Genomic DNA, 62,807 nt, shown 5'->3' on the forward strand with positions numbered 1-62,807 from the left:
CACAAGGTTAGCATTCAGCAATGCACACAATATTAAAGGTAACTAGTATATTCTTTTTTGCCTTTGGTATATACACAAGGTAACTGGGATTGCACCAGGGAAGGGTCTCACTTGGTCACAAGCTGACTTGGATCCCTCAACAGACCAGAAATCTAAACCTCTTTGGTGATAGAGGATCTGGTCATTATAATAACTACTCTTGCATACATACTCGGGGCTGTTTTTGATTGAATGTGTACAGTGTTTAGTTAAATTTTAGAATCTGCCTGTATTTTATTCCACTCAGCCTGCTTGAATACTCCTATAGCAGGGAAACTCAACCCCTAAGAACATCTTTGTAGATACTCTGAGAGTCTTAAGAGCCACACCTAACACCTTAAGGTCCTACCCTGAAAATATACTACATCAAATCAATTGATACAGCTAAGAATACACAGCTAGCTAGAAAATCCAAGCATTAACTTAATCCAAGATGCAAAAATATATACATTATAACACAAGAAACACTAAAAAGCAAGATGATATAAATCCACCTAAAAGTATTAATGCATCAGAAATGTCCTCCATGGAGAAAGAGCTAGAGGAAATGCCTGAGAAAGAGTTCAAAAGAATAATTATAAATATGTTCAAAGAGGTCAAAGAACACATGAAAACAATCAAAGAGGAAATCAAAGGAATCAAAGAAGAGGCAGGACACCAATTTAATGAAATAAAGAAGGCAATACAAGACATAAATAGGGAAATAGAAATAATAAAGAAAAACCAGTCAAAATTACTAGCAATGAAGAACACAGTTAATGAAATAAAAACTCTGTGGAAAATCCCACCAGTAGGATGGATGAGGAAGAGGACAGAATATATAAGCTAGAAGACCAGGTGGCAGACCTAATGTAGTCCAACAAAGAGAAAGACAAACTTATAGAAAAGTATGAGTGGGAATTTCAAGATAATCGGGACACTATGAAAAGATCCAATATAAGAATTCAGGGCATAGTAGAAGGAGAAGAACTCCACTCCAGAAGCATAGCAGGCATCTTCAACAAAATCATAGAGGAAAACTTCCCCCAAATTGGGAAAGAGGTGCCAATACAGACACAGGAAGCCTTTAGAACCCCAGCCAGACAAAACCCAGAAAGAACCTCTCCTCGCCATATTATAATCAAACTTCCAAACACACACACCAAAGAAAAAATATTGAAAGCAGTTAGAGAGAAAAATCAAGTTACCTACAAAAGCAAGCCCATCAGGATTACAGCAGATTATTCAACACAAACTTTTAAAGCCAGAAGGGCTTGGAGTGATATATTCCAAATTCTGAAAGATAACAACTGTCAACCAAGGTTACTTTATCCTGCAAAGTTATCCATTCAAATAGATGGAGAAATAAAGACATTCCATGACAAAAGCAGGTTAAAGGAGTATTTGAAGACAAAACCAGCTCTACAGAAAATACTTGATAGAATCCTCCATGCTGAACAAAAGGAAAAGCACACATATAAGGAACCTAGAAAAAACAAGCTATACTCAAATACCAGTTAACAGAAGAGAGCACAGGTAGAACCAGTAAAACACACGCACACACAAAAATGGCAAACATAAATACACACCTTTCAATAATATCTCTTAATATCAACGGTCTCAATGCCCCAATGAAAAGACATAGATTTGCAGACTGGGATAAAAAGCAGGATCCTACAATTTGTTGTCTCCAAGAAACTCACCTTTCTACAAAGGATAGACATTATCTTAGAGTGAAAGGTTGGAAGACGGTGTTTCAAGTAAATGGGCCTAGAAAACAAGCAGGGGTTGCTATCCTAATATCAGACAGGGTAGACTTTAGTCCGACGTTAGTCAAGAAAGATAAGGAAGGTCACTTTATATTGATTAAGGGCACACTCCAACAGGAGGACATTACAATCCTAAACATATATGCACCTAACATGGGGGCTCCCAAATTCGTCAAACAAACACTATTAGAACTAAGGTCACAGATAACACCAAACACAGTGGTGGTGGGTGACTTTAACACGCCACTCTCATCAATTGACAGGTCATCCAGGGAAAGAATAAACCGAGAGGCATCTGGACTAAATGAGGTCATAGAAGGAATGGACCTAACAGATATATACAGGACATTTCATCCAAAGGCTGCAGAATATACATTCTTTTCAGCAGCACATGGAACATTCTCTAAAATAGACCATATATTAGGACACAAAGCAAATCTTAACAAATTCAGGAAAATTGAAATAATTCCTTGCATTCTATCTGACCACAATGGAATTAAACTACAAATCAGTAGCAAGAAAGGCTATAGAGCATACACAAAATCATGGAAACTAAACAATACACTACTAAATGATGAGTGGGTCAATGAAGAAATCAAAAAGGAAATCAAAAAATTTATAGAGTCAAATGATAATGAGAACACAACATACCAAAATCTCTGGGACACAATGAAGGCAGTTCTAAGAGGTAAATTTATAGCCTTAAGTGCCTATATTAAGAAATTAGAAAGGTCGCAAGTAAACGACCTAATGCTTCGCCTTAAAGCCTTGGAAAAAGAAGAACAAGGCAAATCTAAAATCAGTAGATGGGAAGTAATAATAAAGATTAGGGCAGAAATTAATGAAGTAGAAACAAAGAGAACAATCCAAAGAATTAATGAAACAAAGAGTTGGTTCTTTGAAAGGATAAACAAGATTGATAAACCCTTAGCAAATCTGACCAAAAGAAAGAGAGAAGAGACACAAATTAATAAAATCAGAGATGAACAAGGTAACATCACAACAGATTCCAGAGAAATTCAAAAAATCAGAGTCCAGAGTGCTAACCATTACACCATGGAACCCCACAAAATGTGTAGCCCAGGCTGGCCTCGAACTCATGATCCTCCTGCCTCTGCCTCTTCAGCAACATCCTACCGGCGTGCGCCACCACAACCGGCATGGGCTATGGAGCTAGAGAGTTCTCAAAGGAAGAAATACGAATGGCATATAAGCATCTAAAAAAATGTTCTCAACCATGTTTATTGCTGCTCAATTTATAATAGCTGGGAAATGGAACCAGCCTAGATGTCCCTCAACAGATGAGTGGATAATGAAGATGTGGTACATTTATACAATGGAGTTCTACTCAGCGGTAAAGAAAAATGAAGTTATGAAATTTGCAGAAAAATGGATGGACCTGGAAAGTATTATACTAAGTCAGGTAACCCAGGCCCAGAAAGCCAAGCGCCACATGTTCTCCCTCATATGGTGATCCTAGCTACAGATGACTGGGCTTCTGTGTGAGAATGAAAATACTTAGTAGCAGAGGCCAGTAAGTTGAAAAGGAGACATAAAGGGTGGAGAAAGGAAGGGAGGAGGATACTTAATAGGTTGATATTGTATATATGTAATTACAATGATTGTAATGGGGAGGTAATATGATTGAGAATGGAATTTCAAACGGGAAAGTGTGGGGGTGGGGAGGGAGGGAATTACCATGGGATATATTTTATAATCATGGAAAATGTTAATAAAAATTTAAAAAAAAAACAAAAAAAAATATTAAGCAAAAAAAAAAAATCATAGGGACATACTATAAAAGCATATACTCCACAAAGTATGAAAATCTGAAAGAAATGGATGATTTCCTTCATCTATATGACCTACCTAAATTAAATCAAAATGAGATTAATCACTTAAATAGACCTATAACAAACATGGAGATCCGAACAGTTATCTATAATCTCCCAACTAAAAAAAGCCCAGGCCCGGATGGATTCACTGCTGAATTTTACCAGGCTTTTAAGGAAGAGCTAACACCATTGCTTCTTAAGCTTTTCCAGGAAATAGAAACAGAAGGAATTCTACCAAACTCCTTCTATGAGGCCAGCATCACCCTGATACCAAAACCAGGCAAAGATAGAACCAAAAAAGAAAATTACAGACCAATCTCCCTCATGAACATAGATGCAAAAATTCTCAACAAAATATTGGCAAACAGAATACAAGAGTATATCAAAAAGATCATTCACCCTGACCAAGTAGGCTTTATCCCAGAGATGCAGGGATGGTTCAACATACGCAAATCTATAAATGTAATACATTACATAAACGGGTTGAAGGACACAAATCACATGATCATCTCATTAGATGCAGAGAAAGCATTTGACAAAATCCAACATCCCTTCATGATAAAAGTCCTACAGAGACTGGGAATAGAAGGAACATATCTCAATATAATAAAGGCTATTTATGACAAGCCTACAGCCAACATATTACTAAATGGGGAAAAACTGGAAGCTTTTCCACTAAAATCAGGAACAAGACAAGGGTGTCCACTGTCCCCACTTCTATTTAATATAGTTTTGGAAGTCTTAGCCATAGCAATAAGGCAAGACACACATAAAAGGGATACAAATTGGAAAGGAAGAAATCAAGTTCTCATTATTTGCAGATGACATGATTCTATACATAAAGGACCCTAAAGACTCTACTAGCAAGCTGTTAGAGCTGATCAAAACCTACAGCAATGTAGCAGGATACAAAATAAATACACAGAAATCAGTAGCCTTCGTATATGCTAACAACAAACACACAGAGGATGAAATCAGAGAATCACTCCCATTCACAATTGCATCAAAAAAAATAAAATACCTTGGAATAAACCTAACCAAGGAAGTAAAGAATCTCTACAATGAGAACTTTAAAACACTCAAGCAAGAAGTTGCAGAAGACACTAGAAAGTGGAGAAACACCCCTTGTTCCTGGATTGGAAGAATCAATATCGTGAAAATGGCAATCTTACCTAAAGCAATCTACACATTTAATGCAATCCCTATCAAAATTCCAAAGGCTTTCTTCATGGAAATAGAAAAAACAATCCAAAAATTCATTTGGAATCACAAAAAACCTCGAATATCTAAAATAATACTGAGCAACAAAAAAGAGGCTGGTGGTATCACCATACCTGATTTTAACCTATACTACAGAGCCATAGTAACAAAAACAGCATGGTACTGGCACAAAAACAGACATGTAGATCAGTGGAACAGAATAGAGGACCCAGATGTAAGCCCAAGTAGCTATAGCCACCTGATATTCGATAAAAATGCCAAAAATACTCATTGGAGTAGAGACAGCCTCTTCAGCAAATGGTGTTTTGAAAACTGGATAAATATCTGCAGAAAGATGAAAATAGATTCTGCTCTCTCGCCATGCACAAGAATTAAGTCCAAATGGATTAAAGACCTTAACATCAGACCAGAAACTTTGAAACTGCTAGAGGAAAAAGTAGCGGAAACCCTTCAACATATTGGTCTTGGCAAAGACTTTCTGCATACAACCCCAATTTCTCAGGCAATAAAACCACAGATTAACCACTGGGACCTAATGAAATTACAAAGATTTTGCACCGCAAAGGACACAGTGAAAAAAGCAAAGAGGCAACCTACAGAATGGGAAAAAAATCTTCGCCAGCTATATATCTGATAGAGGATTAATATCTAGGATATACAAAGAACTCAAAAAGTTAAATAATAAGGAATCAAACAAGCCAATCAAAAAATGGGCCATGGAGGTAAATAGAGAGTTCTCAAAGGAAGAAATACGAATGGCATATAAGCATCTAAAAAAATGTTCTACGTCACTAGTCATCAGGGAAATGCAGATTAAAACTACATTGAGATTTCATCTCACTCCTGTCAGATTGGCCACCATCAAGAAAACAAATGATCATAAATGTTAGCGGAGATGTGGAAAAAAAGGAACCCTTCTGCACTGCTGGTGGGAATGCAATCTGGTCCAGCCATTGTGGAAAACAGTGTGGAGGTTCCTAAAACAGCTAGAGATTGATCTACCATATGACCCAGCTATAGCACTCCTAGGCATATATCCAAAGGACTCATCTCATTTCCTTAGAAGTACGTGCTCAACCATGTTTATTGCTGCTCAATTTATAATAGCTGGGAAATGGAACCAGCCTAGATGTCCCTCAACAGATGAGTGGATAATGAAAATGTGGCACATTTATACAATGGAGTTCTACTCAGCGGTAAAGAAAAATGAAGTTATGAAATTTGCAGAAAAATGGATGGACCTGGAATGGATTATACTAAGTGAGGTAACCCAGACCCAGAAAGCCAAGCACCACATGTTCTCTGTCATATGTGGATCCTAGCTACAGATGACTGGGCTTCTGCGTGAGAATGAAAATACTTAGTAGCAGAGGCCAGTAAGTTAAAAAGGAGACATAAAGGGTAGAGAAAGGAAGCGAGGAGGATACTTAATAGGTTGATATTGTATATATGTAATTACAATGATTGTAATGGGGAGGTAATATGATGGAGAATGGAATTTCAAATGGGAAAGTGTGGGGGTGGGGAGGGAGGGAAATATCATGGGATATATTTTATAATCATGGAAAATGTTAATAAAAATTAAAAAAAAATAAACCTTTAAAGCAGTTATCTTCTCACAAACCTGAAGGACATTTCACTTCTTCCTATGGTATGAAATGATTCAGTAAGGAATTGACCTAACAGCTTCATTTCTTCCTTTTTCTTTTTCTTTTTCTTTTTCTTTTTCTTTTTCTTTTTCTTTCTTTCTTTCATTTTTTTTTTTTTTTTTGGTTTTTTTGGGGGGTGGAGGATGGTAGTGTCATACTCTAGCCCAGACTGACCTAGGATTCACTATGTGGTCTCAGGCTGGCCTCAAACTCACAATGATCCTCCTTATCTCTGCCTCCCAAGTACCAAGTTTCAAGGCGTGTGCTACCATGCCTGGCTATAGTTTAATTTCTTTTTAATTTTTTCTTTCTGGTTTTTCAAGGTAGGGTCTCACTGTAGCCCAGACTGACCTGGAATTCACTCTGTATTCTCAGAGTGGCCTCAAACTCATGGCGATCCTCCTACCTCTGCCTCCCAAGTGCTGGGATTAAAGGCATGCACCACCACACCCAGCTAATTTCTTAAAGGACAACGTTAATCCTGCATTTCAAGTTATGGATTTCAGGACACACTTCCCTTAAATTTGGTATCTTGGAAATTTTACAAAAGAGCACCATAAAGAAATCTCTCTGTCTTTCTTCCTGGAAGCAAGTCAGAAAAGCATCCTCTGATCATCCTCTGATCTAGGTGCCAGCACCAAAGGAGAGATATTCTGTCCCCACTCCTGAAAAAGAATGTCTCTATCTTTGCAGACACATGGACACACAGAAGAAGCTGAACAGAGATTTTGAAAATGCCCTCCAGTTTATTACCAATCAAATCCCTTATATCCAGTAACACTCGGCATAAAATCCACTGATCATCAAACATAATCATATAAAAACACAGGCTTCCCCATGTCTTTCAGTCTTCATTTTTGAAGACTAGTGTCACACAATGCTCATATCAAATAGATTTATCCTAGTCATTTTGCCCTTGTTACAGGGGCCTCATCAATTAACTTAGCAATCACTTTTTACTAGGACACCACATAGCTCAGCTGTTAAGACACTTGCCTGCAAAGCCTAATGATGAGGTTTGATTCCCCATCACCCACATAAAGCCAGACGCACAAAGTGGCACAAGCTTGCTATGAAGATATGTATCCTAGCTTGTGCCTGAGTTTCATATAAATAAGAATCTGAGCCCATTTTTGAATACTATTCCAGTCAGTTTTAGATGTTTCTATTTAAACAACAGATTAGAAGGTTCCCTGGCTCATGCTTATCTAAAAGAAAGACAGACTTAAATATAGGGTGTTAGTGATAAGATGATGCAGTAGGTTGTAGAAATGGCACCAAGTATAGGGTAGTTTTGTCACTCTTGTGGTCTTAAAGTCCGTGAACCTATGCCTGCATTCTAGAGAAAGGAGCTACAATAAAACAGTGTATAAAACCCAAAAGTGACATTTATTACCAACCTATTAAGAAAACAAGTGCTATTAGACACCACTACTTGATCTTTTATGTAAGAATGAAAAGCAAGTTAAGTTTCTGAATTATAGTTGCACTACCATCCTCCAGATATGGCCCCTCATGACTACTGAGATCCCCATAAGATTGGCATCAATATTTTTGACATGGAGGACAGAGTAGAACAAAAGGAATGTGACAAAAAAAAAAAAAAAAAAAAAACAGAAAAAGGACTACCTTGAATGAGGAGGGTCCTCAGGCACTGGGAGCTGGAGAGAAGGGACAAAAGAGGAGAAAGGAATGGAAACATGATCAAATCAATGTATGTGAAGATATTAAGGTTATCAATTTCAAAAGAAAAAATTACAAAAACTATGGATTCAAGAGGCTGAGGGAAGGAGCCAAACCAGCATCTATCATCCTCCAGAAGTCTCTTGGGCAAGAAGAACCCCTCAGGTATCCATTCAGCACAGCTCCACTAAAGAAGAAATCACCAAAAGGTGACTCATCCATTAAAACAATTAAACAGCTTGTGAGGATTTCCCCAAGAGTATCCCCTAAGAGAATGTAAAAGAACTGAGCTGGTTGGGACTTTCATCAAGTGTGTTAAGGAGCCAGTGTTACTCAATGGGAAAAAGGTACTGTGGATTAAATTAACACATTATTCCAGAGAAACTCAATCACTGGGCTGTTTTATAAAAACACTTCCTTTATAATAAGTCATACATTGGACTGGGGCTGTTCCTGTTAAAACACTTGCCTAGTGTGGTCAAGGCCCTGATTTAGTGCCCAACACAGCATTAATTAAAAATATGCTTGAACATAGAAATGGAATCTTGATCTTTATTTCAGGTAGAAATATTTCACAGTACGTCCAAAGGAAAACAAGTTGACTAATTAGAACATATTTCATTCTTTCAAGTTACCCGTTAATAGGTATCGTTAAGCCATGCAGAGGGGCCAGGCAATGTGGCTCCCACTTAAAATCACAACACTGGGATTACAGAAGTATTGTTGTGAATTCAAAGCCAGTGGAAGGATTGCCATGAGCTAAAGGCCAACCTGGGATAAATAGTGATTTCCAAGATAGCCTGTCACTAGAGTGACAAACTGTCCAATAAAAGAAGCAATAATCAAGGCTGCAGAGATGGCTTAGTGGTTAAGCACTTGCCTGTGAAGCCTAAGGACCCCAGGTTGAGGCTCAATTCCCTAGGACCCACATTAGCCAGATGCACAAGGGGGCTCACATGTCTGGAGTTTGTTTGCAGTGGCTGGAGGCTGTGCTGTGCTCATTCTATCTGTCTATCTGCCTCTTTCTATCTGTTGCTCTCAAATAATTAAATAAAAATAAACAAAATAATTTTAAAAAGAAGCAACAATCAGCTGAGCATGGTGGTGCACACCTTTAATACCTGCACTCAGGAGGCAGAGGTAGGAGGATCACTGCGAGTTCAAGGCTAGCTTGAGTCTACATAGTGAATTCCAGAACAGCTTTGGCATGAGCAAACCCTACCTCCATAAAACAAACAACCAAAAATAAAACAATAATCATACACACACAATACACCACCAACACTACCACCACCACCACCACCGACAACAACAACAACTACACATATACAACATAACCACTGGCAACAACCACCCCATATACACATCACCACTAGAAACAGATTCTTAAATTTGTTGGGCATAGTCCTACCTAACAAAAGAAAATATGACAAATTTAACAAATATAGTTTTGTTAAAAGTATATCCATGAAAAGCACTAATGTAAAGACATTAATGTTTGCAATGTTTGCAACACTGAAATCTGATAGTAATATTATTATTTTACTTGGTCCCTCTTTTTTATTTTTTAATATTGGGTATATGTATGTGAAGTTCAGAGGAAAACCTTGGGTATGGTTCTTTAATTTTTTTGTTTATTTTTATTTATTTATTTGAGAGTGACAGAGAGAGAAAGAGGCAGAGAGAGAGAGAGAATGGGCGCGCCAGAGCCTCTACCTACTACAAATGAACTCCACACGCATGGACTCCCTTGTGCATCTGGCTAATGTGGATCCTGGGGAATCGAGCCTTGAACTGGGGTCCTTAGGCTTCACAGGCAAGAGCTTAACCGCTAAGCCATATCTCCAGCCCCAAGGGTATGGTTCTTTAAGAATGCTATTCACCTTTTTATTTTATTTATTTATTTATTTATTTATTTATTTATTTATTTATTTATTTATTTATTTTGAGGCAGGATCTCTACTTGGCTTGGAGTTCACTAGCTAGACTAGACTAGCTAGCCTGTGAGCCTTAGGAATCTGCCTTTCTCTGCCTCCATAGCACTAGGCATTTTTCTGTGGGTTCTGAGGATCAAACTTAGGTCCTTGTGCTTTACTGACAGAGCTGCCTCCACAGCCCTACGTGACATCCCTCCTAAAACTCTATAGCATATCAGGAATTTGCTATCTATTAGAGTTTGTATGTTTTCATTTATAGAAAACAAACGAACTATAGAACTCTTAATTTACTTTTTTAAGAACTCAGAACTAAATTTAAGATTTCACTGATATAACCAACAAGGCCTGGACTAGATATATCTGTTTCTCTCTCTAACCAAATGTATTTAATTTATTTTGTTTTCTTTTTATTTTCTCTGCTTATTACGGATGTGGATATTCAAAGAAGGATCAAATTCCTTCTGGAAAAACTGAGCTCAGAAGCCAAACATAAATAGATTATATTATAGACAACTAAATTCATCCCCTAGGGCTGGGAATGGAGTTTAGTGGTAGTGTGCTTACCTAGGATGCATGAAGCCCTGGTTTTGACCCTTGGTACTAAAAAATTAAAATTAAAAATCCTCCATAAGATCACATAGTCAGTATCATCCACTCCTCTACTCTATGTCTCACTGTGGCAATTGGGTCCACTAAAAATGGAAGCAGAAAAGATCTGAGAGAAATTTGGCCACCAATTATACTTGACTATGTAATAGTAGAGCTTGGCAAAAGAATCAATCCCTGTACTGTGAAGGCCTATAAAGAGGAACTACCTAATTTGAGTTCTAGACCTACTGTGAAACAGTTTATTGCTTAAATAACTGCTCCCATTGAACAAGTGTTTTATTTTTTCTTTTTCTTTATTGGTGATGTATACTCAGTGTGTAAACAGCCATGTTGGTACCATTGTTAACTTTCTCCCTGTCCTCCTACCCCTGAAGGGATACTCCTGTTTGGGGATTGTGGGTAGTGCATTGTGGGGTTAGCCATCAGTTATGGGGAAGAGTAATGTCTCTGTGCATAATGTCCCAACTTATGGCTCTAATAGTTTTTCCACTCCCTCTTCATGGAACTTCCCTGAGCTATGTTAGGTTCATTTTAGGTCTACTTCAGTGATGAGGTCTTTGGAGCCTCTGTCTCTCTGGATCTCTGGTGTGGTAGGAGTTGAGTGTTCTCTGTGTCTATCTCCTTCACCCTTCTGCTAATATCAGTTTCATCAAGAAAGCAGCACTCTTGCTTATTTCAAAAATTCCTTTATAGTTTCAGCTCGGACCCTATTGAGGTGTGATGGGCTGATTCTCTCCTCACTTTCTGCATCCATCTGAAAAACAGAAGCAGATTTCCCAATGGAGAGTAAAGTCAGCACCAAATAAATGTGGTAACCTTTATTAGTTTAGAGAGAATTTCATGGGTGTAGGCCCTCTTGTAGCCCAAGATTGGTGGGAGCTTGATATTGGAGAGTGAATTCATTTTTTGGATATGGTTCTGATTTATTTCCCAGTTCCAGCTATGGGTTCTGTTCCACTGAGTGGATGCATTAGCCAATTCACGAGCAGTTGGTTACCCACCATGGCTGTGTGCCATTATCACTTGCATGAGTATAACATCAGGTTGTTTGCTGATGAGTAGCTTAGACCATGAGTTGCCTGGGCAGATTTTGGCCATTTCCCCTCAGTTGCTCAGGTAGCACCTTTTGGCAATAGACAAGCTAACTGTCTGGGCACTGACTCTCTTCCAGATTCCATCCAGGTCTCTCTATTACCATCCAACTTTGTTTTTTGTTTGTTTGAGGTAGAGTCTTATTCTAGCCTATACTGACCTGTAATTCACTATGTAGTCTCAGGCTGGCCTCAAACTCACAGAAATCTTCCTACCTCTGCCTCCTAAATGCTGGGATATTCGGCATGCACCACTACACCCTAAACAAGTGGGTTGTTTTTTTTTTGTTTTTTTGTTTTTTTTTTAATGTCCCAGGTTAGTTATTGTTGCAGGAAACATTTTCTCTAGGGAGACATGAATACATTATTTATCCCAGATAGGGGTATTTCAGTATTGCACCAGTTTTGGTGAAACAATAATTTTATTGGGGTTATATACAGAGCAGGTTGAGGAGTTGCTTATAAGAGCAATGGGCGACTCAAAGACAGGTGCATCTTTGAAAAGCTCACCCCAGCATAGGCGACGGCTCAGGGAGAAGCATCTCTAAATCGCACTGCACACCCTGAAAGCAGCCCTGCTGGTGGAAGGGTCTCTCCACACCACCAGGCCAATCCAAGTCCCCTCCCAAGCAGTTTTTACCTCATTATATCACCTTACAGAGGGATCTGGCAACCTTTTCTCCAGACTCGTTGACCCCATGAGTCTCCTGAATGCATTCTTGACTCTTTGCAGGAGGGAATGTTTCAATTCAGAGAAAATTGTAGCACAGGACTGGTCAGAACCTGCCCCTCAATAGTTATTTGCTGCTCTTATAACTTTGGAGAGTCGTCCTGTGACCTTTTAAGTTTCATGTCTCCCAGATTTCTCTCCAGTTTCCTGAGCATCCCTCCTCCCTTTAGGAGGGAATATTTCAATTCACAGGAATTTGTTATTCAACAGTTATATTTTAAGAAAAAAAAGTTTTCGGAGGGTCTAATGGGAAGGGGTAGATCACAGATGAGCCTAAATAATGGTACCAAACTGCCTGTATTTACTGAAAAGAAAACTAATAAATTAAATTTAAAAAAAAGAAAAAAATTTTTCATATACTTCTGATAAAAGTCAATTAACATAATCCTTCTAAAGGCAGCATATCTCGGCACTTTGGAACAAGGGTTTGGCATCAGAAGAGCCTGAGTCACAGTTCTGTCTTACTTACTTATTAGTTGCATGGCTTCCATAATCTTTAAATAGGTAAATGATAAACCAAATCTATATTGCTATGAACACTAGGACACAGAGCTGAGCACAGTACAAACCCTAATAGGTTATATTGACTTTGTTATTACTTTTGGTTTGGTTTGGTTAGTTTGTAAGGTAGGGACTCATGCTGTTACTATCTAGCCCAGGCTGGCCTTGAACTATCACTCCTCCTGCCACAGCCTCCTGAGGGCATTCACCACCATGCCCAATTTAATCACTCTTTTGTACTATGACTTGCCCATCCAAACAAAAGTGATTAAATATTTGCTTCTGACCCAGAAATTCCACTGTTAGGATTTTAGCCTTAGGAAATAATTAAGACCCCCCCCCCACAATGATTTAACTGCAGCATAGTGCAGAATTCCAGAGTCCTAATTCTTAACATTAGTTGTATACTTTGAGTGCTTGAAGACAGAGCCAGGAGGTGCAAACTGCCTCCTTAATGACTCTAGACCATATCTGCTATGCATTAATCTTCTTGATTCCTCCTAAGTGACATGAAGAACTTAACACTGTGGTGATGGAACTTTGATTGTTTTGATGATGAGATGATGCTTTTGATTATGAGAGTGGCGCTGGAATAGAAAAACTATCTGGAAATTTAAAGATCAAAAACATGTTAGAATATTATATTAGAAAGTTTTATGTAAGCTCAAAGCATGAGATTTTTTTTCTCAGAAATGCTTTTCACTGACAACAACAAATGATTAGCCCCAGGTTAGTGTTTACTTGGGGTGACTTCGTAAGTCCTCTGTATGAAAATGCACTGGTTTGTTTGATAAACATAGATTCTCATGTCCGTGCTGCTAACTCCAAACTCTGGACAGGGGCTGACAGTTTATACTTGTCTTAAAGCTTCCAGAAGACAGGCAAACTAAAATTTGACTTCTACTTCCAGAGATGAAGAGCTGTAATCCACCTAGAAGAGTGCCCAAATCTCAGCAACTTGAAAGATTGAGGTGGTAGCTTATCCTTGCATTGTATGGAAAGAAAAGCACAGAAATAAATGACTTAAAAGAAAAAGAAGTTGAAGAAAATTTTCTTTTTATTGTTCTTTCTGGTTTGTAGGCATACACTGGGTCATTTTAAATGTACCACCTATGGCTGCATTTGTTTCTGTACACACTCGTCCACAGGATTTGACCTTCAGGATTTTCTGGAGTTAAACTGTAAGGAATGCATATGCAAGCATTCCATTCTGGGAGAGGCACTTTCATATCAACCCTTATATCCCTAACAAAACACAACAGCTGTCTAGCTAGCTCTAGCAAAGGGTCTCTTTTTACTCTCTCCACTTTCTTTGCTGTAGTAAGCCTTAATTTATTGCTGTAGATGAATGCAGATGAAAGACAGGCTTTCAAAAGGCAATTATGGCCCACTCCTGTCACACGTGCTATGAGCAAAGACTCTGGCATTATTCCTACACTGTGAATTGTTTCTCACTTAGGTTGTTTGAGGTGGTGGCAAAGAATGTGACAATTTACTAACTTTCACATCACTTCTTCAAGGCACTCCATTTCAAAAATAAGATGAGAGCAGCATCCCAGTAACCCAGACTCTATGGTGACAGACCTAGTAACAGGAAGCAGGGCTTTCCTCTGGCATGTTCATGGATAATTCCTGGCAAAGCAGGTGTTTAAAGATGAGAGTGATGGGCTGGAGAGATGGCTTAGTGGTTAAGGCACTTGCCTCTGAAGCCTAAGGACCCATGTTCAACTCTAGATCCCACATAAGCCAGAGGCCCAAAGGTCGCACATGCCCAGTGGGTGGCACTTCTGGAGTTTGATTACAGTGGCTGAGGCCCTGGTGCCCCAATTTTCTCTCTCTCTTTATCTGTCTTTCTCTCTCTCTCTCTCTCTCTCTAAAAAAATAAAACAATAAGTCCTGGGATTTAAGTATGCATCAAAGACTTCCAGCCAAGATGGTGACTGCATAGCTGTGCCACAGAACCACAGATCCCCAGGAAAGAAAGGCAAGACATGAAGGGTTCACTGGGTCTTTTAGGGAAGAGCAATCTCCAAAAGATTGCCAGTGGGAGGCCACAGAGGGGGAAAAACAGGGAATCACTGATTCCCTTGAGGGCGGGTAGCCCACTCCACCCCCAAGCAGCCGCAGTTCCCACTCTCAGCTTCAGGAAACTCCCTCACTTACTGTAGGAAAGGGGTCCCAGGCCAACATCGTCCCACTTCCCTCACTGTATAGTGGCAATCACCCTACTACACCTGCCCTCGAGTGAGCTTGGCCAGGCTACCCCTGCTGGCCCATAGGAGCTCAGGCTACTTGATCAATCTGTGGCCAAATGGGGCAAGGCTGTGTCAGTCTCGGAGCCCATCAATCCCAGTGTGTGGAACCTTAGCCTGCTACACCCATTCACTCACTTACTGCTCCAGCCACGCACATTCATGCATGAGACCAGGCCCATCGCAACTGCCCTGTGAGCTCAGACTGTGTCTGTTGCTTGAGCCAGCTTCAGTGCCATCCCCTCCCTGTCTGCCACGCTGCCATCTTGCAGGGGAGCGCAGACCACTTCTGGGTCCCAGTGTTCCCCCACCAGAGTTTGTGCTGCATCAGTGCTTGGTGCTTCAGTGTCCCTCTTAGTGCTAGCACATGCATCTTTGTTTGGTTCATTACCCTGTGAAACCTCAGGCAACTGTTGGTGCCCAGCGGCTTTGGCAAGTAGGAGCCAAAGCTCAGGCTGCTTGACAACTGCCTCAGGCTGCTTCAAATTCCCATTGTGCTTGAGCCCAGGCTGATCCACCCACCTTCGTGCCCTACATTGTGATGGGCAGACCACAGTGCAAAAGCAATAACATGAAAAATCAAATGCAAGAAAATCCAGTTAGATCACCCAGTCCTAAAACAAACATCTATAATCAAAACATCGAAGAGTCATTAGGATCAGAACACCAAAATGAAGCTATGAGCAATGCAATCCTGACTAAGCTACTGGTAGAACTTGCAGAAGAGCAACAAAAGACTGATAATTGTGTGGGTGCTGCCATCAATAAACTAGACCTAATAAATAAGAAAATGGAAGGAGTTCAAAGACAGTTAAGAGATATGAGGGAGAGGGAAAACAAGAGGACCTCAAAAATAACCTGGTGATGCTAAATGAAGACATAAAGAAATGCAAGGATGAATTCCAAGAATCATCAAGAAAATCAGAAAATGACGTGAAAAGGGAGCTTGACAGAGGGATGGAAATTATACATAGGAAAGTAGTAGAAAATGCAAACCTAATTGAACAAGTCCAAAACTCTCTAGAAGCTCTCAAGAATAGAGTCAGCCATGTGGAAGATAGAAACTCTGATCTGGAAGACAAGATGGAAGAAACAGTTCAAGAGTTCAAAAATTTCACTAACTTGAAGAGTTTCTGTGAACAAAACATGAGGGAATTGTGAGATACACTTAAACGTCCTACTATCAGGATCATTGGAATACCAGAAGGGGAAGAAATTCAGACCAAAGACATGGAGAACATATTTAACAAAATAATTGAAGAAAACTTCCCCAGTCTCATAAAAGAAAGGCCCATCAAAATACAAGAAGCCAGGCTGGAGAGATAGCTTAGTGGTTAAATGCTTGCCTGTGATGCCTAAGGACTCCGATTCATAGCTCCATTCACCAGAACCCTCATTAGACAGATGCACAAGAGGGCACATACATCTGGAGTTCATTTGCAGTGGCTGGAAGCCCTGGCACACCCATTCTCAATCTCTCTCTCTCTCTCTCTCTCTCTCTCCCCCCTTTATCTCCCTGTCACTCTCAAATAAATAAATAAAAATAAACAAAAATTAAAAGTAAATACAAGAAGCCAACAGAACTCCAAACAAACTGGACCAAAGGTGAAATTCTCCAAGACATATCGTCATTAAGACTCTAAACATTGACACCAAAGAGAAAATCCTGAAAGCAGCTAGGGGAAAATAGCATACCACTTTTAAAGGTAACCCCATCAGAATTAATCCAGACTTCTCAATGGAAACCCTGAAAGCTAGAAGGGCCTGGAATGAAACACTGCAAAGTCTAAGAACTATGGCTTCTGCTTCCAACCCAAACTACTCTGCCCAGCAAAATATCCCTCATAATAGATGATGAAAGAAAAACTTTCCGTGACAAAACTCAGCTTTACAATTATATGAACACTAAATGAAAACTACAGAGAGTATTTCAGGATATTCTCCACAGAGAAGAAATAATCAAACTCAAATGCCTACAAGAAGCAGATCACAATAACCAAACTCAGAGTAGGCACAAAAAACTTCAAAGTCCATGAAAACACCAACCCACATATACCATCACCATATGGCAAGGATCAAATCAAATCTCACAGTTATTACCCTAAATATTAATGACCTTAATTCACCCATTAAGAGATATAAGCTAACAGGATGGATCAAAAAATTAGACCCCTCAATCTGCTGCCTTCAAGAAACCCACCTCACCACTAAAGACAGACACCTCCTCAGGGTGAAAGGGTGGAAAACAATATTCCAAGCAAATGTGAATAAGAAACAAGCATGTGTAGCTATATTAGTATCAGATAAAATAGACTTCAAACCAAAAATAATAAAAAAAGACAAAGAAGGCCATTTCCTACTTATCAAGAGAATGATCTATCAAGAGGATATTACAATCATAAATCTGTACACACCAAACACAGGGGCACCACAGTTCATAAACCAAAACGTACTTGACAATAAAAAAGAAATAAGCACCAATACCATCATAGTTGGGGACTTCAATACGCCATTATCAGTAATAGAAAGATCATCCAAACAGAAACCAAACAGGGAAGTAAGAGAGCTCAACAAAACCATAGATCATTTAGATCTAATGGACATCTACAGTACCTTCCATCCCAAATCCACAGACGACACATTCTTCTCAGCAGCCCATGAAACATTCTCTAAAACAGACCATATACTGGGTCACAAAGACTACCTCCAAATATTTAGGAAAATTGACATAATTCCCTGCATATCAGATGACAATGCTATATTGCTAGAAATTAACAACAAAAGACACACCAAGAATCCCAATGGCACCTGGAAACTGAACAACACACTTTTAAACAATAAATGGATAGTGGATGAAATAATAAAAAATGAAATTGCAAAGCTTCTAGAATTGAATGACAATGAGAACACATCATACCAAACCTTATGGGATACAATGAAGGCAGTCCTCAGGGGAAAATTCATAACATTCAATGCCTTCATAAAAAAGATAGAAAGATCCCAAATCAATAACCTACCCATCCACCTAAAGGCACTAGAAAAGCAAGAAAAATCCAACATAAAGAGCTTGAGAAAGAAAGAAATAATTAAAATCACAGCAGAAATTAATGAATTGGAAACTAAGAAAACAATCAAGACAATTGACAAAACAAAGAGCTGGTTCTTTGAAACAATAAACAAGATTGACAAATCCCTGGCCAATATGATCAAGCAGAAAAAATGACATGCTTCAGATTAACAAAATTCAAAATGAAAAAGGAGAGATCACAACAGACATAAGTGAAATTGGGAGAAACATCAGGACTTATTTCAAAAACCTCTACTCCACAAAACTGGATAATATGGAGGAGATGGATAAATTCCTGGATGCATACCAGCTATCAAAGCTGAACACAGAGTAGATTAATCTCCTCAATGAACCTATCACACTCATGGAGATTTAAAAAGTAACAAAAAACCTCCCCCCAAAGAAGACTCTAGGATCAGATGGCTTCTCAGCTAAATTCTATCAAACCTTCATGGAAGAACTCAAACCAATGTTCCTCAAAATGTTCCACACAATTGAAGAACAAGGAAAGCTACTCAACTCCTTTTTTGAAGCTAGTATCACCCTAATTCCAAAACCAGGCAGAGATGCCAAAGAAGAGAAAACTACAGACCTATTTCCCTGATGAACTTAGATGCAAAGATACTGAACAAAATCCTCGCAAACCGAATCCAACAACACATAAAAAGCATTATCCACCTTGACCAAGTGGGATTCATCCCTGGAACACAGGAGCGGTTCAACATATGGAAATCTGTCAATGTAATACACCACACAAAAAAGGATAAATACAAAAAACACACGATCATTTGGAGAGATGCAGAAAGGCCTTTGACAAGATAAAACATCACTTCATGATGAAAACATTGGAGAGAATTGGCATGGTTGGTTCATATCTTAACATAGTAAAGGCAATTTACAAAGATCCTAAGGCCCAAATAATACTTAATGGAGAGAGACTGGAGGAATTCCCATTAAGATCAGGAATAAGACAGGGTGGCCCACTCTCACCTCTGTGTTTCAGTATAGTACTGGAAGTCCTAGTTCAAGTAATAAGACAGGGGAAGGAAATAAAAGGGATACAATTTGGAAAGAAAGAATTTTAATTAGCTCTATTCACTGATGACATAATTGCTTATGTAAGAGACCCAAGAAACTCCATCCCAAAACTCCTGAAGGTGATTAACTCCTATAACAAACTAGCAGGATACAAAATCAATGCACAAAAATCAGTAGCCTTTTTATATGCAAATGACAAAGATACAGAGAAATAAATAAGGGACATGGCCCCATTTTCAATAGCAACAAAAATAAAATAAAATACCTTGGAATAATGATAACCAAGGTAGTGAAAAATCTATACAATGAAAACATAAAAACACTCCAAAAAGAAATTGAGGAGGACATGAAAAAATGGAAAGACCTCCCATGCTCATGGATAGGCAGAATTAACATTGTGAAGATGGCAATCCTATCAAAGGCAATATACAGATTTAATGCAATTCCAATGAAAATCCCTACAGAGTTCTTCACAGAGATCGAAAATATGATCTCAAATTTCATATGAAAGGCAGAAGGCCTTGCATATCCAAATATATCCTCAGCAAAAGAAATATCTCTGGTGTCATCACCATACCTGATCTGAAACTATATTATAAAGCCATAATAATAAAAACAGCATGGTACTGGCATAAAAACAGGAGTATAGACCAATGGAATAGACTTGAGGACCCAGACTTTGGGTCAAGCAACTATAGCTACTTGATATTTGACAAAGGCCTGAACAATATAGGCTGAGAAAAAGACAACATCTTCAACAAATGGTGCTGAACAAACTGGATAACCACATGCAGGAAATTGAAATTTGATCCACACATTTTACCATACACTACACTCAAGTTCAAATGGATCAAAGACCTCAATATAAGACCAGAAACTCAACTAGTACTGGAAGAAAATACAGGAAGTACTTTCAATCATATAGGAATGGGAAAAGACTTCCTGAACAAAAGTCCAGTAGCTCACAATCTTAAACAGTCACTCAACCAATGGGATCACATGAAACTGAAGAGTTTCTTTACAGACAAGCATAAAAGAAGCAAAGCCAACAGGTTACCCACAAAATGGGAGAAAATGTTTGCTGGATATCCAACTGACAGAGGCCTGATCTCTAGAATGTACAAAGTACTCAAAAATCTAAACAGTAAAGTCAAACACTCCACTCACAAAATGGGGCAAAGAGCTGAACAGGCAGTTCTCAGAAGAAGAAATACAAATGGAAAACACACACTTAAGAAAATGTTCATCATACCTAATCATCAGGGAAATGCAAATTAGAACAACTATGAGATTCTACCTTATCTACCAATAAGGATAGCAAACATCAAAAAATCAAATGAAAATAAATGCTGGTGAGGATGTGGAGAACTAGGAACAGTCATCCACTGTTGGTGAGAATGTAAGATGGTACAACCACTTTAGAAAGCAATATGAAGACTCCTGAAAAAGCTGACTGTAGAGATACCAACAGACCCAGTTATTCCCTTAGTGCACATCTACCCTAAAACCTTCAAACCACAGGCCAGAGGGATTTGCTCAACTAGGTTCGTAGCGGCTCAATTTGTAATAGCTAAGAGCTGGAATCAACCCAGATGTCCATCACTAGAAGAATGGATAACTAAGATGTGGTATATCTACACAATGGAATTCTATACATCAGTAAGAAAAAATGACACAGTGAAATCTGAGGAAAATAGTCAAATCTAGAACAGATCATTCTCAGTGAATTTACCTAATCACAGGAAAAAAAAAAAAAATGCCACATAGTCTCACTCATTTTCAGCACATAACCTGAAACTACACAAGATGCCTTACATATGCAGTAAGCATCTCATGGACTAGACAATAGGATGGGAGGGCAGGGGAGGGAGGGGAGGACAAGGGAGGTTGTAGGAAACACAAATGTAGACCCAAATGGCAATGGTACCATAAAATTCTACTTCCTAAAAGGCAGACCAAATGAATGAACCTTCACCAAGCCCTTAGAGGGAACAACTGAGCTACAAGACACTGGAGAGGCTGTGATGAAGATGGACCTCAATCTTCTACAGCTTCTTTCCCTCCCTACCTCTCTCTCTCTCTTTCCCTGTCTCTCACTCTTCTCTCTAACTCTTATATATTAGATATCTTTTTCTTCCTTTTCTGAGTGGGCACTGATGTGTAACTCCCAGTACCAGCAGGTGGCTATCATTCACAATGAGCTTTTGATCAGCAAGACCTTCAAGGTTTCCTAAAAGAAAGACAGATTTCTGTCAGAGTGCTTGATGACCCACCAAAGATTAGTGGTAAGTCCCTACTGCTGAAGACACCTTATATGGTTGACATGTACAATGGAACGGCATGGCTGGAAGCTGGAAAAGAGTCAGTCCCCAGACAGTCAGCATGTCTAGTGCCAGAAGGTGCTACATGGGCAACTGGGAGAAAATGACCAATATCTGTCCAAGCAACTCATGGTCTAACCTGCTTAGTTGCAAATAACCTGTCGTGATGCCCACGCAAGTGCTTTAGTGGCACACAGCCATGTTGGGAAACCAACTGCTCTCAATTCGGCTAACTGATCCCCTCAGTGTAAAGGACCCATAGCTGGAGCTGGGAAACAAGTCAGAACCATATCCAAACATAAGCCTGCTCTCCACTCTCAAGCTACCATCAATTGTGGGATACAAGAGGGCCTCCACCTGTTAAATTCTCTATTAAAAAAAAGTAAGGGTTATCTCATTTGTCTGGTGCTAACTTACTCTCCGTTGGATAATCTGCTTCTCTTTTTCAGATAGATGTAGATCCTAAGGAGAGAGCCACCCCATCATACCTCAAAAGGTCCCTGGCTGAACCTAAGAAAAATTGGCAAAACAAGCAAGGGTGCTATTTTCTTGCTGGACTGGGTACCAGCACAAGGGTGAAGGAGATCAACACAGAGAAAAAACAACTACATAATCAGAGATCCAGAGCCTCAGAGACCCCCAACACCTCATCACTGAAGCACACCACAAATGAACCTAACATGGCTTAGGGAAATTTTGCAGAAGAGGGCGTGGAAAGAATGTTAAAGCTACATGTTGGGTCATGATACACAGACACATTTATCCTACTCATACCTGTGGGCTAACTCCAGAATGCATAACCCATATACCTCAACAAGGAGGGGCCAAGGAGAGGGGGTAGATCATGGATGACCCTAATAATGGTACCAAACTAACTGTATTCGCTGAGTACAAAACTAATTAATAAAATGATTTTTTTAAGAAGGCATGCATCACCATTCCTGGCCTAAAAAATCAAAAATGACAGTGGCTCAAGAAAAATGCTAACGATGACAAAAGCAGGCAGAAGATCCAGCATTTTTTTTTTTTTGGTTTATTTTTATTTATTTTGAAAGCAACAGACAGAGAACGAGGTAGAGAGAGAATGGGCGCGCCAGGGCTTCCAGCCACTGCAGACGAATTCCAGATACGTGTGCCCCCTTGTGCATCTGGCTAACATGGGTCCTGGGGAATCGAGCCTGAACCAGGGTCCTTAGGCTTCACAGGCAAGCGCTTAACCGCTAAGCCATCTCTCCAGCCCAAGATCCAGCATTTATATAATTTCCGAAAATAATCTACATATGCGTGCATTATGCAATTTATATATGTTAAGTATATGTATAAATGTAGATACAAGGATATAATTACTGTACATACATTATAAAGGGGTCACATTAATGAAAAATCTAAAATTTGCTTTAATAAAAGGTTTACTTTTTTCTACATTCTAATATCTAAAACCTATAAATGTATGAAATCTTAAACTAATTTTTTAAATTCATCTTGTTTAATCTTGCAACAACTAGGTCTATCCATCCACCTTATGTCTGGTTTTCCTCATCTACATGCAAACTCCCTACATGTAAACACACAAGGTCTTCTTTTATAATTTTCAGCAGTAGAACTTTCTCTCTTCCCTGTGAGCTGTCTTGTTCAGACACCTTTGAACTACGACTCCTAGTGTTGTATAAAGGACAATAAGTTTTTACCCAGTGTTTGCCTCACTCTCCTGCTGCTGATACAGAAGGCCAGTTTCTTAGCCTAGAAGAGTAGGAAGCCTGGCCAGGGGTGAAGAAAGTAGAAGAAGGAGAAAGATCCCAGGACTCTCTTCTATGAATAGTACATCTGAGAACACTAAGGCAGAGAGGGATGGTCCAGAGAAGAGGAGAAAGCTAGAGTGGATACTCTATGGATATCACTCAGAGATGCAGATATTTCCAAAGCCGTCCACATTAGATCCCCAGCACCTGCATACAGAGTATCTATAGATGGCTGGGGAGGAACATTTTCCACATATTCTTACAGCCATCTCTTGAGCATTCTTTGAGATATACTGCTTTCAGACTTCATTTACCCAATGACCTATGGTCCTCACTTTTTAAAATATTTACTTATTTGATAGAAGAAACTGAGAAATAATTGGCATGCAAAGGCCTCTTGCTCACTTCAAACAAACTCGAGACGTGTCACTTTGAGCATCTGGCTTTACGTGAGTAGTAGGAAACTGAACCTAGGCCACCAAGCTTTGCAAGCAAGTGCCATTAATCACTAAGCAATCCCATACAGTTGTCATTTATAAATTTTAAATAAAGCCAATTTTGGTGCTCAATGAAAATTTTAAAAACTTTTTAAAAGCTAGAAAATAACAGTTGGACATAAGTACATTTTCTATAGAGTCCACAATTGTAATTAGATCCTATCTTGCTTTAACTTAGAATGTCTTAAGCTAAACATAAAATGGGAGGACAGCAGGTAAGGATATAGTCCAGGCAAGTCAAATGTTCCTGGATATCCATGAATTCACAGTACCTGACACTACCTACACAAGACCATCATAATAGGAGGAAAAGATCATGACATCACAATAAGAGAGAGACTGATTGAGGGGGGGATATGATGGAAAGTGGAGCTTCAAAGGGGAAAGTGGGGGGAAGGAGGGAATTACCATGGGATATTGTTTACAATTAGGGAAGTTGTCAATGAAAAAATATTTTTTTGAAAAAGGACTACTGGGCTAGAGAGATGGCTTAGTGGTTAAGCACTTGCCTGTGAAACCTAAGGTCCCCAGTTCGAGGCTCAATTCCCCAGGACCCATGTTAGCCAGATGCGCAAGGGGGCATATGCATCTGGAGTTCGTTTACAGTGATCTAACTTTCCCACTACTGAATGTATATGCAAAAGAAACAAAAAATGTTGAAGAGATGTGTACTTCAATGATTACTATTCATAATAGCCAAGCCATGGAATTATCCTGAAGTGCCCCATCAACAGAATGTCACATGTCTTCTACACTGAATACATGGAAACTACTAAGGGGAGGGGTATAGAAGTCAAATATCAAAGTGGACAAAGCTCAGTTACATAGGGTGAATAGCCCAGACATCATGTACACCCTGTGGAATTTAGTTAATGATGTCCAATAGTTTTCTGGAAGTTGGTGAAGAGTATTAACTGCTAGATACTCTTACTAAAAAGAGTAACTTTATGGGAAGATGGATATGGCAATTCTATTAGATGTAGTGAAACAATCACCTCATGATGGGCATGTACATTAAAACATCATGTGCTACAGAGGTAGCTCAGAGATTAACACACTTGCTTGCAATGCCTAACAACCTGGGTTTGATTCTCCAGTACCCATGTAAAGCCAGATGTGCAAAGTGGTACATGCATCTGGAGTTTGTTTGCAGTGTGGCTAGAGGTCCTGGTACACCCATATCCCCTCTTTCCTTGCAAATAAATAAAGAAAATATATATTTAAAACATCATATCGTGGGCTGGAAAGATGGCTTAGCAGTTAAGGCATTTGCCTACAAAGCCAAAGGATTCCGGTTTGACTCTCCAGGAGCCACATAAGCCAGATGCATAAAGGGGGCACATGCATCTGGAGTTTGCAGTGGCTAGAGGCCCTGACATGTCCATTCTCTCTCTCTCTCTCTCTCTCTTCCTCTTTATCCCAAATAAATAAATAATTAAATAAAATTTTTAAAAATCATAGGACTTAAATACGGTAAATAATAAAAATAAAAGGATATGTAGCTCACAGAGTTCACTAGTCAACTAAGATGTGCTCATTTGTGCTGACTGTTAGGGTGGTAACCAACTGTTCTCTGATTAGATTTAAGTCCCTCTGCACAGGGAAGAATTCATGTCTGATTATGAAAACCTACTCAAAAGCCTATCATGTGAAAGGTCATAGGCCCTAGTGAGGAAGCTAGATTGTTTTGGGGCTAAATGGATATGTTGTGCTCATCAAAGTACCTTCTAAATGTTCTTATGTTTATACCCATAGATGGGTGCTGCACTCACTTTTGGTCAGCAGAGCTTATTTTGGTAGAAGGCAGTAATTACTAGGAAGACTAAAGAGTCATCAAAGTGCTAAGATGAAAAGACTGTTAAGGGCTCAGTATCAAATGAGACATTTCTACCACACCCATCAAGGCTCAGCAGACATTGTAGAAGAGATGGCAGAAGCAATGTAAGAGCAAGAGGATGGGGAGGAGTGCTTTGGAACACTGACTACTGTACATGAACTGGCCATTGTATTCATGACCTCACAGTTGCTATTGTTACCTCTACAAAATTGATATCAACATATCATGAATGTTGGAAGAAGGCAAAAAGCAGATCAAAATAGAAGAACTAATTGAAAAGAAGAAGGATTTCAGAGAAAGTGACAAGAAGTAGTGGTATGAAAGTAATGGGAAGGGTTATGATCAAAATATATTATGCACATGAATGAAAATTGTCAGTAAAATGTTTAAATGAATAAATTAAGTATACTATAAATCCAGTGGAATGCTACTTGGCCTTCAACAATCAGGGAATCCTGTTACTGCCAACAACATAGATAAATGTTGAGGACATCAGGAAAAGTGAAACAAGTAACACAGAGAAAGAAAAATGCCATATATTGTTAATAGTAACATATGGTCATCTCAAAAATTGCCTACAAAGCCGGGATTGGTGGCGCACGCCTTTAATCCCAGCACTTAGGAGGCAGAGGTAGGAGGATCTCTGTGAGTTCAAGGCCACCCTGAGACTCCATAATGAATTCCAGGTCAGCCTGGGCTAAAGTGAGACCCTATCTCAAAAAAACAAAAAAAAAAATTGCTAACAAAAATATTGCAAATGTTCTAACCACAAAAAGGCAAGTATGTGAGGAAACAGGTATAATCAGTGCACAAACTATATCTATGTCAAAATATCATATCCCTTGTGGTAAATGTTCTTACCACAAAAAGGCAACTATGTGAGGTAACAGGTATGTTAATTAGTGTACATCAATAATTTCATAAACTGAATCAACACATCATATTGGTTACTGTAAATATATAATGCTTCTTTATCAATTATACAACATAGGGGTGAGAAATGTTCCTCCCCTATCTTGTAGAATCCCTGTCCTGCTTTATGAAGGTACCATGCCAAATCCAGCCTCATTTTTTCCTCATAACAGAACCTATTATGTTATACTGCTCACTGCAGCCATGGGACCAGCTGAAATACTCAACTTTTACTTAGGGGTGTCCACAAAACCTAGATCTGGCCAGTAAAGGTCTGTTAGAAATATCCCAGTTGAGTTTGCTGAAATAATTGGTCTGTTTTCTTTCTTTGTTGTTTGGTTGTATTTGCTTTTGTTTTGTGATGCTAAGAAGAAAAACCAGGGTCTTGTGTGTGCTAGGAAAGATACAGTCCCAGCTCTAAAACCACTTTTGTGAAGGAGAGATTCCACTGGCATGTGTTCAGTCCTTTCTTCTTACCTCTGCTTAGGCTCATGAGTGACGTTGAGATAGCGGCATTTTAGGGCTTAAGGAAAATCATGTTACGGTGGTGAAACAAAAACTTGTCCCCTGATACATCAGGGTAAAGAGCCTCTTACTCACTGGCTGTGGTGGCACATGCCTTTAATTCCAGCACTTGGGAGGCAGAGGTAGGAGGATTACTCTGAGTTCAAGGCCACCCTGAAGCTACACAGTGAATTGCAGGTCAGCCTGGGCTAGAGTGAGACCCTACCTCAAAAATCCACAAAAAAAGAGCCACTTACTCTTTAAAGCTGTTTCATTCATTACCCTATGTCTAACATTGCTAGCTACAAAGCAGAAATAATAACTATGGAATGAAGGAACAGGTAGATGAAGAAAAGAAGGAGAGAAAAGGATGTGACAGATCATGGTAACAGTGAATATGAGCTTTCACAAAATCTGAGTTTCTTTGTTTGGTTTAAAGTTTTAAAGGTTCTATGGATATGTGAATGTAACTATCAGGATATGAGTATTTGATGGTCCATCATTGTTCATTTATCTAATTTGAAGCCTTAAAACCTTGATTATCAGTGATCAAATTCCATCAATAGAGAAACAAGTTGGGTCACAAATGATAATGCTCAAATGGTTTTTTTGTTTGTTTGTTTGTTTGTTTTGTTTTGTTTTGTTTGGATAATAACTTGCTTATAGAACCTTGGAAGACTAGGACCAGGATCTCAGACAAATGTTAATAGGAGAGTAGAAGTGAGTTGAAAGAGTGGGAAGGGAAGGTCACAGTGAGTGTGGAATGGAGAGTAAGTACGCTAGGAACAGTTTCAGCGACACTGCCTCAGTTCACACAGGACCACTCTCCAAGAGCCTCTGGGCATAACTTTCTTTTTATGTCAGAAACCAAATTAGCTTTTAATATTCACGCATACATTGTAATATGAACTAGAACAATGAAAGTTTCTGAACAAATACAGTGAGCTTAAAGGCGTCTTACTAAAATGTTAAATATGTGCAAATGCAAGTACTTCAAAACACCTCATAGTGCCCTATCTTTTGTGAGTGTTGAATTTTACTTTTTTATATTTTTTTCTGGGCATAACTTTTGATCTCCTTTACATTTGACAGATTGCAGCACTGGCACAGCCACCAGAAAAGGGATGTCATGCTTATTATTATTAGTAGTAGTAGTGCAGCTTTATGACTGCATGACAAATTGCTGTGGGACAGCGGTTATGGATATGGGTCATACCTTGTTGGAAATGGAAGTATTCTTTTTGTGATAACTGTCAGCCAAGGATGTCATGCCTGGGAATAGGGATGACAGACTGCTGGTCAGGGGCTTCATATCTTACTAAAGCTAATGCATAAAATGTGTCTCTGTCTGCTCATATGGCTACAAAGGGTATGATGGGCTGGGAGGAAAGAGGAAAAATACATTTTTTGAGATTTCTAGAGACTAAGAGACTGAGACCTGGGTGCTAGCATGGTCAGTTTTTGGTAAAAGTCAGTTTCTCAGTTCATAGATAGATATTTACTTTCTTTATCCTCACCTGGTAAAAAGAAAAGAAGGGGTGGGGGACAAGAGAGCATTATAGATTCTATCATATAAGACAGTAATTCCATTCATGAGTACTCTACTCTTGTGCTCTAGTTGCTTGTCAATGTTCCACCTCCTCATATCATCACATGTAGGTTAAAATATATGAAATGAGGAATGGGGAGAATATAAGCATTCAGTCTATAAGTTGGAGAATACCATTCCATCTATAAGTATAGGGGAGAAACTAAAAAGTAATAAACATTATCTTCTGAAGGATGTAACTTAATGTCACACTCAACTTCATGTTGCTGAGAACTTCCAGACCAGGCACAGTTAAGGAGGAAGGGAGTTATTGAAGCTTGCAAATAGAGAGGAAGTTCCATAATGGCAGAAGAAGCTGGCCCAATTTCACAGGTCCATGCATAAAGAGCAAAACAACCATCAACAAAATAAGTGAACTTCAGGAACCCATAATGGTAGGTCTACAGTACCCTGCATGTCTTTTGTCTGGAAACAAATCGGCCCCCAAACACACCTTGGGGCTGGACCCTAGGATCCCCCATAGTGACATCTCTTCCATCCAGGCAGCTGGAGATCTAATTTAGAAGCTTGAATAAAACTCCTGTATCTATTGGGGATATCCATCATGAATTTAATCTTGAGTTTCAAAAAAGAAAATAATTAAATGCTTATTGAATTTCCTTTAAGATATATGTGACTGCCTTTAATCTCAACACTCAAGGGGTTGAAACAGAAGGACTGTGAATTGGAATATGGCCTTGTTCATATAGCATGGCCCTATCTTATAAAACAACAACAACAAAAAATTATATTTCTCTAAATAGGTAAATAAGAAGAGAGAATACATGGGATAGGATAGTTCAGCTGGTAAAGTACATGCATGGAATCCTGAGTTTAATTCCACCACTATATAAAACCACTTGTGGTGGTACAAGCCTATATTCCAACAAGATACTCAGAAATTAAAAATCATCCTTAGCATTATAGCAAGTTTGAGGTTAGATTGGTCTACATGAGATGCTGTCTCAAAGACAGAGAAAGAGAATATATGAATACGGAGAGAAGAAATATGTGTATAATTTTTATTCCCTTGATGTGAAACCTGCATTAAAAAAACAAAAATATATAAAGGTCAAGAAATACTTTGATCCAATGGTAAAAAAATTAGCAATATCTCAAACAACACATCAGATAGCTGACAGTTTACACACTAACACTCTAGATATAATACAAGAACCAAAGTAAATAAAATGCAAGTTAATGGGGATTACAGAAATTTGAATGAACTTCTGTTTAGCTTTCATGAATGAAAAGTCTCTAAATTCACATAATTAAATTTAAACTCTATATTATTTCTGTTTTATTTATTCTTCTTAATAAAAGACTTTTCACTAATGTCCTTCATTTCCTGACTAGCTCGAGTAGCTAGCATACCATGTTAAATACCATGGTACCTTACTCAGAAAGACTTGCAGAAACATAGCCTTCTGCTTAATAATTATGATATTATCAGAAGAATGAGGAACAGGCTTAGACAAGACAAGCTCATGGTGGCATATTTGTTCTTTTTAGAGGAAAATGAACAGTTTAGATTGGTTAGGGATATCTGTCAAAAATGTACTAAAAGATGAATGGAAGTCCAGTTGTCAAGGTAATGCATGTGCCTTACATGGGAAGACAAACTTGATATCTTCCATAAGGAAAATGAGACTCTCCCCCGACCCCAAACTAATCCAAGCAAGATCGGGCTCACACAGGTGTGGTCATCAGGAAAAATACAGAAAAAAAAAATTTCTAAAAGTTGTGTGCAAATAATATTTCTATCTCCCCAGCCCAAATATGTATAGTTTATATTGTCTTCAAAAAGGGAAATTTCAACAGCTAAAGATAAATACTCATTGAAGGAATCTTTCCTGATGTAGTCATTGATAAATGGCCTTCACATACACTCAGTGTCTTAGGTATAGCAGAAGGGTTATATGGATGGGACCTATATTTGAAAAGACCCAGGCAATAGCACAGTGTAAGCAGACCCCAATTACCAGCTTCTAATTCCAGCAGAGAGCTGGACCACGAGGGAGTCCGCCTGTTTCCAGGGAGCCTTTCTCCTCAGATGAACAGTCTCTGAGGGAGTACAGAAGTATATCAGATTGGAATGACACAGAGGTGTCAGGGAGCACAGTGTCTGCTCCACCTTGTCAGACCTGTTTCCAATGAACCCTTCTCCTCAGATGAGCACTGGACAGACAATCAATCCCGGAAAGGTGTACAGATATAAAGATTTCTATATCAGGAAGCACAGGGTCTTCTCTACTCTTTTAGACTTTCCTAGAGCCACCCTATATCCCTAGACATGAATTTTCTCTTCTATAGTAAGTTAACAAAAACAAGGTGGTGCCACAGTCCTGGAGCAGAAGAATTGCTGAAGCAGTTGCCACTGTAATTCCCTTGTCATCTTCTCCAAGGAGAGCTCTGGGCAGTAAAAAGATTAATTCATGTGGTATTAGATTAGACATACATCTTAAACAATGGTGCAAAGTACACTGAATCATCATAATTATCAAGCTCATCTATGAGGCATTTCCTGGTTCCTTGAGTCATCCCTCAGTTTTTCCCTAGTAATTACCACCTCTGGATTTTATATCTACTTTTATTGCAGCACTTAATGAGTTGAAGAAAAATGATTAATTAATGGCCATTACTGATTACATGTCCATCTTCTCACTCATGACTTGTTGAAGTACAAATCCTCTGTAGCAGTTTAGATAGTACTCTTCTCCATAATCTAGTCACTTTGTCTCCTTATCTGGAAGTTCCCAGCACGTGTCTAGTACTTACCTGCAGTAAATGAGCACTTATTTTAATGATCTGAAACCTGAACCAGTATATTACATAGAAAGATTTTCAAATGAAAGATTAAAAATGACAGTCAGGGAGAGAGCTGTTCACCGAAACTCTTCCCGAATGTTTTTTACTTTCGCACACTCACTCACCCTGTTTGCCCTGGGAACCATGGGGAGGGGGGAACCCATGACTGGGCTGCAGAGGACACAGGAACCCATAGCTGGCACCTTAACATGGACCATATGAGTCAAACAGAGTAGGTGAGTGCTCTCCTAGAGGGACTGGGAGACATCAGCCTATTCAGCATTGCCTCCATATTTTTGAGGGCTGGCAGGTTTCTTTCTCCTCCTGTGTTTTCAGTTTGTGCCATAGCATAGAGCCAAACATGATGAACAGGCCACTGACATCTCTTGGCCGAATCCACTGTTTGGTATTGACTGAAGGCCAGCTGTCCTCTGCCTGGACCCCGACAGCCCATTGGGTGTTGGCATAAACCCTAAATTTCTCTTTCCTCCATCAGACAGAAGCTATTTTTCTTTTTTTCCTCCTTTACTTTAATATTGTCTCCTACCAAAAGGAATCACAGATTCATAGATTATGGGATCTCCTGAAAGTTAAGGGAATTAAGCACCCCCAGAGGGAGGCCGAATCCTGATGGGAAGTCCTCCAGGCTTCCCACCTGGATGATTTCTGAACGTCCATGTGGCCCAGACATGTAGACCAGAATAGCTTATCTGGCTAGGAAACAAAAAAGTTCAGGAAGCAAATTTCCCCTCACTCTCTTTAAGTGGCAAAACTGCAGGCCGGCTTTGCAGGCACTCCAAAGTGGCTCAAGTCAGAGTCAGGTGGAAGGCTCACAAGTGCCCAGACAATGACACCTCGGCCCATGCAGGCGCCATGTCTCCACCTCCTTTTCCAGGGCCCCAGGTGGTCCCAGAACCCCCTCCCCTCCATTCAGCCCACCCTTTCCCAACAGCTCCCTGGTGGTCCCAGAGACACCCCCTCCCTTCAGGTAGCCGGACTACAACTCCAGCAGTCATTTCGGCCATTCTCAGCCATTACTTCCACATGTACTAGACCTGACCCCAGGTGAGTGCTGGGGTAGCTGGGTGGGGCTGATCTAAGGTGTATGCAAGCCCTGCCCAGGCACCACAGTGCCAGCACCAAGAAGCAGCAAGAAAAAAGGGGAGAGGGGGTCACGTTTAATGAAAGCCTATGGTAAACTAAAGTTTTATGGAAAGAATGTCATACTTTGTTACATGATATCATAAATATAATAACTGAGTTTATGTTCTAGGTCAACTTCAACTTACATAGAGGATTATTGAAAACAACAGAATTCTTTCTGAAGTGGTGACATAATTTGTCAGGTATTTTAAAATAAAATAAGATAAAATGACTGCAATGTCCTGTTACTTAAAAGGAGGAGGCAACTGACTTAACTTCTAGGCCAGCCTGCCTCAAAACAGCAACATTTGCCTTAGTTACTCCTAATAAAATTATTTCCAAGTGTGTTATTGGTATTAATGACATAGAATTGTCTTTAGACTACTTGCTTGTCAATGAGTAATAGGATTAATCAATTTGGTGTAGTTTTTCTTAAAAGCCTTATAAGAAAGATGGCTAATAATGGGGTGAGATGAATTGACTGAAGGAAGTGTGAAGGAATTTTTCAATGTTGAGACATACAATGCTCATTAAAAAATGCTTTTTGAGTGGTATTTAGATCAAAATGTTAAAGTATGTGGATAAAGATATACCTATGTAGGAAAGAATTTTCAGGCTAAATCTAAACACCATGCCTAAAGTTAGAGCTTTTTCAACTGTTTACAAACTGTTCAGGAACAAAAAACTAATTTTCAAGCTAAAATATGTTGGGATAGCTTGTTTAAGCTTTATCAAATTTAAGTCATGGGTAAAACATAAAATTGTTTTAGGTTAATAAAAATTTCTGTGGTACATGAAATCAATAGCTGTCAATAACCAAAATCATTGGTTGTCAAATGATATTGAAAGGCAGGATGGAAAATTTTAAAGTAAGCTTTGCAAAGAAACAGCTGGTTGCTACAGAGCAGCTAGGGGTCAGCATGAACTGTATATCCCTAGAAGACATAAATCACAGACAAGGCTATAGATAGGCTGCGAGTTAGGTTAACTTAAACTTTATGTTCCAAAAAGAAGAAAAGCAAAAATACAGTTCCAAGAAAAATCAAAGTAAGGGAATAGTTTTTCAAGATAGCCTGACCATGGACTTAAAACTCTGTCTATGCAAAAATAAGATATGTAGACATAACTGTATGAGTTCTGCAAGCTTTGCAAATATCCTTGTGAAACACCCCCCCCCCTTTTGCCCTTCCTTGCTAAAAACCCTATAAAAAGAAATACCCAATAAGGCTCAGGGTCGATTCCTCTGTCTCTTGTGTGAGGCAAGTGTCGACTCCAGAGCTCTGGTTTCCCAAATAAAGCCTCATGCTTTTGTAGCAAGCCCAGTCTCCTGTGTGTCTTTGGGTGTGTGCTCTCCCGAGACTTGAGTGAGGGTCTCCCTCTGGGGGTCTTTCAACTGGGGGTTTGTCTGGGATTTGCATGTCTACCCAGGACTCCAGAGACCCCCTTGCAGGTAAGCAGAATTTTAAAAAGTGTAAGTGTTTGTGGTGCCGCTTGAGTGTTTGTCCAAGTGATTTCTGTGATTGCTCTTGCTTTGATCTGTTTTTACTTTTGGTTTGGGCAGCTGTTGTTCGGGACCGTGAGGACCTGATAACTGTGGTTGGCAGGACCACAGGCTGCAATCCTGGGGGATGCCCCGGGATCTGAGGAGAGTCAGGGTGGCCTGGCAGTCTCCTATCTGGTAAAGGAAGATCGTGTATTTCTCCTTCAGGAGAAACCACGGAGGCACCTTCCATCTGAAACTGCATTTGGTTTTCTGTTCTGGACACATCGGAGGTGTCACAGTTTTTGGTTTCTTTTTGTCAGTATCTATTTTGTGTTTGTTTGTGGACTCTTGTTTATAATTATGGGACAGACTGTGATGACCCCCCTGACTCTGATGGCATCTCATTTCTCTGAAGTTAGATGTAGGGCTTATAACTTGTCTGTGGAAATTAAAAAGGGTAAATGGCAGACTTTCTGCTCCTCTGAGTGGCCTACCTTTAATGTCAACTGGCCGCCAGAGGGAACATTTGATTTAACTATTATTTCTGCTGTTAAGTATATTGTTTTTCAGAAGGAACCACATTCTCACTCAGATCAACAGCCATACATCCTGGTCTGGGAAAGCTTAGTGACGGATCCCCTGGCATGGGTCAAGCCCTAGATCCACCCCCCGCCACGGTCAGGCTCCCGAGTCCTGGCAGTGGCGCAACAAGCCACGAGAAAACCAAGCCAAATGGCCCTAGACCCCTCAGATCGCCCAAAATATATCCTGAAATAGAGGACCCTCCCAAGTGGCCCTCTGCCCTGATTCCATCTCCCCCACCTTACCCCCCTGCTCTCTCCACTCCAGCTTTGGCTGAGGGAGGAGGAGATGGGCCCATTGCAGGGACTAGAAGCCAGAGGACCCGAAGTCCCGAAGGACCTGATTCCACTGTGGCCTTGCCCTTACGAGCCTTTGGTCCCCCCCGACCCTAATACAAATCCTCAGGCTCTTCAGCTTCTCCAATACTGGCCTTTCTCATCAGCCGATCTCTACAATTGGAAGTCTAACCATCCCTCTTTTTCAGACAACCCCTCTGCCCTTACAGGCTTGATGGACTCCTTCATGTTTTCTCATCAACCCACTTGGGATGACTGTCAGCAGCTTTTGCAGGTTCTCTTCACTACTGAAGAGTGGGAACACATCCTCTTGGAAGCCTGCAAGAATGTCCCAGCCCAAATGGGCAGCCTACCCAGCTCCCAAATGGGATTGATGCAGGATTCCCTCTCACCTGTCCTGAAGGGGATTACAACTTGGCAGAAGGTAGGGAGCGACTGACAGTCTACCGCCGGGCTCTGATGGCAGGTCTCAGGGGGGCTGCCCACCACCCCACGAATCTGGCTAAGGTAAGAGAGGTCCTCTAAGGGCCTACAGAACATCCCTCTGTCTTTTTAGAACGCTTGATGGAGGCTTACTGGAGATACATTCCTTTTGACCCTACTTCTCTGGGTCAACAGGCAGCAATAACCATGACATTTATAGGGCAATCTACCCCAGACATTAAAAGGAAACTACAACGTTTGGAGGGTTTACAAGATTTAGCTTTGATAGACATAATTAAGGAGGCTGAGAAAGTTTATCATAAGAGAGAGACAGAGGAAGAGAAGAAAGATAGAGAAAGAAAGGAGGCAAAAGAAAGAGAAAATAGACAGTAAAGGAGACAAGAAAGGAACTTAAGTATGATATTGGCTGCAGTGGTAGGAGAAAAAGAAAGAGAATCAGGATCAGGAAGGCCTAGACAGCCAGGGTACCTGGGCAGCAGGCAAACAAGGAAGAAGGAACCTGAGGGCTTTAGGAAGCCCCTTGAGAAGGATCAATGTGCGTATTGCAAGGAGAAAGGACATTGGGCTCGCGAATGCCCCAAAAAGAGAGAAGCAAACTCAAAGGTTCTACACCTTGAGGAAAATGACTAGGAAGGACGGAGCTCGGACCTGCTCCCTGAGCCTAGGGTAACCTTAACAGTGGAGGGGAATCCTGTGGAATTCCTAATGGATACTGGAGCTGAATTTTTGGTTTTAAATGAACCATTTGGAAAATTAAAAAATAAAAAGACTATGGTAATAGGAGCTACTGGAAAAAAAACAATATTCCTGGACCACCTCCCATACTGTGGACCTGGGGAAAGGACATGTTATGCACTCATTTCTGGTTATACCAGAATGCCCTGTGCCACTGCTAGGAAGAGATTTATTGACTAAACTAAAGGCACAGATTTGTTTCACCCCTAAGGGACCACAGATAGGCTGGCAAACCCCTTCTGCTGTAGTCCTGGCTCTCCACCTTGAGGAGGAATACCACCTCCATGAGGACCAAGAGCCAAAGTCACCTGGATCAGACCTCCAACGGTGGCTGACTGATTACCCCATGACATGGGCTGAAACCGGGGGCATGGGGATGGCAAAGGAGGTGCCCCCCATTATAATAGAACTAAAGGCAGATACAACACTGGTCAGAGTTCGCCAATACCCCATGAGCCACGAAGCTCAAAGAGGCATCCGCCCTCATATACAGAGACTTATGTCTCAGGGCATTCTGAGACCTTGTCAGTCACCCTGGAATACTCCTCTGCTTCCAGTCAAAAAGCCAAGTACCAATGACTATCACCCAGTACAGGATCTAAGGGAAGTTAATAAAAGAATACAGGACATTCACCCTACAGTCCCTAACCCTTATAACCTCCTTAGTTCACTGCCCCCTGAAAGGCAATGGTGTACTGTTCTAGACTTAAAAGATGCTTTCTTCTGCCTGAGACTACATCCAAACAGCCAGCCCATATTTGCTTTTGAGTGAAGGGACCCTGAATCTGGTCAAACCGGACAGCTGACTTGGGCAAAATTGCCCCAGGGATTCAAAAACTCCCCCACTCTTTTTGACAAAGCTCTACATCAGGACTTGGCTCCCTTCAGGGCCAATAACCCTCAGGTTACTTTATTACAATATGTGGATGACTTGCTCCTAGCTGCTTCCACATGGCAAGAATGTCAACAAGGTACTGAAAACTTGCTTACTGAGATTGGGATATAGGGCATCTGCAAAGAAAGCTCAGATTTGCCAATCTGAAGTGACCTACCTGGGGTATACTTTAAAGGAAGGAAAACGATGGTTGACTGAGGCCAGAAAGAAAACAATGATCCAGGTCCCTGTCCCAACCACCCCAAGACAAGTAAGAGAATTTCTGGGTACTGCAGGCTTCTGTAGACTTTGGATACCTGGGTTCACCACCTTAGCGCCCCCCCTGTATCCTCTGACTAAAGAAAAGGGACATTTTGAGTGGACCCCTACGCACCAAGAAGCTTTTGATAAAATCAAACGGGCTCTGCTAATGGCCCCGGCACTGGCTTTGCCGGGCCTAACCAAACCTTTCACCCTTTACATTGATGAAAGGGCAGGAACAGCTCGAGGAGTCCTCACTCAGGCCCTGGGTCCCTGGAAGAGGCCCATTGCCTACCTGCCAAAAAAGCTAGATCCTGTGGCCAGCGGCTGGCCTTCCTGTCTGAAGGTAGTAGAGGCAGTAGCCCTCTTAATCAAAGATGCTGACAAATTGACTTTGGGACAAGCAGTGACTATAATTGCACCCCATACCCTTGAAAGCATAATCCAGCAGCCCCCAGACTGATGGATGACAAATGCCCACATGACTCACTACCAAAGTCTGTTGCTAACGGAAAGAATAACCTTTGCGCCCCCAGCTGTTCTAAACCCAGCCACTCTGCTACCTGAAGCAGACGAGTCCTCTCCAGTGCACTACTGCATGGACATCCTAGCCAAGGAAATGGGACTATGAGAGGATCTACGAGATTGGCCCTGACCAGGCAGCCCCAACTGGTATACTGATGGCAGTAGCTAGCTAGTTGAAGGTAAATGGATGGCCAGGGCAGCCGTGGTGGATGGGAAACAGACAATCTGGGCCAGCAGGTGGCCTGAGGGGGCTTCTGCCCCAAAAGCAGAACTCATTGCCCTAACCCAGGCTTTGCGGATGGCAGAAGGAAAAACCATCAACATCTACATGGACAGCAGGTATGCCTTAGCCACCACACATGTTCATGGGGCCATATACAAACACAGAGGCCTACTGACCTCGACAGGAAAAGACATTAAAAACAAAGAGGAAATATTAAACCTCTTAGAAGCCATCCACCTCCCTGCCAAGGTAGCCATAGTCCATTGCCCAGGACACCAAAAGGGACAAGCCTCGATTGCTAGGGGAAACCAGATGGCAGACCAGGCAGCAAAAACACTGCCCAGGGACCTATGATTATGACCATAGAACAAACAGATGACCACATCACTGACTGGGACTCCAACTTTAACTATACACCAGAGGATCATCAACTTATGGAAAAATTAAGTTTTCAATCTGAGACCCATCATGGAGTCAGGAGGACAAAAGATGGAAAGATGGTCCTTCCCCAGGAAGAAGGTAAAAAGTATGTGACCAACTTACATCAATTAACTCACCTAGGGGCCAAACATCTAAAGACTCTAATCAAGTCCTCTAAATACCATGTGATGGGGCTCCCTGACCTATTAGAGACTGTAACAAAACACTGTGTGTCCTGTGCCATGACCAACGCGGGATATTCAAAATGTTCTCCAGGAAAGAGATTACATGGAGACAGACCTGGAGCCTACTGGGAGGTCGACTTCACAGAAATCAAAACAGCCAAATATGGCAATAAGTATTTACTAGTTTTTATAGACACTTTTTCAGGATGGGTGGAAGCTTATCCTACCAAGACTGAAACTGCCAATGTAGTGGCTAAGAAAATCCTAGAAGAAATCCTCCCAAGATTTGGAATTCCTAAGGTAATTGGGTCTGATAATGGACCTGCCTTCGTTGTCCAGGTAAGTCAGGGTTTGGCCAAATGCTTGGGGATTAATTGGAAATTACATTGTGCCTACAGGCCCCAGAGTTCAGGACAGGTAGACAGGATGAATAGAACTCTAAAGGAGACCTTGAGTAAATTAGCCCTGGAGACCGGTGGGAAAGACTAGACAGCTCTCCTTCCCTTTGCCCTGTTCCAGGTTCGAAACACCCCTGGGAAATTTAAACTTATACCTTATGAAATTCTTTTGGGGGGACCACCTCCACTTACTGAATCAGGTGGAATATCTGACCCTAGCACTAATTACTGTAAATCTCTGTTTGCCCACATGAAAGTGCTTGAAGTGGTCAGACGCGAGGCATGGGAACAACTCAGAACAGCTTATGAGATTGGAGACTTAAAAGTACCCCACAAGTTCCAGGTGGGAGATGTTGTGCTGATTAGAAGACACCATGCTGGAAATTTAGAACCTCGCTGGAAGGGCCCCTACCTCGTCCTACTGACCACACCAACAGCCATAAAGAAGGAGTACCTGCCTGGATGCATGCATCTCATGCCCCGCTGCCGGACCCCGAACGGCAAGCTGAGAGGACAGACAATCCCCTCAAACTTAGACTTCGCCATGTGGCTTCTCCTTCTCCAGCTAGGTGATGCCTCCAACCCACATGCCCCCCAAAAGTTGACTTGGCAGGTGATCTCCCACACTGGGGATGAAACATGGAGCATTTCAAAGGATGCCCCTCCCTGGACCTGGTGGCCACCACTATATCAGATATCTGTCAGCTGGCAGCAGGCTTAGAAACTTGGGACATACCTGAGGTAGACCCCAGGGAAAGCACTCCGGTATATCAAAGGTTATATTAGAATTTAACTAGCTGTTTTGGCTCAATAAAAAAAAATTCTTGTTCTACTGTATGTTAAGTAAATGTCTCAATTAAGTCCAGTGCTTATAACAAAATTAACTCTTAAGACATATTCTCTACTTTAGGGTACAGTCTCATGCTCAAACAATGGTCCTCATCTGAGAAAAAATAATATTCAGGCTCTGTGGTTCTGTTTTCAATGTTCACTGGGTAACTGGTACCCACACAGGTATCTAAACTAATCAAAGATGTTTCAAAAACACAGGTGCTAAGATTTTATACTGTTTTACATGTCCTTTTCTGACAATTTCTAGGTTAAATTAATTAATTTGTAAATCAATTGGTACTGTTTTCAAGACTGATAACAGGTTCTGCCTATATTTATAAATGTTAGATGTTTAAGGTATGAGGTGTGCCTATTTTCTATGCCTCGATATATGGCTTATGCTGCCACAGTACAACAAAAATTTAAGACTGGAAAAAATGATTTTAGAGACTCTTGTGCTATTCTTTAACTAAATCTACATCAGTAATCAAGTGTGCTCTATATGTACATACATCCAGGCTGGTATAACTTCCTTTCTAAGTATATTAATTACCTACATAAAAGCCAAAGCCAGTTGGAGTCATCAGAGTAAAAAGGGCCAAAGTTTTGGCCTGTGCTCCCAGGTCATGTGGCCACTGGAGATGATAGGACATTTCTATACTGGCCCACCTGTCTTCCTGAGCAGGAAGGACACAAAGACCCAAACAAAATTGGTGTACATTCTGAAACTGGAGAGTCACAATTGAGGAGCAATCAGTTCTCCTGACTTCCCAAAGAAGGGAAAACTACTTGGCCAGCACAGCTCTGACTCATCCTAACAGAAAGAAAACACCAGTAAGCTATGGGGCTACCCCTAGGTCCCTAAAATCTCTTTGGGGAGCCACTAGTGACTCCAAAATTAATCTTTAATTAACTTTTGGCTATCCATATGGTCTTAAACACCCAGAGAGAAATGTATAACCAAAGATAAAAGAAATACCTTAGGGCTGGAGAGATGGCTTAGCAGTTAAGCCCTTGCCTGCGAAGCCTAAGGACACCCGTTCAAGGCTCTATTCCCCAGGACCCATGTTAGCCAGATGCACAAGGGGGCACAAGCATCTGGAGTTCGTTTACAGTGGCTGGAGGCCCTGGAACACCCATTCTCTCTCTCTCTCTCTCTTCATTTCTCTCAAATAAATAAATAAAAACAAACAAACAAAACAAACAAAAACTTTTTTAAAAATACCTTAAATATATAAATGACCTTTACAAGAGAGGAAACAAAGAAGACCTTAAGACATCTTTTCCCCATAGTTCTAATTCTATAATAAATAAGAACAACTATAGATGTCAAAAGGGTTATTTTCAAATCTAGAATATATCAACAAGTTCTGAGAAAAATATATATTTGGTCAACCTTTAATGGCACCCAATAGCTCTCTATCATCCAGGTTAAATGCTGTGCACATGTTTCTGATAACTCTGCTAATGTCTTATCTGTTTTACAACCCATATCATATACTACTGTGCCATTTAATGAACAGTTCTAGAAGAAAATCTCAGGCAGCTCATCCTCAGATGGTCCTGAGACAATCCACGCCTGTCTGGATTCCCTTGACCTCAAAAAGGACCAGTTTGCTATGTGTTCATTTCTCATTAACTCCTTACTTTTATTCTTTCTCCCCAGTGTTCTCTTCCAAGACTATCTTCCTACACTCTGGGGTCCATTAGAATAATTCCTCTCTCTGTGAGAGACTCTCTAACTGCAACAAGTCACCACTTTGTGTCCCGTTAATCAGGAAGTAGTAAGGATCCGAAGTCTTTGTCCTTTGCCATCAAATGGCAGTTAGAGTGTCTTCTCATGAGAGGAAAAAATAAAGGGTGATAGAATTAGGGTGACTGGTGAAGGTAAAAAGGACAAGAAAAATTTTCTTATCTCTTGCCCAGTTCCAAAGAACTGTTTTTCATGTGTGCTCTGATTCCCTGACTCTGCAAAGGACAGGCCTCATCCTCTTTGATGCCAGCCAAATTGTATCTCTCTGCCTGCCCAGCTCTAAGCTGACCAGAGCTGAATGCCTGCTCTATATTTCCATAAGCAGGACCAATTGTGTCAAGATACCCACTCTCCTTTGGTAGAAAATAAGTAACTACCCCATGTATAAATATTTCCTTTCTCACTTATTATTCCCCAATCTTGATTGCTTCACAGGTGTATCTCTACAAAAAAATCTATAAACTCTGCCTGCACTAACTGAAAGAGATCTTCATCCCTCTGCTGGTGGGCCTTAGCATGACAATATCTCTGGGTGCCTCCAGTGACCAACAGCCTCAAAAAATCTCTCCAGAGACAATTATTTTTCTCATGGGTGTGGTACTTCAAAAACTGTCTAGCCTTAGACTTCATTACTGCCAAACTTGGGGGGCATGTATGGTCTTGGGACAAGAATATTGTTTTTGTTGTTAACAAATCAAATGCTATTAAGCTGCTTGACTGCTACAAGCCTGAGGACGCCACCACCCTCTAGCCATTTAGTTGCTTGGCTTCTCCTTAGCCCCCTCCTTACTATAATAACCCTATTCCTTATAGCCCCCTTTCTCATCAAATTTCTCAGATAACAAATAACTAATATTGCTAAGGTTGCTATTAATCAGATCCTCATACACCACCTAACTGTATCTGGACCTATGGCAAATTATAAAAAACTCATTCAGGATGACAATGCCCCATTATAAAAACAAAGGCTTGAGCCTTCAGGAGGGGGGCCTGAGCTGCCAGGCATTGCTAAAGACCCCTGGGCTACAGGAGGCCACTCCCTCTCCAAGCCCAGCACACTTGAATTTAGGCTCTGCCCATAGCCCTGTAACTTTTGGCCAGTTGCCTAAGAAACTCTTTATCAGCCTTCACATAGTCTATCCCCCTGAGACCCTATATCATCTGACCCTCACACACCTTCACCACTGACCCCCCCCCGCCCCGTCCCCTGCTATTGCCTACATGCTGGAATGAATGTCCTCATATGCTAATTAGGCATCAAAAATGAACTTGGTAGTCCATTTCCCTTAGGGTCCTCCCCCAACCCTAAAATGCTTATAAACCCATTTTTCCAGACAATAAACTAAGAGAGATGTTCACCGGGGAAAAAAAGACAGAATTTTGTCCATATGTATTGGAAAAACTCCCAGTTAGTGAATAACAGAACTTTTGACATCCTTAACCATCAGGGAAATATAAATGTAAACTATACTGAGGGGCTAGGAAGATGGCTCAGTGGGTAAAAGCATTTGCAAACATGAGGACCTGAGTTTGGATTCCTGGAACCCACATAAGGTGACAAGCAGGGCCGCACATGCCCATTCCCTCAGCACTGAGTGTGGGATGGGGCAGAAACAGGAGGATCAATGGAGCCTCATTTGCACTCCTGGTCAGCCAGTCTAGCTGAAAAACTGGGAGCTCCAGTTTCAGGGAGAGATCCTTTCTCAAGGAAATAAGGCAGAAGAGTAATAGAGGACACACCACATCTTCCTCTGGCCTCCATTCATGCACAAGGGGTGTGCACATCTGCTCACTCACACACACACACACACACACACACACACACACACACACACACACACACAGTGCATGCACCACAGACTACACACACCAAAATAAATAAATTAATAAATAATAAGCAAAAATCTATCATAAGATACTACCTCTTCTTAATCATAATGGCTATCATGAAGAAAATAAACAATAAATACTGATGAGGATGCAGGAAAAGAGGAGCTCATGATAATGTATGCCAAATGGTCACCATGGAAGTCAGAATGAAGGGTCTCAACAGACTAAAAATAACTAACACAAGTCCCATCTGTATCACTTCTGGTCATCTACCTATAGGATATAGGATTTTAAATCAGAATATCACAGAAACGTCGGCACATCCATGTTTATTACTACACTATTCACAATAGCTAACAAAATCAGTTTATATGGGAGTCAACAGATGGATGAAAAATGTGCTACATACACAATAGATTTTATTCAGCCACAAAGAGAACACATCACAGCCTTTAAAACAAAATGAATAAGGGCTAGATGTAGCAGCATTCACCTTTAATCCCAGCACTTGGGAGGCAGAGGTAGGAGGATCTCCATGAGTTCGAGGCCACCCTAAGACTACATAGTTAATTCCAGGTCAGTCTGCACCACAGTGAGACCCTACCTGAAAAAACAAACAAACAAACAAACAAAAAAGGATAAAACTGGAGATATTCATGTTAAGTAAAATGAGCCAGACTCAGAAAGACAAATATTATATGTTTTCTCAGATATGTATAATCTAGATTATATATATATATGACATGCAAGTAGGAGGCTTCTGATAAGGGAGAAAAGATGTCTAAAGGAAACAAAAGAGAGTAATTGGGGGGAAATAAAGAGAGCAGACAAAATGTAACACATTTTTCTCCCATATGCATAATCTAGATGTGTGTACGTGTGTGTGTGTGTGTGTGTGTGTGTGTGTGTGTGTGTGTGTGTCTAGCAAAAGGAGGGCTATTTCATGGGAGAAGGGAGACCAGTGAGAGGGGAGTGGAATAGTAGTAAGAGAGAATATGGATGAATATGAGAAATGACATATATGAAGTGGTCATAATGAAACACATCATTTTGTATCTAGCTTAAAAATTAATTTATAAAAGAAAAAATAATTTTTATTAAGAATATATGGGGGCCTGTAGAGATGGCTTAGCCATTAAGTGCTTGCTTGTGAAGCCTGAGGACCCTGGTTCAAGGCTCAACTTCCCCAGGACCCACAATTCCCCAGGATCCATGTTAGCCAGATGCACAAGAGGGCACACGTATCTGGAGTTCGTTTGCAGTGGCTAGAAGCCCTGGCACGCCTACAATGTTTTCTCTCTCTCTCTCTCTCTCTCTCTCCCCCTCTTTCTCTCTCTGTCTGTTGCTCTCAAATAAATAAAATTTAAACAAGAATATATGGACTATTTCAAGGGCATGTATATATATACATATGCATTTCCTTCCAGGATAATAATATGCTTCTGAACAAATGAAATAATGCATTTCTGAACAAATGAAATAATGCATTTCTATTTGTGAAATACTATTGCAGTGAATAACTGACCATAATAATAGACTGAAAACTATGTTTGTAAACAGAGGTCAAAACTAAGAGCAGGGCTGGAGAGATGGCTTAGCGGTTAAGGGCTTAACTGTGAAGTCTAAGGACCCCGGTTCGAGGCTCGGTTCCCCAGGTCCCACATTAGCCAGATGCACAAGGGGGCACATGCATCTGGAGTTTGTTTGCAGAGGCTGGAAGCCCTGGCATGCCCATTCTCTCTCTCTCCCTCTATCTGTCTTTCTGTGTCTGTCGCTCTCAAATAAATAAATAAATAAATAAATAAATAAATAAATAAATAAATAAATAAATAAAACTAAGAGCAAATACTGAATCTAAGGTACAGAACACAAGCTACTACAGCCAATACAAGTAGAAAACACAAAAACATAGCAAAAACCAAAATGGGGCAGAAGGGAAAACAGACACTCAGAAGTGGCGTATGCCAAATCAAGTCCTCCAGAGCAGTGAGTGTCTTAAGTAATTGGTTTGTCACCTCACTTGGAACATAGAAGCATTACCTCCAATGTTGCATACACACACATACACACATAATATTAACACTTTCACTAGACTCTTTTTTTTAATATTTCTTTTTCTTTATTTGAGAGAGACAGAGAGAGAAAGAGACAGAGAGAGAGAGAATGGGTGCTCCAGGCCTCCAGCCACTGCAAACAAACTACAGATTGCAAGCTCCAGCTTATGTACCTGGCATGCATGTATACTGGGGAATGAAGCCACCAACTGGGGTCCTTAGGCTTCATAGGCAAGTGCTCAACCACTAAGCCATCTCTCCAGCCCTGGATTCTTTTTTGTTTCTTTCTTTTCTCTTTTTCTTTTTATTTATTTATTTTTACAAAATGTCTGATTTTATTAGGTCAACAGATCTTATAATGTTCACAAATGGTTACAAACAAGAATTTTGTGTTAAAAGAGATACTTTTGTCCAAATGCTGATCTTTTGTTTTCCATCTGATAAAGTCTTCATTTTGTTAAATAAAACACCAGTTTTCAACAATAGGTTTCTTTTTTTTTTTTTTTTTTTTTTTTTTGAGGTAGGGTCTCACTCTGGTCCAGGCTGACCTGAAACTAACTCTGTAGTCTCAGGGTGGCCTTGAACTCATGGTGATCCTCCTACCTCTGCCTCCCGAGTGCTGGGAATAAAGGCATGTGCCACCACACCCAGCTTAATAGGTTTCTTTTTTTAATTATTATTTTTTAAATATTTAAATCATTTTTATTTACTTATTTGAAAGCAACATACAGAAAGAGGCAGAGAGAGAGAGATTAGAACACCTTGTTTTCACTCATTTTTCTAACTCTTATCCGTCCTAAGAGAATGATAATGATGATGTTGTTATGTCAATTTGCCCCCTGCTAAAGACTATCTGCTAACCCTCTTTAAAAATTCTCATCAGCCTCCAAAAGAATGCATTGTCTGAACAGAGGTGTTTTGATTTCCACAAATCACTCTGTGATATCAACAAGCTCGGCTGATGGTTTCACTTGCACAGAGTTGCTTGGGAATAATGAATGTTGACCACCTAACATTCCCAACGAAGGGTGTTCTTTGCTGTACCACTAGAACAGCATGAGGCCTTTGGTCTTTTGTGGAAATGAGCAAAATCATTTCTATATACCAAGCATTGCAGGTTGTTGCAGTCAGGTTTGCATTGCTGGCAGAAATCATCTGACCAAGAAAAGCTTTTGGGAAAAAGGGGAAGGGGGGAGGTGGTATTTTGGCTTACAAACTGGAGGGGAAGCTCCATGGTGACAGGAGAAAACGGTGGCATGAGCAGAGAATGGACATCACCTCCTGGCCAACATCAGGGGGACAACAGTAACAGGAAAGTATGCTAAACACTGGCATAGGGAAACTGGCTAAAACACCCATAAGCCCACCCCCAACAATACACTGCTTCTAGGAGGCATTAGTACCCAAATCTCCATCAGCTGGAAACCAAGTATTCAGAACACCTAAGTTTATGGGGGACACTGGAATCAAACCACCACACAGGTACTTTAATTCTAAGCACACTTGGGTCTGTTTTCCTTCTTTCTGAAGACTTAAATACTCAATCATTTTGAATATTAAGCAAAATAACATGAAATATCAAATAAAAAAGTAAAATTTCACATTACTGTAATGCATGTATTAAGTGTTCAATATTTGTGAGAAGACCTCTTGACAGCTTGCCTTAAGCATTGGTTATCATGCTAATTCTGTTTTCTTAGTGCTGGCTAGCAAATGCTTATCAAGCAAATTCTACATCTAAGTCCCATTTGATAATCATTAAACAAAAATATCAGATACGTTATTCCTGTTTTTAAGAAGCTTAAGACATATTTACAGGAAGAAGAACTAATGATAAGTTATGTTTTAATGTATTTAATAATTTACAAAACTGTATCACATTGCTAATTTGATATGATCTTTTGAGAACCCTGAGGTCAAGTGAATATTATCTGCATTTTATAGGTGGGAAAATGAATGCCCAGTGAGTGAAATGTACTTCTTACCTACTGGTAGAGTCAAGGTCAGAGCCAGTATCAGATTTCAAATATTGAGTTGTTTCTATTACACCAAATAAAAATTCAGAAAGCATCTATGAATGACACTGGAGTGTTTCATATATCTGTTCTAGTGTTTAGATGGCATGGCATTTCATGTGAGAAAGAGGCATCCTTAAAGCTAAGCCTGAGGAGAGAGGTAGAAGTCATTCAGTGCACACAAGGTTGACAGCCTACCAGGAAATAGAGTTGGGTAAGGAAAGGAACAAAGAGAAAGGACAGGACATGTTGGGAAAGATCACCCAAACAAATCTGGCTGGATAACAAACTCACATCATCTGCAAATACACTTAGAGAACACCCTGGAACCAGAAAGCAAAGGACCTTGGAAGTCTGGTAAAATGTTTTTATTTGACACACAATGAGGAGTAACTGCAGAATTTTTGGCTGGGAAAAGTGATATAGGAAAGTTGCACAATAGGAAAACAATGCTGACAGTGGCCTATGCACGGATTAGTAAAAGAATGTTGTAGATATAAACAGAATGTTGCAAAAGCCTAGGAAAAGTAAGAAGGCAAACAAATTAAAAATACTTTTTGACTAGTTAATTCCTTTATCAATCAGAAACCAAGCTATATTGTTAGAGAAGAATCCCCAAATAATAAACAAAAAAGAAATATTGACAAAGAAGTTCATTTCTCCTTCAAGCTTGTGAGGTGAGTATTTGTCAGGTGCTCTAATGCCAGTATATCAAGGACCCCAGTTCCTCATCTCTAATGTGGCATTCAAGGTTGCCCTGGGCATCAGAGTTGCCAGACACAAAAGTTTCCTTCAGAAGGAAGTTAGATGGAATAAACCCTTCTCTTCCATTCACAGTCTCTTGATGTATCCTATGAGTGCTCTGCATGGCTAGGAGCTTGGAAATGGCAATCATTTTCTGAATCTTCCCATGCCAGCTATTACAGTTTCATTACTAAGGAAGCAAAGAAGAGCAGATGTTAGTAGCAAACAACAAAATATCTTTGCCACATGTGTCTTTAAAAAGAATGTTTTAGCCAGGTGTGGTGGCACACACCTTTAATCCCAGCACTCAGGTGGCACAGGTAGGAGGATCGCCATGAGTTCAAGGCCACCCTGAGACTACATAGTGAATTCCAGGTCAGCCTGAGCTAGAGTGAAATCTTACCTCAAAAAACCAAAAAAAAAAAAAAAAAAAGAATGTCTTATTTGAGTCTTGAACTCTAGGACACAAATTCCCAAATTAAATCACAGGACTGGCTTTGCTCTTGAGGAAATCCCTTCAAGAAATAAGCCTAGAGAAGAGATTAAAATGACAAGTGTATTTCTTCCTGGCTGAACTATAGATAATTTTTCCCTGTATGGAAGGACAGATAAAAGCCTACTAGATCATAGATGCTTATTAATTATTTACATAAGTAACACTTACTATCCCTCACTTATATGATCAGAATCTTGCCCACCCGGGTGCAATTAATTAGAAATGAGATCAAAGCTACACACTGTTTTTGATGTCCTATTTATATAACTTATTTCTGTCAGAGGAAAATAATCATCATGTCATGTGCCATGTGAATAGAAGCAAGTTCTTTCAAATGTTGTTTTGAGTTATTTGGCTTTTTCTCATAAAGGGTCTGTCCTGTGATGTGACATCTTGTCTATTCTCCCTGTTTCCTTCTCTCTATACACACTTGGTGGTCTCTCAAACTTTGAAAGCCTTCTGGCTCATTGTTGCTTTACTGACGTAACTTTCCTGAGCTGCAAGCTGCTCTCTGGTTGTTTCTAAGCCTTAAGTCTTAGGCAAATAACCCAGTTAAGGGTATGATACCATGACTTGCTAATTAGCTTAAATTGTTAATTCGCATGATTATATTTATGGCCTACATCATGTCTTAGAATTTTGATAGGAATGAAGTTACACACTTAGTAAGTTATTTAGATCTATTGTTGGTTATTTGGAAAACTAGTTACTTTTAATTCATTTAATTCACTTACCAATTAAATTCACTTACCAGTTCTAAAAGTCACCAATTGCATAACGTCAACAAATATAGTCTTTTAGTATGTCTGCACAGAATTAGTTTTTGGTCTGGCTCTGCTAAAGATTGTGATGCCATTTGAATACTTTTCTACATCCCTGGTACATTTTCACTTATTCAGTGAAAATAGTGCTTTCCCAACCTGCTTTATCAAGGTATGTTAAAAGGAAAAGTTACAGACATTATTTTTAATTCCTTATAATGATTTCAAATTGTTGGTAGAACCAAATAGCAGAAAAAATTGACAGAAAAGACCACACCAATAATCAATATAAAACTATCCAATTAATGTAAGGATTAGAAAAATTGTATCAGCCTTTGTTATATAAGCCTTTGTTCTAAGGCACTACAAACTGCATTTCAATATTAATAAGAAATAGGAATTAATGGGGGAAAAACAAATGACACATTTCCTAAAAATGTCACCAATTTGATTTTGGCCCTTTTTTCATTAAATATCAAATTAGATATTTTTTTACAGGGTATGTATGCATATTCTTATGTGCATGGACACATGTATGGGTGGATGTACATATGGAGACTGGAGGTTGACATTGAATGTCTTCCTTGATTGTTCTACCTTATTTACAGAAACAGGAGCTCTCACCTAAACCCAGAACTGCCTCTTTAGCTCATCTAGCCAGCTTGCTATGAAGATCCCTGGTCTCTGCCTCCAGAGTGCTATGATTACAGGAAGCTGCCATGCCCTCCCAGCATTTATGTGGGTGCTAGGGATTGAACTCAGGTCCACATACTTGCACAGCAAGCATTTATGCACTGAACCACTTCCCAGCCATAGATAAGATGTTGAAATCTTTATTAACTCAACTAAAATGTGATTTTTAGATATGATCCTATGCTTGAGAATCTCAGACAGTATTAGGTAATTGTGTTAAATGCAGTCTGGGTTGCTGAACCAAAGAGCTCCAGAGTTAGTCATTTAGAAGAATGAAACATTTGTCTCATATAGTGACCTGGAGATATACAGGAAGGCCAGCCAGCCTGACAAGACAGCTGAGCTAATGAACTTGGCCAGGGCTCATACAGGTGGATTGAACTTGGTCAGAGACTTGTCCTCATGCAAGTGGAGTGAACTCAGAGACTCATGCTCATACAGGTGGAATTAACTTGGTCAGGGACTCATGCTCATACAAGTTGATTGATGAGGTTTTGTGGACACCTCCAGAACTTTTCTAGGTTCTCATGTCCTGGAACATAGAACTGGACAGAAACATGGGAGTAGAAACAGAAAAATACAGTTTATTTAAAAAGAGTGCTTCCAGGGTCAGAAGTAGGCTGGAACAGGGAAAGAGCTATTCCAAAAGCAACTGTGTCTGTGGTTCCAACCAATTCTAGTGAGCTTGGAGTGTCTGGCCTTTTTCATGGTTTCAAGGATTGTTCTCAGATCCTGATTTTGCAATCTTGGTGTAAAGGCACCTGACTCTTACTTTCTGCCCTACTCTCCTGCCTCAGTACTTTGTTCATCTTGTTCTGGAGGCAAGCCTTAGACTAACAGAATAACTTCCAGTTCTATTGCAATAATGAAGTACCTGAAGCCAAGTACTTTATAAAGAAAAGAGGTCTATTTCACAAGCCCACTTGCTAGTTGTAACATGGTAAATAAGCAGAAAGAGAACTGGCTCTGTCCATACAGAAAGGACCAAGTGCTTGCAGTAGCCTTGCTTTGGAACAAACTCTTTTCAACAGACTAGCTCAGTGCCATGAGAAGCAACTCACTATGGAAGGATATTTCTGGTGTATTGGTAAGGGTATGCTCCCATGAACTAGTTACCGTCTATAAGAACCTACCTCTTAGAGCAACCAGCACCTCACAGAGGCACATCAGGGACCAAGTCTACAGCATATGAATCTTTGGATGATAAACCATACCCAAAGCATGTAATTTGGCCAATCTTTAGAGAAGCAATTTTCAAACTTTTCAGTATCAATGTTACTTTAGACTTTTAAAAGTTATAGAGTACTGCAGAGTTTCCATTTGTGCTGTTTTATATTCATCAGTCTTCATTACCTGCAAAATGAGAACCAAGAAGGCTTTATGTGTTTATTTAATTATTTAAAAGCCAGCACTAATTTCCTATGTCTGTTGTAGCAAATCAATGCAACCTTAGAGTCTCAAAATAATGTAACATTACTTGTTGACATGTCTGGAAATCAAAAATATAAAATCAAGTTTTTGGCAGGGCTACATTGCTTCTGGAGGCTCCATAGGAAAACTGTGTTCCCTTAACTTCTCCAGCTTCCACAGACCAGCTAAAGCACTGGCATTTTTACCTGTACATTCACCCCATGCTGTGAAACACATGCTCATTCTCCTATTCCTCCACAGTGCCCCCTTTCTCTGCTTCTAACATTTTCATCTCTGCCCTGTAACAATGCTGGCAACACCATTCAGAGTATCACCTCCTCTCAACATCTTAATCACATATGCAAATTCCCTTGTATCACATAAAGTATTTACAGTTTCCATTGGTTCAGTTGTAGATAGACATCTTTGAGAGGCCATTGCTCATCCTTCCACAAACTTCAGTAAAGCCATTCATGTTAACAGAAGTGAAATAGACATTTGTAGAAAAAAATAGAATTTGCAAAACATAAAGTTTAGTGAGAAGAATAAAATTGTTATACATTCTGCAAATCTCTTCAGTGATGGGATTAGTAAGAGATGTCTGGGGTCTGCCATCCATTGCTCATGATGTGTTATTTTGGCTAAGGTAATTGAAGAAAATCTATCTTGGTTACATGGTCACATGTTTGTTTGAAAAAGTATGTTGAAAGACTTTCCAGATAGTCCTAGGGGTGGAATCACAGCAAGGGAGATGATCTGAGTGCTATATCTGGGAGCTTCCAGAAACAATGAAGCCTTGCCGAAAATTTGATTTTAGATTTTGGATTTTAGATTTATCTAATCTTGAAAATTTGATGTGGTAACTATTGAAAGGTTGGTTGCAGTTGAGAATCTGGAACAATATCAAGGAACTTTTTACAGCATATGAAAATTCACTGTCCTATGTTGTGAATGAACGTGTCTTTTCCACATGAATAATTTTATGACATCATAGATTCATCACTTGGAAAATACTGATTTACCAATTTGTTACAAACTTTTTGGATTTTAGGAAACATTAATGATGTTTTACAGATTAATTAATAACAGCACCAATCTCATCTATGGGGATAGTCACACTTACAGTGGTAAATACAGTTCTAATTTTCTTTTAATGCTGGAATTTTACATCTGGCAACAAACACTGCCAGTTGTTTTCCTCAAAATAATAGGCCTACTTCATTCATTTTCAAGAACATGCCCAGTATGAATAACCATAATGTCTCTATTAGTTGGATTTTTCAGGAAGAAAATGTTGTCACATTTAAAAATTAAAAATAAGTGAATGCTCCATTCACAGCTTAGTGGAAAAAATGCTCCTCTCCGAATCATTATACTTCACCATGCATTGTTTTATGCATATCTTTCATGTCTATATGCATCCTGCCAAAAGCCATGTACTCAAGATTCTAAATTTAAAAATATTATTTCATCAAGAATACTTTTAAAAATATAAGCCGGACGTGGTGGTGCAAGCCTTTAATCCCAACACTTGGGAGGCAGAGGTAGGAGGATCACTGTGAGTTCAAGGCCACCCTTAGACCACATAGTGAATTCCAGGTCAGCCTGAGCTACAGTGAGACGCTACCTTGAAAAACATTATAGATGTAATTTGTAAGGCTGGAGAAATGGCTTAGCAGTTAAGGCACTTGCCTGCAAAGCATAAGGACCCAAGTTCGATACTACAGGTTGCATGTAAGCCAGATGCACAAGGTGGTGCATGCATCTGGAGTTCTTTGTGACTAGAGACACTGACGTGCCCATTCTCTCTATCTCAAATAAAAATAAATTTTAAAATAAAAAATAAAAAAGAATACTTTTAAGAACCTCTGACATTTATTGTCACCACCTTGGCTCCAAGCTCCAGCGTGTTTACTCACTATTTCTTTTGTACCATTTTGGGACTGTTAACTCAGCAAAAAGAAGGAAAGAAGGAACGAGGGAGGGAGGGAGGAAGGGAGGAAGGAAGGAAGGAAGGAAGGAAGGAAGGAAGGAAGGAAGGAAGGAGGGAGGGAGGGAGGGAGGGAGGGAGGGAGGGAAGGGAGGGAGGGAGGGAGGGAAGGAAGGAAGGAAGGAAGGAAGGAAGGAAGGAAGGAAGGAAGGGAGAAAGAAAGAAGGAAAGAAAGAAAAGACCATTCCCATATTGTTATTGAAATAACAAACTGTTATTTTGAAAGTTTGGACCCACAGGGTATCTCAGGGTCCAAGAACACATATGGAGAACGGCTAGCTTATCTACCTCCCCAATTTTCAGGGAGAAATCCTGGAAGCAGGGTGAGTGAGCAGTGAGGGACAGTCGTGCCTGAAACCTCCCTAACTTTCCATTAGTGAGAATTTAGTCATGTGGTCAAGCCTACCCAGTGGGATGGATGGGGAATGTGGCCTCCAGTTTAGCAATCCTGAGTCTGGTTAAAATTGGATTACTATATTACCAAGAGGGCACACATTTTTAAGAAAGAAGAAACTTTCTGCTACATTGATAGTATCAAATGCCAGCATTTAAGTTGCCATTTAATTAGCATCTGTTATTTTAGCACAAATATATTTTTAGAGAAACCAGAGCTTATCTATGTAATTGATTTTTTTCTTTTGTTTTGGTTTTGTTTTTACTTTTTAGACAGGGTGGTCCAAGCAGGTCTCAAATTTGTTATCTTTCTGCCTCAGCCTCCCAAATCCTGGGATTATATTCCTATACCACCATGCCTAGGTTTAGGCAATTCATTTCAAGAGGAGGGGGGGAGGGGAGGAGGTGGGGAGGCATCTAGAGTTTGTTTGCATGCAGTGGCTGGAAGCACAGGCATGCCCATTCGGTCTCTCTTTCACTGTGCCTCTTTCCCTCTCTCAAGTAAATAAATAAAAAACAAACAACAACAACAAAAAAAACTGTATTGGACACAATGATGGCAGTTCTAAGGGGAAATTTCATAGTGCTAAATGCTTTCATAACAAAACAGGGAGATCCCAAATTCATAACCTAACCATTCACTTAAAGATGTGAGAAAAACAAGAAGAATCCAATATTAACAACTCAAGACAGAAAGAAATAATCAAGATTGAAGCAGGAAATAATGAATTGGAAACTAAGAAAATGAATAGCTGGTGCTTTGAAAAAATAAATGAGGCTGATAAATCCTTGACCAATTTGATAAAAATAAATAAATAAATAAAGTATCAAGGCTCCGCAGGTCCCCAGCCGGGGTCAGGAACCGGTGTCACCACGGGCACCCGCACCGGGGGCCGGCCGCCACCCATCCCCGGCTGCACTGGCGAGTGGACAGCCGGTCCCTGGAGAAGCTGCCTGTGCACATGGGCCTGGTGGTCACCAAGGAGGAGCAGGAGCCCAACGTCTCCGACATCGCGAGCCTCCTGGTGTGGTGTATGGCCGTGGGAATCTCCTACATTAGTGTCTACGACCACCAAGGTGTTTTCAAAGGAAACAACTCCAGATTGATGGGTGAAATTTTATAACAACAACAGGAACTTTTGAGGCTAGATTGTTCCAAATACTTGCCAGAGTTTGTAACTAGTAATGACAAAGATGATCAAGTTTTAAATTGCCCATTGGCAGTGAAGGTGCTGTCCCCAGAAGATGGAAAAGCAGATATTGTGAGAGCTGCTCAGGACTTTTGCCAATTAGTAGCCCAGCAGCGAAAAGAGGTCCACAGATTTGGATGTAGATAGTTAGATGGTTTACTTCCTACATATGGTTTCTCTGATCCTGATTTAGTGCTGAAGTTTGGCCCTGTGGACAGCACATTAGGTTTTCTTCCCTGGCAGATCAGATTGACTGAAATTGTCTCTTTGCCTTCTTACATAAACATCAGCTATGAGGACTTTTTCTCTGCCCTTCTTCAGTATGTAGCCTGCCAACAGCATCTGGGAAAGTAGTGATTCCTGCTTGCATAGTTTGATTTCAGGCTTTCAGAGAAAAGGACCCAAGTGACTCTGATGTTTACAAAGTACCTACAAAACCAAGTATACATCTAGTTCATATTTTTCATAATTTATCAACACACTAAAATAAGTGTCTTATCTGAGAGTGTATGTGTGAGTGGGTATGTATGTGCATATGTGTGTGTGCCATGTGCATGTGAGTATGGATATACTTAAAATTGGGGGAACTGCTGGAGAATGAAGTAAATAAACCTTCAACTATGAGCAAATAGCAGCAATGTTTTAGGAGCTGAGAGTTCAGATTTAAAGGCTTCAGACCATACCTACTTCCCTGTTTTGTGGGGAGTGGAGGGAGTAATTAGACTTGTTTCAGTTGCAGAAGCTAATTTTTGTTCAGTCTTTCATAGTGACCAAACTTTGTAATTTTTAAGGATATATTGACTTATTAAGTGGAAATAGTCTGATTGTGAGGGAGCTTCAGAAGAGTGAAGACTTGTGGGTCACATTGCTCACCTTCAGAGCAGAGAGAATATCTCTTTGGATATCTGTCCATTTTCATTTCTTCTGACATTAGAGTCAAAGTGCTGTGGTATCTTGTTCTGGGGTGTGAAGATCATTTCAAAAGGAATACTTACAACACTTCAGTAAATACTGAATTAGGCAGTCAAAAAAAAGTATAGGGAATCTTAAAAGTAATGGTGGAAAATTTTGTTAAAAGTGCCTTTGATTCTCTTATGTGAGAGTTCTATGTATAGTATGCTGTATGATACCTAAAACTGGTTCAAAAAACATTTCTGCAACTTTTTATTTAAAGTGAACATTTGAGAGAAGTTACCAAGGTAGCTCTTTTCCAGAAAAGTAACCTGTTCTTGAGAGTAGTACTGAGATTTTTATTCAGTAGATTCCAATGGTAACTTTGCATAAAAGATTAAATAGAATTGAAGCCTGTGTAGGGAATAAAATAGTACCAAAGTATAAAAATTTAAATTTTCATGTTCTGTTATGATGGAGAACAGCACTGGTTTTGTTATTTTTAAGTATGTGATTTCTTGATGTTTAATATTCTTCCCACACACTGATCTTGAACAGAAATCGTTCTTTATATTTGATGAAAGTTTTTAGAAAACTCTTACCAGCAAGTATACAATGGTTCTGTACATTTAAGACACAGTAATTTAAATACTGGGTCTCAATCTGAAAAAAATGGCCAAGAAAATTGGGTTTGGAAAGTATAAAATATGGGCTGGAATTGTTTGTCAAACTTAGAAATGATGAATAAATGTTTCAACTTCGGATTATAAAAGCCCATTTATGATTTTTTAAAGTATACTTGAAATAAAAATGATTAAATTTGAAAAAATAAAGTGTCAAATTAACAAAGTCAGAAATGAAAAGGGAGAGGTCACAACAGACATCAATGAAATTGGAAGAATCATCAGCACATACTTCCAAAACCTCTACTCCACAAAATTGGATAATCTGGAAGAAATTGATCAATTCCTAGACACACAGAATCTACCAAAATGAAATTCAAAGCAATCTAGTCTTCTCAACAAACTCAACCATCAAGATTGAAAAGCTAATCAAAAATTTCCTCCAAAAGAAAAATTCAGGACCAGATGGCTTCTCAGCTGAATTGTATCAAACCTTCATTGAAGAAATGAAACCAATTTTTCTCAATCTGTTTCACACAATCAGAGAACAGGGAATCCTCCTAACTCCTTTTATGAAGCCAGCATCACCCTATACCAAAACCACACAGAAATGCAACAAGAAAAGAAAACTATAGGCCTATATCCCTGATGAACTTAGATGCAAATTGAAAAAAAAAAAATCTTCACAAACTAAATTCAACCATACAACAAAAGCATTATCCACCTTGGTCAACCAGGAGTCATGCCAGGGATGCAGCGATGGTGCAACATACGGAAATCAATCAACATAATATACCACATAAATAAACTTAGTCACAAAAACCACTTGATTATTTATATGCAGAGAAGGCCTTTGGCAAAATATAATACCACTTCTTGATCAAAACACGAGAGAATGGGTACTGGTGGTTTATATATCAACACCATAAAAGCTATACAAAAAGCACCTAAAGCACAAATAGAACTTAATGGGAAAAGACTCAAGGAGCTCCTATTGATATCAGGAACAATCTGGGGTACCCACTCTCACCACTGTTCCTCAACATAGTAGTAGAAGTCCCAGCCCAAGCAATAAGACAGGAGAAAGAAATAAAAGGAATATAAATTGGAAAGGAAGAAGTCAAATTAGCCTTATTGTCAGATGGCATGATCCAATGCATAATTGAGCTGAAAGTCTCCATCTAAAAACTTCTAAAAGGTGATTAATTCTTTCAATAAAGTGGCAGGATACAAAATAAACACCAAAAACACCAGTCACCTTTCTATATGCAAACACCAAATATACAGAAAAAGAAATTAGTGAGACTGTTCTGTTTTTTAAATTATTTTTATTTATTTATTTGAGAGTGACAGAGAGAGAAAGAGGAAGATAGAATGGGTGCACCAGAGCCTCCTGCCACTGCAAACGAACTCCAGATGCATGCGCCCCCTTGTGCATCTGGCTGATGTGGGTCCTGGGGAATCGAGCCTCGAATCGGGGTTCTTAGACTTCACAGGCAAGTGCTTAACCACTAAGCTATCTCTCCATCCCAGCTGTTCCATTTTTTAATAGCCAAAAATTCAAGTACCTTGGAATAACACTAACCAAGGATGTGAAAGACTTATATAATAAAAACATAAAAACACTCAAGAAAGAAATTGATGAGGAATTGAGAATATGAAAATACCTCCCATGCTCCTGGATACTTAGAATTAAATTTGTGAAAATGGTAATTCTACAAAAAGCAATACACAGATTTAAAGCAATACCAATAAAAATTCCAGCATCATTCTTCACAGAAATAGAAAAAAAAAAGAACCCAAAATTCATATGGAATGGCAGCAGGCCTTGGATATCCAAACATAACCTCAGAATAACAAACACTCTGGAGGTATAATCATAGCCAATCTCAAACTATACTACAAAACCATAACAAAAACAGTATCGTACTGACATAAAAACAAAAATCAATTTAACAGATTTTAAGACCTCCAGATCTTAGGTCAAGTAACTATAGATACTTGAGCTTTGACAATGATGCCAGTAATCTAGACTGGAGAAGAGACAGCATCTTCAACAAAAGGTGCTGGACAAATTGGATAATCACATGTAGAAAAATGAAACTAGACCCACTCATCTCACCATAGACAAAAATCAAATCCAAATGAATTAAATACCTCAATATAAGACTTGAAGCTCTTCAACTACTAGAAGAAGAAAGGAGCTCTCCACAATATAGCAGTGAGGAAGGACTTCTTGATCAGTACCCAAGTTGCTCAGGAACTTAAACAATCTCCTAGTTAAAAGGATCTCATGAAGCTAAAAAGCCTTTATACAGACAAATGTATCATAAGCACAGCCAATAGATTATCCACAGAATGGGAGAATATTTTTGCCAGTTATAACACTGACAGTGGCCCAATATTTAGATTCTATAAGGAACTCCAAAACTTAACAATAATAAATTAAGCAACCCACTGGGAAAAAAAAATGGCACAGAGAACTGAATAGGGAGCTCTTAGAGGAAGATATACAAATGGCTACCACACACTTAAGAAAATGTTCAATATTCCTAACCATCAGGGAAATGCAAATTAAAACAACCATGAGATTCTACCTTACTATAGTGAAGATGGCAATCATTTAAAAAAAATCAAACAACAACAAACGTTGGTGAGGATATGAGAAAAGAGGAGCCCTCATTTACTATTGGTGGGAATGCAAACTTATACAACCACTATGGAAATCAATATGGAGATTCCTGAAAAAGATGAATATAAAACTACCAATAGACCCAGTTATTCTCTTACTGGGCATTTACCTTAAGTGCTCCACACTTCACTACAGAGATATTTTCTCAATCATGATTGTAGTTGCTTAATTCATAATAGCTAAGAACTGGAATCAACCCAGTTTCCCATCATTGGATGAATGGATAATGATGTTGTGGTACATATACCAATGGAATTCTACTTAGCAGTAAGAAAAAAAATATGATAAAACAAAATTTGTAGGAAAATGTACAGGCTTGGAACAGATAATACTCAGCGAACACCCACAATCACAGAAAGACAAATGATGCATGTCCTCACTCATCTGTAGTTCCTAACTTGGATCAATTTGATTTGCTAGCATATTGGTTAGGCAACTGGAGACCTAGACAGTAGGGATGAAAGGGTTTGGGGGAGAAGGGAATGTGATAACAAGGAGAATAAACACAAAACTAAACCCCAAATGAACTGGTACTATAGAAACCATTCTCCTTGAAGGTAGACTAAAAGCTATAACCCTTGACAAAAGTATAGAAGGAATGACCAAAAAGAAGGGCCCTGGAGAGGGTGGGATGAAGACTAACCTTAAAAAACTTTGGCTCTAACCTGTAACTCGCAGTACCTGAAATAGGTGTTACCCCCATTGAGCTGTTGATTAGAAAGGCCTATGAGGTCCTCAAAACAAGACTGGTTTCTGTTGAAGCACTTGATTACCTGCCTGAGATAAAATGTAAGACACTATTGCTGAAGACACCATACGCTGGCAGGCAACACAGAACATGGAGAGAACTGGGCATAATTGAGAAGAGAGCCAGTCTCAAACAGCCCATCTAGTGCTGGAAAGTGAGCTACCGGGGGATAGTGGACAACAATGGTGTGAACAAGCAAGGATCCAGGCTACTCAGAAACAACCAGCCTCATAAGAAGTACACAGCAGTGCAATGGTGGCACACAGCCTTGGTGGGTAACCAATGGCTTTCTGGTTGGCTAAGAGAGCTGCTCAGTGGAAAAGAACCCATATTTGCAACTGGGAACCAGGTGTGAATCCAATGGAAACAAAGATTATTTTCTCCAATGTCAAGCTCCCACTAGCCTTAGACTAAACAAGGGCCTACATCCATTGAACTCTCCACAAATTAATAAGGCTTATCCAATTTAACCTATGTTGACTTTACTCTTTGTTCAAAAATCTGTTTTTCTTTTTCAGAAGGTAGCAAGACCCGAGGAGATAAACCACCCCATGCATCTCAGTCAAAGCCTAGGTGAAACCACAGAACAACTGGAGAGATAAGCAAGAGTGCTGCTTCCATGGTGAGCCTAATGGGCAGTGCCAGGGTGAAGGAGACAGACACTGCAGATACTCAACACATACCATAGCAGAAGTTCATAGGCTCCTAAGTGCTCACCACTGAAGTAGCTTTAAAAAAACACCCACCAAGACCCAGGGAATTTTGTGGAACAGGGGCAGAAAGATTATAAGAGTCACATGTTGGGATGCCATGCCCAGAGGCACTACCTTCCCCCAAATAACTGACTGCTGCTCCCACAGCACATAACCCACAACCCCATGGGGAATATCAGCAATCCCACTGAGGAAGGCCTCTTGAAGAATGGGGCCAGGGAAGAGGGAAAAGATGGTACCAATTCATGGTGTATCCATACAAAATGTTTTTTAAATTAAAAAAATAAAATATTAAAAAGAGACCCACACCAAGAAATCAAACTGGGTCTGAGCTGAAAACCTCCCTGTAGACTAGCTGACAGAAAGCTGGAAAAGAATTGCACTGCATGCAGCCCTATGGGAGACAGAACCCATCAGTCATTTAAACAGTGGACACTGCAAGTCTCAAGTTTGGCCAGACATGCCAAATGAGCCAATGGGTGCAATAGTGGCATGTATGTTATGGGGGAAACCAACTTCTCTCTAATTGGACTGGAAGCCCATTCTGGTATTGAAAAACTAATCAAGAGCCTATGGTGGAGGAGATCATGAGACTTAGTAGTGTAATGCTTGCTCTTGTCTGGCTAAATGCATATATTATGCTAACCAAACTTCCCCATATGCACTTTGCTTAATGCTCATGCCCATATATTAATGCTACCCTCACTTTTGGTTAGAGAAACTTCTCTTTTCAGATGGCAATGACCAGGGTATGACCCAAAAGACACCATAGTGCTGAGAAGAAATGACAGAGGAGTATTCAGTACTGAAACATCTTTATCACACCTTCCAAGGCTCAGGATCTATTGTGGAAGAGGTGGCAGAAAGAATGAAAGAGTCAAAGGAAGGGTAGGACTGCTTACAATGCAACTGTCCAAACAGAAATTGGCCTCCATATCCATCACCTCTCAGTGCCTAGCACTACCTTCATAAGACCCCCGTAAGAAGAGGAAAAGATGATGACATCAAAATAAAAGAGAGGCTACTAGAGAGAGGTAGGGGATATGATGGAGAGTGGAATTATGAAGTGGAGGAGGGGATAGAATTATCATGGTCTATTGCCTGTAAGCATGGAAGTTTTCAATAAAAAAGAGACCCAGTCTCAAAATATAAGGTGTATATCAATTGAAGAAGATACCTGATATCAGGTTATGGCCTCTATGTGTACATTACAAACATTCACATGCACCCCTACATGTACCCATACACACATTTGCATCCCACACACACATGCAAAAAAAATGCTATAGGTTAAAAAGAAAGTTCTGGGGCAGAGGAAGAGGATGACAGTAACAGATCACTCCTTCTCTAGATAGAACTAGATTAAAATAATCCCCTTGATAAAGAAAACAATGAAAATCTAGTATGTTTTCACCTTAGTCTCTCTCCTCATTGAAAATGACACATGTTCACAGAAGTGGAAAGAGCATAGTACTTTTGGTTGTTTGGTTAGCATATATTCATTGTACAAAGCAATGAGTTTCATTGTGACATTTTCACACATGCACATAATGTATTTGGACCATTTTTCATTTCCTGAATTACCTTCAGTAGCTCTTCCATAGGCCCTTCTTTTCCCATGGGAATACCCCTTCTACTTTCACATCATTTTCCCCTCCCCATCCCTACTCCACATAGGAGGGAAAACATGCAATAATTATTGCCCTTTTGGTTCTAGATTATGTTACTTAGCATGATAGTCTTTCAGTCCATTTATTTCCTGTACAAAAGGAAAAAGTTTTATTCTTTCTTCATGGACCTCATCT

At 39.9% G+C, this 62,807-nt stretch overlaps 2 pseudogenes; both read left to right on the forward strand.

Moving 5' to 3' along the window:
- The first annotated feature begins 36,259 nt into the window (after positions 1-36,259).
- On the forward strand, positions 36,260-39,897 carry LOC105944624 (annotated as a pseudogene).
- Positions 39,815-55,689, forward strand: LOC101599396 (annotated as a pseudogene).
- Positions 55,690-62,807: the final 7,118 nt, after the last annotated feature.

The sequence above is a fragment of the Jaculus jaculus genome, chromosome 1, assembly GCF_020740685.1.
Source record: "Jaculus jaculus isolate mJacJac1 chromosome 1, mJacJac1.mat.Y.cur, whole genome shotgun sequence".
Taxonomy (NCBI): domain Eukaryota; kingdom Metazoa; phylum Chordata; class Mammalia; order Rodentia; family Dipodidae; genus Jaculus; species Jaculus jaculus.